The sequence below is a fragment of the Bombina bombina genome, chromosome 3 (assembly GCF_027579735.1).
Source record: "Bombina bombina isolate aBomBom1 chromosome 3, aBomBom1.pri, whole genome shotgun sequence".
NCBI classification, from domain to species: Eukaryota; Metazoa; Chordata; class Amphibia; order Anura; family Bombinatoridae; genus Bombina; species Bombina bombina.
This window is the reverse complement of record NC_069501.1, coordinates 1,153,469,577-1,153,541,665: the sequence shown is the minus strand read 5'-3', so window position 1 is coordinate 1,153,541,665 and position 72,089 is coordinate 1,153,469,577. Positions and strand designations below refer to the sequence as shown.

The window sequence follows — 72,089 nt, the reverse complement described above, 5'->3', positions numbered from 1 at the left end:
ATTTGAATCAAGTAATCAATATGCATTGACCTTTATCATATGCTAAATATATGAGATGCCTACTTCTTCTAGATGTTATGTTGTGGTATTTTTTATTAAAGGGTCATTATACACTCATTTTTAAAACACATATATGTTTTTTCTATCTATTTATATAGTCCTTTTTTTATAATCAATGTCTAGTGTGGCTTATGTTTAAATAACATTGCAGTGATTTTCTGACTCCTCCCCAAGCCTCAAAGTTTGATGTGAGTACCATCAGCTACCTTCTCCAGCTTGCTCCTGTTTGTGTAAAGGGTCTTTTCATATGCAAATGAAGGGGTATTGTTTAATTTCCCACTTGGAATGGGCTTTCCAGCTAACTTTTCAACATAGCTAAACAGATTTTCTAAGTAAGTCTTTAAACCATTTTCTCATGGATTTTGATATCAGTATGTGGTCATCTTGTTGTTTATAGTAGTATTTATTACATGCAGTTCTCTGAAAATGATTGTATACTGTCTCTTTAATGTAAATGTTCAGTATTGTGTCATGTATGAGTTCCACATTGTTTAATCTCCAAATATATTAGTGTGAGCATATATTTCTAAAGTAACTCATAAAAGGACCTGAAACCATATTCCTTCTAAATGAAATGTCTTTCTTAAATAATTCAAACACAATAATGTCTCTTTAAGAAAATAGACTTTATTTAACACATCAATAGAAATCCTATTCCAATATTTTCTTGTTTGAACAAGTACAAGTAGATATACCAACAATCACAAAGGATTAGTATATGTTAGCATATGTCATTTTTTAAAGGGACAGTCTTGAAAAACAATAATGATTTTAATGTAGAATTTTTTTTACATTTTTAAAAATAATTATCTCAAACGTTTCTCACCAATTTATCATAGTTCTCTTGTTATTCTTAGTTGATAGCTAAACCTAGGAGGTTCATCTGCTCATTTCTTAGAAGAGTGCATCTAATCTGAATGCATTTTGACCATAGAAGCAGATTATATACAGAGTGTGGTCCACAAGTGTAAGAAGACCACATCATCACATACCTATCCATTACACATTAAATAAAAATATATATATCAAAAAATACTTCCTTCCTCTTCCTTTCCTTCTTCCCACAAGACTGAGACTCTGGGGGGGTAACTGCCCCCTGCAACAAGTTCTCATTGGAGATGTTTGGGGAAGAGGGGAAGGAGGAGTACTGGGATGACCCAGCTGAGGACGAGATTGAGGAGTACCAGGAGCAGATGGCCCAAGATCAGATGGCCCAGCAGCAGATGACCCAGGATCAGATGGCCCAGCAGCAGATGACCCAGGATCAGATGGCCCAGCAGCAGATGGCCCAGGTTCAGATGGTCCAGCAGCAGATGGCGTGTTATGCGTCTCCCGGAGGACCGGAAATATAGCTTGGAGAATATGCAACATCTGGTTTTGTCCTTGTATAATTTCTCTTTGGCCTTGTATAAGCTCTCTTTGACCTTGTATAAGCTCTGTTTGGCCTTGCAGAGTGGCAGGAATGTCTTCTGTCATCTGTATTCGGCTTTGAATATTTTCCCTCCAGGAGGCATGCATCTGTTCTTGAAAATCAAGCAATACCTGCACCTCGGCTATCTCTGCTGGTGCACGGCGGGCTGCTGGTGCAAGAGGGGATGCTGGTGCAGGAGGGGCTGCTGCTGCAGGGATCTCTTCTGCAGTGGGGGAGTATAGAGGGATGTCTTCCATGTCTCCCCGAGGTGGCGAGTCATCTCCACCACTCTCATACCTGGGTGAAGGAGGAGCCTGTAGTTGCTGTGCTGCCTCTTCCACAGACTCTGTATATTGTAAAAAGAAAGAAATGTATATATTAGCATAGTTCCAAATAAAGATGTAAATGCTTTTGCTTACAATAGAATTACAAATGCAGCCTCATTAATCCATTTTCAAATGTAACAATCAATACGATTTCCGAATTTTCCAAACCGTGTTTCTGATATCTATCTGGTCAATCTGAATGTTTTTGAGTTTGTTTTCAGTCTGTTTAAATGCACATCTAACCTGTAGCCTAGATAATAATTTAATCGCAAGGTAATTGTGAATGCGTTTACGTAATAATGTGTTAAAAAGCGTAATAGCATTAATCATATCCTTAAATACATTCTTTAGTTTTGATGTTACGAGATTATTAAATGAGCTTACCATCAGATGAGAGTGGCAGGTTCCCGGTATCAACTCCTCTGATCCTGACTATGGCCACCTCGGAGTTGCTGGGACGTAACATATCCTCCCATCGGGTATACTTCACGGTCATTAGAGGCCCGCCACTGGTCCCTGTTGCGTATTGGTACTCCCTTGATATTTTTTTTTTTAAGCTCCATTTTGCAGTCCCGGTAGCGATGTTTAATCGATTTGACATCCCTGTTATGGCCCCCCACTGCATTAACTGCATCCCTTATCTCCAGCCAGAGCTTCCTCTTCTCCCTAGGGGTGGCCTTCTGAGCCTGCAGCCTCCTAGACCTGTCCATATATGCCTCTATGAGGGCCTCATTCTCCTCCATGGTATACCTCGCCTCCCTAGTCCCCTGTGATGGTGTCCTCTGTTTCCCGGACTGTGAAGCTCTACTCTGTCCGCCACTGGGCCCAGCCACTTGTTCATCTTGAACCAAGTGGCTGGGTCCACCCACCGCTTCCTCCCCCGCTTCCTGCCCCCCTTCCTGTCCTGTTCCTCTTCCTCTCCCTCTCCCCCTCCCTCTCCCCCTCTCCTGACTAAGCTCCTGCCTGCCCTCCTCTTCCATCTCTTCCCTAAACTGAGCCCTAACTACTCCAACAAAAAGGGAATGTGCCCAAATGAAAGAGGGTCAAAATAAATAACAAAAAAGCCACACAAAAAAGTGCTCAAAGTGTGAAAGGGATATAAATAAAAGAGGGTGAGGAGTATTTAACAAACAAAAATGTATAAGAAGACTAAAATGAGGATATGTAATCTAAATGTAACTATGGGATGGGTATGGGCTTAAAGGGAATGGGGCATGGGCTGAAAGGGAATGGGGTATGGGATGAAAGGGAATGGGATTTACAGGGAATGGGGTATGGAGTGTAGTATGAGAAGGGATGGGGTATGGAGTGTATGTAGTGTTATTGACAAGTATGTATGTATTGAATGTGTTTGCATGTAAATGTGTTAAGTATGCAGAAAAACCACTCGCACACTCACCCAAACCAACTGTCGCTCACTACCGCTCTCTTACTCTCTCACGCTACCACCAACTAATTAACTCTCTCGCACTACCACTAACTAACTCACAACATCACTAACTCACAACACCACTAACTCACACTACCACTAACTAACTAGCACAATAACACTAACTCACTTTCTCACACTAAATCTCACAATAAGGCACTAAATCTCTCTCTAATCTCCAAAAACCCACCAGCAACACAGTCAAAGAAGACATGCTTGTGGCGTGCTTATATACCCTGTGTAAATGTTTTATGATGTACCGGTTTGCCTTGTAAATTGTGTTCAGGTATGCTTTGTTAGTAATTAGTATGTGTGCAATGTGTATTAGTTGTGTGAATTTGCGCATGCTCATTTTGAGTTGGTATTTGCGGAATGTGTAGAATGCGATGATGTTATAGTGATCATTTTCCATAACACTGTCCAATAGTATTATGTGTAAATGTAAATGTTGATTTGTGATGGTGTCGCATTTGTGAAGTGGTGTAAATGTTTGTTTGTACTAATATTCCATAATGTTGAATGCAAGTGTTTTGTTTGTGTATGATTGTGCAATTCTTTTTTCGTGTTGTTTTGTTCCATGTTTCCGGATCGTAAGGTATATCTGTATTCCTCGTTTAGTGTAATGTTTTATTTTTTCCGCTTGTGAATGTGTAATGCGTGTGTGCTATGTTTTGTGATTGTTGTTATTACATTTGCTGTGTGTTTTTGTTGTGCATTATGTGGGATACGTAATATGACAGAGCAGTGCGTATTTCTCACGAGATTGAGTGTTAGCAGAAAAATGCGTGCTTCTTTGATTTCTCATTGATCTCTATGGGAGACTGTTAACGCGGGCGTGATTACGCATATAAAATAAACGCGGTAGAAGTCGCGTTAGGAGCTTGTTTTTAGACTCGTAATACCAGCGTTAAAAACAGTGCGCATAAGAAATAAGACGCGTAGCTAACGCACCCCTTCTAACACAAAACTCGTAATCTAGACGATGGTGTTTAACATAAAACAATACAAATTCTATTGTATACTGTCCCTTTAAGGAACCAGTAAATACTGTTGATTAGCATAATCAACAAATGCATGATACAAAGACAATGCAATAGCACTTATTCTGAACTTCAAGTGAGTAGTAGATTTGTTGTTGACAAATTATATATTTTTGCACTCCTCTTGTATCATTTGACAGCCATCAGCCAATCACAAATGAATATATGTGTGTTCTGTGTATTCTTGAACATGCTCAGTAGGAGCTGGTGACTAAGAAAGTGTAAATATAAAGACTGTGCACTTTTAATGGAAGTAAATTGGAAGGTTGTTTAAAATGACATGCTCTATATGGCTCCGAATTGTCCCCTTGACAGACTAAGGCAGAACACCAAACAATTAAAACATAAAAAAGATAACTTAGAAACCAAATTATCATGCAGAACTTAGATATCAAGGATATATGGAGAATCCAGAACCCCGATTTAAGGGACTTTACCTGCTTATCTAAGGCCCACAAGACACTATCAAGAATTGACCTTTATTTCATTGATGAAAGATTATGTACAATGAAGGTTAAAACAAGAGTAATGCCCATCTTTTTATCAGATCATGGACCTATCTCTCTAGACTTCCATCTGAATCATCTCAAATCTAAACCCCCACAATTCTATTTCCCTGCTTTCATTGCATCTGACTCAAAATTTAAGTGTTGGCTTAAGAACAAATTCAATGACTATGTTCATTTTAATTATGAATATAAAGATCGTCCTGTACTTTTTTTGGGAAGCTGCAAAAGCAGTATTAAGAGGTGAAATCATTGCATATTATTCTATGGTAACCAGAAAACTCAAATTAAGAGAGAAAGAATTAATCCAATCCGTAACTAATTCTTATAATCATTTCTTTCTTGAAAGAAACCCACTGAACTGGGCGAAGTATATCAGAGCCAAGAATGATAGAGATGCATCTGCACTCTATCAAGAAACCCAAAGAGAATTAAAACGTCAATCCAAATTATATAGGTACGGAAACAAGTCTGGGAAATTATTGGCTAGATTGGTAAAAAGAGATAAAAATCCACACTTAATTGAAAAACTTCAAATCAAGGGGAAGTCTCTTTCTGAGAATTAAGAAATTTCTGATGCCTTTGTAAAATATTACCAGGAAATGTATGCCTCCAGAGACTCAGATTTATGCCAGTCTGATGATTTTTGGAGTAAGATCACTAATCCTACAATAACAGCTGAATCTATAGAGAACCTTAATGCCCTGATTACTGAAGAAGAAATAAAGAAAGTTATATCTGACCTTACTATGAACAAAGCGCCCAGCCCTGATGCTCTACCCAATGAGTTCTATAAAATCTTATCTTCAGAGATTACACCACATCTCTGCAAACTTTACAATTATTTCTATATCAATGGAGAATCAGTTGTCACCTCTTTTTCCGCTTCATATACAACTTTAATTCTAAAGAGTGGGAAAGATCCCACCAAAAAGGAGTCATATAGACCTATAGCTCGGTTAAACTCAGACTATAAGATATTTACCTCAATCCTTGCCCAGAGACTTCAAACAATACTTGCTAACATTATTCACAAAGATCAAGCAGGGTCTTATTCTGGATACAAAGTAAACGCTGCAAAATCAGAATTCTCTGGCTCAGAAAAAATAGTAACTCTCCGTCTAGTATTCCGTTGGTCCAAGATTCATTTAAATATCTAGGTATTTTAATCCCAAGCAACCCAAATGATCTATACAATCTTAATATACCTCCGGTCTTAACAAGTTTTAGGGAGAAACTTAAGAGCTGGCAAAATTTTCCGCTCTCTATTTCTGGACGAATTGCACTATTCAAGATGGTTCTTTTCCCTAAGCTGCTATAGATCTTACAGAACACTGCAATAATACTTTTAGAGAGGGACATCAGTCTACTTAATAGCATGCTTAGAAGATTCATCTGGCAGGATAAAAGAACTAGGATATCACTGATCAAACTATCCCTTTCAAAGGATTATGGACGTTTCGCACTTCCTGATATACGCTTTTACAATCTTGCTTTTCTGGCATGCATTGTGGCAGATTGGATCTTTTCTAATGACTATGTTCTAAATAATGCACTCGAGGGAAGTATATGTGATCCATTTCTTCCACGTGCATTCATTCACTGTGAGCCAAAAGAACTCCCAGTTAACATTAAGAGACTCAAAACATTTTTTAACCCATTAAAGGCTTGGTGGAAGATAGGAAATCTCCTATCTATAAACTGCAGGGTCTCCCAATACTTACCTCTTATTGGAAATCCAAAATTCGACTGTCTTCAAAAGGTGTCACTCATTAGGATTGGACAGGATCGTGTATTTAATCAACCAAAAGAAAAATTGTGTTAAAACATTTGAGGAGCTTAAGAATGAGTTCAATCTCACCAATAAAGAGTTCTTTGCATACCTACAGGCAAGACATTTCGCCTTAGAATTAATGAAGGAGGTAAACTGGCGCTGGGCCCAAGGTAACTTGGAAAGCTGGTTCATATTGGTCAAGAAAGGGTACATGTCTATTACTCCTTGTTATCATCTTTTGGGAGTTAGCAAGGGAACTCCTATTCTTGAGAAAACTGCTCAAGAATGGAATCTGATGCTACCACAGAATAACATAGATTCTAAATTTATACAAGTATCCATCCATAAAGTGTCACAAACTACTCTTTCAGCTACCTGGAGAGAAGCACATCTCAAACTCTTGAATAAATTTTATTTCACCCCTGAAAAAGGCTATAAGCTTCGAAATCCAAATTTTAATAAATGCCCTAAATGCTCTCTCATAGCCACAGATCTTTTAAATATGATATGGAATTGTCCAAGGATCAGACAATTTTGGTATAAACTAGAATTCTGGCTGAACGCATCACTTAAGATCTCCCCTCTGGCACTATCCTTAACCCAGGTCCTATCCTGTCTAAAAAAACATGAGGTACAGTATACTAGTGAAAAACTGATAATTTTATCTATTCTGGCAGCCAGGCACTTAATCTTCAAAAATTGGAAAACAAGAGAGACTCCAAGTATCTTAGAGATTAAAAATTATCTTAAGAAGCAATGCATATTAGAACAACGAGACACCGATATAGCTAATGAACTGGATATTAGAAAAAATTTTAACAAGTGGGCAGTATTTATTAAGTCACTCCTGACCACGGAGATTGATTATATAATATTTCCTTTCCAGAATTCAGAGCTGGTAATTCTGGGTATTTGGTAGCTAAAGATCTCATCCCTCCATTCCCCCTCCCTTTTATTTTATTTTTTTTTGGTTTTGTTTCGTTGTTGTGTTCTGTTCCCTTGTCCTTGTATATAGGTAGGAAGTATGATTGGTATAAAATGATTCAGCAGTATAAAATAGAAATCCAAGGCCATTTTGGATCATTTTTCATTCAGTCAAGCTGTGATTTAAATCATGCTAATGTGATACTTTTGCTTTGTTTTTGTTTTGTTTTTTTCTTTTCTTCCTGATCATATTTACCATTGGCCTTGTATGGCGCAAACTATATGTATAAACTTTATTTTGCTGAATAATAAAATAAAATAAAATAAAAAATTGCATGCTCTATCTGAATAATGAAAGTTTAATTTTGACTTGAGTGTCCCTTTAACGCCGATTATAAGCTGATAACATCTATCTTAGCTAAAAGAATACAGGGAGTGATTGGAGATCTCATTAATCAGGATCAGACAGATTTCATGAACAAAAGAACTTCATGTTCAAACTTACGTGAAGTCTCCTTAGTATTATCTTACTTTTGGAATAAGGCTAAAAATAAACTGGATGATGATCTTATTGAGGCTTTAGTAACTCTTGAAGCAAAAAGATCCTTTGATTCCATAATTTGGGAATACCTTTAATTCTTTAGAAAATGAAGGATTTAACTGTGAAATTGTAAATATGATCAAAGCATTATATAATTATCTGATATTATCATTTGTTATAAATTATACTATATTTGACTCCATTATTTTGCAAAGAGGTACGAGAAAGGGTTGCCCCCTGTCACCTCTATTGTTTAATTTACCAATTGAACCATTAGCAATAATGTTGAGACTCCTTAGATGGCATCAAGTTAGGTAATAACATTAATTTATCTTTATATGCAGATTACATGTTGGTTTTTATCAGAAATACAGAAATACATTTCCCAAATTTTTCAAGATAGTAGAAGACTTTAGTTATTTAGAAAGAAACACAAGGAAAGAGGCGCCGTATGTGTGAATCTGTAACAACCAGGATCAGAGATAGAGCAAGTGCAGGGTACTCACAATATGAGAAGGCACTCAGATGTGCCTGTGGATGCAGGCTGGCATTTGCAGCAGACCAGCTAGCTGTACAAGGCACTCCAGGGTCCAAAGATGGAGATCTGTATGTCTTGGCAGACTGTAGGTGGTAGGTCCAGCAATCAGTCTGCAAGACAGTCTGCCAAGACATACAGATCTCCATCTTTGGACCCTGGAGTGCCTTGTACAGCTAGCTGGTCTGCTGCAAATACCAGCCTGCATCCACAGGCACATCTGAGTGCCTTCTCATATTGTGAGTACCCTGCACTTGCTCTATCTCTGATCCTGGTTGCTACAGATTCACACATATGGCGCCTCTTTCCTTGTGTTTCTTTCTAGATTTGCTGACCTTTGGAGGGTGAAGATTGAGTGCGGCCTGGACTTTTACAGAATTAACACACCTTGGAATATACTGTATTATTTATCTTTGGAGTCTGATCTCCACCTTCAATTTGGGACTCTGGTATTTAATTGTGTATTGATACTGTTATGCTAATAATACCCTGTATATGGTGATTTTTATCAAGGGACTGTATATATTTTTCTATACGGTTGTGTGTATACTTTTATATATACATATATAGATCTTTGTTTATCTAACATTAGATTAAAACTGCATTGTGGAGTATACACACACACATATATATATATATATAGTATTATAAACATTTTAAGCCTTAGCGCCCCCTATTGGGTGTCTTACCCTAGTTACCATTGACTTTAGTTATTTTACAGGTTATAAAATAAATAAAAGTAAGTCTGAAATTCTTTGGATAAAAAGAAAAAGAATTTAACTAAAGCTACCATTAAAAGAAGTGACTACAATTTCAAAAGACCCTCTGGAATGGTATACATTAAATTATGAAGAGCTGCTCAATTAAAATAATTGATACTCTCAAAAAATGGACTAATATGCCTATATCCCTGTATGGAAAAATTAAATTGATTAAGATGATTTTTTTTTTTAACAAGAATCTTGAATATAATGTATAATCTCCTTGTCCCTTTAACATCTAAGGATATATTAAAACTTAATAGTACAATCAGGAAGATGCCAACTAAATGATGAAAACAGCATGCAGTGGCTGAAAGGAATGACCCTGAACTGCCTAAACAATAATTTAAAGGTTAAATGGTGAATTGGTGACTTCCGGAAAGGTCTCATTAGTCTCAAAGTCTGTAGAAAGATGTAAATAATCAGTAGTACGGTCAAAATGTCCTAAAAAGGAACAGACAATGGACATACACACACAAACTCAAACACAAACTTGCACATACAACCAAGGAAACACCGACAGAGACAGCCTCAGAAAACACAATAAGACATAAACAGACACAGAGAGACAACCACATAAAACACAGAAAGACATAAATACACACACACCCTCACTGAGACATTCACAGAAAACACACAAAGACATACACACACTCTCACAGAGGCACCCACAGAAAACACATACCCTCACAGAGACATCCGCAGAAAACACAGACATACATACATACACACACACAGGGCCGCCATCAGGGAGTGACAGGGGTGACACCTGTCAGGGGCCCAATGGGCCAGGGGGGCCCCATGAGGCAAGAACAATTACAACATTTTAAAAAAAAAAATGGCAGCCACCAGTGGGTACTACAGCAGAGTGCTAATTTAGTATGGGAAATGTTATTACAAGGAGTAAAGTATAAGCATTTGAGAGGTTTTTTGAGTGTGCACTAAACTACTATGCACAGTGTGAGACAGACTTTGTACTTTGTTTGTACAGTGTATGCCTGAGTCAGACGGCAGATCACTTTCATTTGCAGAGGAGGTAGGACTTACTTAGTAAAAGTTTTTTATTACTTTATTTCTTTGTGCAATTTCGGATTGTAACTTCAGTGTGGTAGTAGTTGTATGATGGGGCCAGGGGTCCATAAAAACACATTTTTTTTAGCAGCAGTGTATTTATGATTATTTGACAAAGCTGTAGAAATTATATATTCAAAGCCATGCAGAAATGTTTCCTCCTCAATACACAAATGGTAGGTGCCCTTTTGGCAGATAAGTGTTTTTTTTATTAATATATATATATATATATATATATATATTACATTCCAGTTTACTGCCTCTTTATGCAAGGACTTCCCAGATGCAAGGAGGCATTTTATTTAAGATTTTTACATCTGCATAAAATGTTATACTCTCAAACTAAGATTGCTCAGTGTTTGAAATGAGACAGGTTAACTTAAAACTGTTCAGTTTACACTACAGCTGACTTAATTTTGAAATACATACAAACATGCCTAAATCCTGCATTTAACCAGATCTAATGGCATGAGTACCACAGCTTATGCTTCCACCAAGACCATATAGAGTATAGCATTTTCAAAATCCATAAGTACAGCTGACAGTTGGGAACATTTGTACACTATATTTGAAGTGGTGCTCTTGGTTGGGGAAAATGGGGGGGGGGGGGGAACAAACATATGTCAACCTTTTAAAAGTACTTTTCTTCATCTAGCCCTCTACCCAGATCATTAATGTACAATTTTGAATTCAAAGAATTATTTTTGTTTGCAGATTTACAAATATGATTCTTTAAAAAGTAATCTCTTAATTTCTGCAATTTTTTTTATCATGCATGTCACACACTGTTGCTTTAGGGGATGCAATGTGCAGAAATGTTACCTCCTGTGAGTGTTTCTGTGGGTTTCTGTGTTTATGTCTTTGTGCTTTTGTTTGTGTCTCTATGAGTGTGTATGCATTTTTTATTTTTTTTATTTATAACCATCTTTATTGAGAGCTAATTCAAGTCTTTACATAACATACAGTATCAAAGACGATCATGATACATGAGTATTACAGGTCACACTCCATTGTGTAGTATATATGACACAAAGATGGAATTTTTTTAACTTTAAACAAAAAAAAATAAACACTAACCAAAAACAAAGAAAAATACCATACCGGTTACCCTTCCTCTTATTTCAATCAAGTGCTATACATAATCCCAATATGTCTGTCTCCCACAGATATCATCCATGAGAGGCAAGATTGTCATACACCTTAAACCACTGCCACTCCTCCTGGAATCTCTTTACAAATTTACTCTGTCTTCCTCCTACTCAAAGCCTGTGTTTTCTATAGGTCTCCAGTGGAAGGACCCCCCAGCCATCCAATGCCGTTATTCACTGTCTCAGTTCGTGTTTAATTGAGGGGATTGAGGGGAATGTGAAAGGGGTGTCGTAGAGTCTTCCCAAAGAAATTTCATGTCGTGATAAAATTCTAATTTCTGTCTTTTCAGGTATCCGTATTCCTCTAGCTCCCAAAGCTCATTTACTTTACTTAACCACATCCATCCAGTCGGGGCTGTCGGGGTTTTCCAAGTTAAAGCTATTAATGCTTTTGCGCCATTTAGTCCCGTCATTAGTAACTGTTTTCGTAACTTGCATGGTATTTTAGGTAGTTGATTGAGCAAACCTATTTGGGGTGTCAAACTTAGGTCTTTAATTAATCCCTTTCTAAAGTGACTTTCTACGTATTGCCATAGTTGTTTCAATGTTTCACAATCCCACCACATGTGTCTATAGTTTCCTCTCTTTTTACAGCCCCGCCAGCATTGGTTGCTTGCCTGTGGATATATAGAGTGTAGCCTTACTGGTGTCAAATACCACAGAGTCAGCACTTTAAAGTTGAGTTCTAGTATTTTAGGGGAGGTTGATGTCGTTTTGGTATACTGGAAAATATCCTTCCAAATTTTAATGTCTATGGTGTTTGCCAAATCCCCCTGCCACTTGGTCACATATGAAGGAAGCTCAACCCTGTGTTGCTCTTGAAGCAACATGCGCATTTTGGAAAGAGAGTGGGGAACTGGTGTATTGGCCGAACATATTGTTTCAAAGGGAGCCAATTGTCTTAGAAACTCTGTTTTGTGTGGAGATCTGTTGATAAAATGTGTAATTTGCATGTATATCAACCAAGGGTATTAATTACCGTTCACTATATCTCTTATTTTGTCTCTATCTATAAGTTTACCATCCTGTATGAACCTAAACAGTGGAGTTGAATATCCCCACTCTGTCTGTCTCTGAAAATTTCTATTGAGTCCTCCTGTGAGTTCTGCATTTATCAGGATTGGGAAGAGTGGTGATCTACTTCCCGAGATGAATTTTTTCTGACATATTAATGAGTCCCATTCTTCAAAAAAATGTTGATGAATTGGGAGTGTTCTACACTGAGGGGGTCTTAGTGATTTAGGTACTCAGCACAGAGCTCCTACTGAAGGGACCCTTAAGATATGTGAGTCAATGGCTATCCAAGCTTTGTGGTTAGTGGTGCTATGCCAGTCTAAAACTCTTTGTAAAACTATCGCGTCGAGGTACACTTTTATATCCGGTAGACCCAATCCACCATTGGTGGTGGATCGGAACATGGTGTTTTTGTTTATACGAGGTCTGCTCTGTCCCCATACAAAACCATTGATATGCTTTTGTAGTTTGGAAGGGAACCATTTAGGTAAAGCAATGGGAAGTGCCTGTAAGACATACAATATTCTTGGCAAAGTGGTCATTTTTATACATTGTATACGTCCCCACCAGGATATAGGTTTATTTGTCCACAAACTGAGAGCTCTCTGGACTGTTTGTAATAGTGTCTCGAAGTTCAATTTAAATAATGTTTTAGAGTCTGGGGCTAAGTGTATTCCCAAATATTTAATGGATTTATTCTGGAGTTTCAGTGGACAGATGTCCACAAGCCTGACAAAGGAGCTCTGTGGAAGAGATACATTTAAAACTTCTGACTTAGAGCTGTTTACCGAAAAATTTGAGGACACCCCAAACTCCGCCAATTCTTTCATAATCTCTGATAGGGAGTTCCTCAGATCTGTAATCATAAATATCACATCATCTTCATATAGAGCTATTTTAAAGCTGTGTGGACCAATGTCTATGCCTTTTATTAATCGGTTATGTCTTACATGTGCCGCCAGTACCTCTATTGTGAGAATGAACAACAGCGGTGACAGGGGGCACCCCTGTCTTGTGCCATTGCTGATCTTAAAGGGGTGAGACAGGAAGCCATTGGCTTTCACCTTTGCAATCAGGTGTGCATACAGGCTGAAGATTCTGTTTAACATGAGGGGACCTATCCCTAATTCAATCAATGTTTGTCTCAGAAATTGCCAATCCAGCCGGTTAAATGCCTTCTTGGCGTCTGTCGCCAAGAAAACTGATGGTATTTTATGGTGTTTAACATATGTCCTCAGGGTCATGGCTCTAATGGTATTATCCCTAGCCTCGCGGTGGGGGACAAAACCGACCTGGTCGGTGTGTACGATTTAATTGAGTATTTTGTTTAATCGTTTGGCCAGAATTTTCCCTAATATTTTTAAATCAGCATTTAATAGTGATATGGGCAGGGCCAGTGCTAGGATTTTTGGCTACACAGGCGAATACACAAATATAAATATATGATTTACCCTGCCATTACTGATTCTTAACAAAATGTTCTAGTAATGTGTAATGGATATAATAGTTCATTTCTACTTATCAATGTGCCAAAGTGGTGGCTCTGCACAACATAGCAGGTAACAAAATGTTCATACAATATATATATATATATATATATATATATATACACACACACACACAGTATATATATATATATATATATATATATATATATATATATATATATATATATATACACATACATACACACACATACATATTTACACATACTCATGCACACACATTTATACACATACATATTTACACACTCATGCACACACATTTATACATTCATACACACACATACATATTTGCGCACACACACAAACATACATACATAATGACAGACACACATTTATACACACACAACCACATACATATTTATACACACACAATGACAAAGGGCACACATACATACACACACACATACATAAGCAAATGAACAATAGATTATTCTCCGTCCTAAATACAAATTGTGAATCTCTCAAACAAGCTGCAGGCATAGGTTATTATGGGATATGGCTGTTCTATGGGTTATGAGATGAAATCAGGTATTTTATTAAGAATATTTTTTAAGTATATTATCTGAAGGGTAAGGGTCTGGCGCCGTCTATAATGTACTGATTTTAAATTTAACCAGCAAACCCATAATAAGCAGGAGCCAGGCCAGCCTCTAAATCTATGGATGGAATAATTGTATTTTAACGTCCCTGCAGCTGGCCAGGCCTGTGTCCACACCATAGGGCAAGTTTCTAATCCCATTTGGTATAAATTACTAGGCATATAGGACAGGTCAGTGTTCATATTCCAGGCACTTACAGGTAAGAAGACTATAAATGGGGAATCAAACCAAGGGGGTGTTTTTTTATTAATTATTATTTCTTGCCAGCTAATAGGAATATAAACTGGATCTGGATGTCCATGTCAGGAAGAATCATTTTCACTCTAAGGGATAAAAACTAGTCTTTAAAGCCAGGGACATGTTTCTTTCTCAACCTGGGAATAATATATATATATATTGTGTATTCAAGCCAGGGGGTAGTTTTTTTCTATTGCAAACTGGTAGAAAAAACCACTATCAATCAAGTGTGCTATGTGCCCACCCCAAGGACCACAGCCATTCCAGAACTTCCTACCTGCAATCCTCGCTCTCCTCACAGTCACTCCTCGTCGAGGACGACTTCACCTGGACTGGTCGTCTCATCTGAGGTCTGACTCTGCAACTGTGGGCAGCGGGTAGCGGGGCAGGTAGCGGGCAGCGGGGCTGGTAGCGGGCAGCGGGCTCACTCACCTCACGTGGCTGATGGCTCAGGTGGAGGATCATGGAGCCAGACAGTGTGTGACTCTCTGAACCTGTAATGTGGAGACATCAGGCGGCTGTGGCTGCTTTCTCCCGCTCTCAGAGTGAGTCAGTGACACAATTGAAGTGAGCTCCGCCTCCGCGTGCCTCGTCACCAGTCCTCCACTCCACTGAGCTCTCAGCTCTGACATCTTGTCGGTCTGACAACATGGTCGGTCACAAGCGCACGCACAGCGTGCACGGACTCCAGGCCAGCCCACTGTGGGAGGGAGCGGGACAGGGCTGGTGGAAATGGAATTGGTGACTGAGTGGTCTAAAGTCTAAAAACAGTGTTAAACACTTAAACAGTTTAGGTGCGACAGGCGCGCTGCACAGATGATGGTGATGGTGGATCAAATTTTCAAAAAATAAAAATGCATTTTTTTATCATCATAGGCAGCAGTCGGCACCGCTCTCAGCGCCCCCCTGCTGGTGCGCCCTAAGACAAGCGCCTATGTTGCCTGTTACAAAACGCCGGCCCTGGATATGGGTCTGTAATTTTTGGGGTCTGTAGGGATTTGCCCTGGTTTAAGGATAACTGATATATGGGCCTGTTGCATCTCTGGTGTTAATGGGCTTCCTTTGTCTATGGTTTGGAATAGTTTTTGTAAGTGAGGGGCTAGAGTCAATTTACATTTTTTATAATATTCATTTGTAAATCTGTCTGAGGGTAAATTAGAAATCACTGAAAAAATTTATTGTATAGAAATGGGCATTTCCATCTCTTCCTTCATTGATGTCTGTATTTTAGGTAAGTCTGCTTCCCTAATATATGCCTGCATGCGTGTGATATTTTTTGGTATCTGTTCCATCTGCAGATTATACAATTCTGAGTAATACGCACAGAAATGGTTTGCTATTTCTTTGCTATCTAACAGGGTTTGGCCTGAAGGTGTCTCTATTTTGTCAATTTGGGTTTTCATGTTTTGTGCCTTAAGGAGTCTGGCTAACCGTGGGCCTGCCCTGTTCCCTTCATAATAGTATGTTTTTCTTAGTGCAAGAGCTTTTCTATTCGCTTCTTTAACTAATATCGCTAATATTTGTGTCCTGTCTCACTTTTGTGATCTGTTGTAGTAGCAAATTATCAGATGGATATTGCGCTATTTCTAGTCGGTTTAAAAGGGTTGTCAGTGTGGTGATAGAAGCGTTGTAGGCTTTCGTAAGGTAGCTCTGTGTTTTATACATTCCCCCCTCAAAACAGCCTTATGTGCCTCCCAAACCCAAGTAGGGTGTGTTTCAGTGGTACTGTTAAACTGAAAATATTCTTTTAGGGTCTTTTGTAATGCAATATCTGTGGTGGGATAATGGAGAAGGGAGTTATCCATTCTCCATATAAAAGGTAGTATTGGTGTGTCTGGCCATTCCAGCTCAACACTTACCGCTGAGTGATCCGACCATGCTGTTGAATGAATCTCTGAGTCTTTCAGCAAAGATAAATGATTTCTGTCAAGTAACAGGTAATCAATGCGTGTATAGGTAGCCCAGGGATGTGAATAGAATATATAGTTACCTTGAGTAGGGTGTTGTATTCTCCACACATCTATGAGGCCCAGTTGTTCCATGCATGCGAAAACTGCTTCTGGAGCTCTAGAGCGTGATCGACCAGAACTATTAGATGTATCAAGTGTAGGGTCTAACGTTACATTGAAGTCTCTGCCCATTACTATCGGGCCTTTCTTATTTTCTAATATTAGGGGAAGCAGTTTCCAAAAGAATTTATGTCTGTGGGTTAAGGGATATATATTGACCAGTGTTATAGGTCTGTGAAACAGTAGGCCTATTAATATCAATACCCTACCTTCTGTATCTGTAACTTTGTTAAGCAGTTGAAAATGTAAACTTCTATGAATTAAGATGCTTACTCCTTGTTTTTTGATATGGTATGCATTGTGATATCCTATGGGAAAATCCCTGGACCTCATTGTAGGTTTTGAACCAGCCTGGAAATGCGTTTCCTGAATAAATATTATTGAATTCGCCTGTTTAGCAAAATGTTTGAGGGCCACTGACTGTTTGTTTGGGGAGTTGAGACCCTTTGCATTTTGAGATAAAATATATACTTTAGGGGCCGTCATGTCTGTGTCTGGGAAGGGTAAGTTGCATAAGAAAAGTCTGTCTCACTTGGTAGCAGTGGCATCTTGGAGGCTGAGAAGGTCCTCCACAATTATTCTTGACGAAGAGGTTAATGTCAGAAGAATATCTAAAAAAAATGGCAGTGACATCTAAAGGCTTTATGTAGTACTCTAGGGAAAGCAAGCATAGTATTAATGTGAATCGGTATGATCCATGACAAACAACATACATAACAATAAAACAATTGTATACTTTGCAAATAATCAATCTTTGTAAAAACCACAATGAAATACTTCCTGATCATTATGTGATTAAGCTAAAAATAGCAAAAGAGGGTGGTGGGGGGAAAGAGAAGGCGTATACTGTTGCCTTTCTGCTCTAAAATGGGCTCTATCTAGCTTTAAGTTATCTTCTGAATTCTAAACATAACACAACTGGGAACATAGTAAAGAAACCATGAATTTTACTGTGCAATTATAAATCTCATAGTTACTCAAATAGATCAGCTGGATCTCATTAATAAACATGTCACGGTGGTTTTGCTGGGCTCATGACTGGGGTAGGACCAAGTGGTTCCATTTTCTTTCGCTTTTTGGACACCATAGACCAGTTCTGTCTTTGAGGTTTAGGAGCTGAAGATCCCTGTGGAGATTTTCCTTTGTCAGAATCTGTGAGCTTGGGTAAAGATGGTTGAGCAATGTTTAATTGCTTGCAAAAGAGTTCTAAGTCCTCTGGGCTTCTGTATACACTAGTTTTATCGTTGTTCACAACCTTAATAGCAAAGGGGAAGCCCCATCTATAAGGTATCCCTAAGTCTTGAAGATGTAAAGTCAAATATCTGGCTTCTTTTCGTTTCGCCAGGGTAATGGGGCTAAGATCTGGGTAGATCTGGATGGCATCTCCCCCGAAGTATAGGGGTGATTTTTTCCTGGCTGCTTGTAGAATCTTATCCTTATCAATGAATTTATGACAGCATAAAATGACATCCCGAGTTGGCAGGGAGTCGGGTGGTTTTGGCCTCAGGGCCCTGTGTGCTCTGTCAAGGGGTATTGGCTTATTTACAGACTCTAGCAGATATTTAAATAGGTTTTGCAGATAAGAGGGTAGTTGTTGCGGTAAGATCTTTTCTGGTATCCCACGAATTCTCAAATTCTGATGCGGCCTCTATTATCAAGATCCTCCATCTGCCCTTGTAATTGCTCTATTGCAGCATGTTGGTGTTGAAAAGCTGAGGTAGTATTTTCATCAGATCGATTGGATTCCTCCATCTGCTCCTCTAGCTCCAGGACTCTGTCTCCCAATTCCCTGATATCTTTTTTGACTTCTGCTAGACCATCCTTTATAGCTTTACTGACCTGGATCATGATAGCTGTGAGATCTTTTGTTGACAGGGTCTGCAGGTCAGCTCTAGTGATTGGTAATGTATCGTTTGGGGTAGGAGTCTCAGCTTCAGGGAGATCAACCTGCATGTCAGGCGTATGTGATTCTAATTCTCCTAAGACAGGGGATTCCTGTTTTTTAAAGTAAGAGTTCAGTTTGCCCCCTATTAACGTGCCCCCTTTGGCTGGTTTGTCAGATTTAGTTTTATGCCTGGCGGCCATTGCTAGCGTTAGGTTTATTAGAGAGGTGTGCTCCTGATGTGAGTGCGTTTGTAGTAGTGCGCAGCTTGGGCCTAAATTATTTGGAAAAGGCCTGTTTTCTCTCTGCCCACGTGTGCTAATGCGATTTTGTATTAAGGCACCTTAACCGGTGATTGAAGCTCTTTTATATAGTAAGCGTATAATGGTAGCAAACATCATACGCAGTGACGTGCAGTGAGGTCAGAGGCTGGTGAGGCACTAGATATGATACGCCGGAGAAACACATGTACAGAGGGCCGCAAGTACCCCCAACAGGGCAGGTTTAAATGATAGCTGAACCAGTGCACAGGTGAAATAATCAGGTGATGGGTGAGAGCAAGTTAGTAACCACTGAGTTACTGATCAGCTGATTACTTCACCTGTGCACTGATTCAGCTATAATGAAAACCTGGCCTGTTTGGGGGTATTTGAGGACCATTGTTGAGAAACACTGCACTAAAGCACCAGCTCATCGGAAATGTATTGATTACCTGGAGAATAAAGCACACATACTCTGCTCACTGACACCCACACACACTCTGCTCACATACACACTCACACAATTATGTGGCACAGTGCCAGTTACTAAGCAATTAGAATGATCCACAATCTCTTCTCTACTCACTACTGTATTGTAAAAATAGAAATAATTTACCATACAAGTTTTACACAAAGGACAAGTTATCAATACTACCAACACAGCTGCTGCTGCAATATGGTGTTCAAGAAACGCACGTGCACATCCCACTTAGGTATGCTCCTCAACAAAGGACACCAAAGGATACCAAAATAATGAAGTACATAATAATAAAAGTAAAATAGAAAGTTTATTTATTTATTTTTTTTGTGCAATTTCTATCTGAATGATGGAAATGTAATTATGACTTTCATGTTCCTTTCAAAAAACTATTTGATTTGCTGACATGGGGCCAGTAACAGTTGATGCTAATTCTCAAATTATAAATAACTAGAAAAGTCTATTAAAGGGACACTGTACCCAAAATTTTTCTTTCGTAATTCAGATTGAGCATGACATTTTAAGCAACTTTCTAATTTATTCCTTTTATCAAATTTTCTTCATTCTCTTGGTATCTTTATTTGAAATGCAAAAATGTAAGTTTAGATGCCGGCCCATTTTTGGTGAACAACCTGGGTTGTCCTTGCTGATTGGTGGATAAATTCATTCACCAATAAAAAAGTGCTGTCCAGGGTAGTAAACCCAAAACAAGCTTAGATGTCTTCTTTTTCAAATAAAGATAGCAAGAGAACAAAGAAAAATTGATAATAGGAGTAAATTAGAAAGTTGCTTAAAATTGCATGTTCTTTCTGAATTGCAAAAGAAAATATTTGGGTACAGTGTCCCTTTAAAATAGCATGCTCTACCTCAATCTTGAAAGTTTAATTTTAAATGTCTCCCTTTGACTATGTGTTTAACCAGTTACTTTACAGTGGCATTATTTGTAAAAACATTTAACTGCAATAATTACATATATTTTTTAAACGACTCATTATCTCCTTTTTATTAATATAAACTTGTATAAAAGCAGCACATATTAAAAACACAATGCAACAGCTTTCAATTGATTTGTGAATTACAAGTTAACAGCAGTCTTTAAATAAATGGAGACACAGAGAAAAATAAAAATAGATACTGCATCCTCTGACTGAACAGACATAACATATATGGAGTTTGTACCAAATTAAATCAAATAACCATGAAAAAGGGAGACTTAGCAATATTCAATGTCAAAAATTTGAATTTAAATAATGTGGACACTGCACACTTAACTTCAAACTCTGGGTTTTAAATTATGGATCTAAATTTGAATTGACCCTTTGACTTCCTGTCAGTATTGGGTTATGCTCACTGTCCCCCTGTTAATGAGCTGCATCTGAACACAATTTGTGAATCACAAGAGATGTAGAATACTACTTTACTCTTCTGCTTGGTGTCATCTGTTCTTAGGTTACCTCAGCTTCCAGTTGTGTCACATGACCCTGCTCACTGCATCCTCCTTCTGATTAATCTATATATCCTTCAATTGCTAGGAGGCATCAAGAGGGGTGCCTCCTATTGGTCCCAATTTTTGCTGCTAATATATTGACAGAACACAGGTGGCGCTGCAGCACAGCTTTTCCTTTGACCCATGCACTGCAATGGAGAGAAGCGTTCCTGTACCTGCCTCTCCATAGCATTACATGGGGGGGAAATATTTTTTTTGTTTTAATCAAAATTTAATTAAGCTTTGGCCACATATGGCAGGGTAGGCACTGCCTCCCCTGCCTCCTATGAGTGCACGTCCCTGATCATACGATGATATAGGTGATGTCGCAAATAAAGTCCCAAGTCTTTTGATCAGTGTATACGGTAAATACCAATCCAACAGTAACGACTCAGATCGTCATAACACCTCAAAGTTAGGCTGAAGTGTGGCCCTTGGCTAGTTCCTTTGCGTATCTACAAACTTTATATTTTGATGTGGCTGCAGACAGTAGTTTTAACACAGCGGTGGCCCTCCCCAGCATGTTCTAGAGTAATGTAGAGACACAAGTATACCCACAATATGGCATTAAGCTTTCCGGTATTGTGATCGTGATATACTGGGAGTGTGCCAGTGTGATAAGACTTGCCTTGTAATATCCGATGTATCGTGTGTCCCTGCAGGAGGTCCGGGTCTTCACGCAGTATAAGACTTAGTCAGTTTCAGCCATCTGTTGTTTCACTTTCTTAGTGCGGTAGGCCTCAAGCCATGCGACCACAAAAGCTTTCAAAGTGCTGCTGGATTTTGATTCAGACGTTTAGCTGCACAGTTTATAAAGTTATTTCAGCCCCGTTATTCATGTTCATTTGTTATTTACTAGCCCATCCGAGCTGTAGGAAGCTTTTCACATCGGAACTCTAGCTGTATGCGACCATTTGCTTTGCTGGTCGGCTCCGCCCCCGTGTATGCATTTTTTGTCTGTGGGTCTCTTTGTGTGGGTGGGTGTGTATGTTGTTGTGCATTTTCTGTGGATGTCTGTGAGGGTGTGTGCGTATGTCTTTGTGCTTTTTCTATGGGTGTCTCTATAAGGGTGTGTGTATGTATGTCTTTGTGTTTTTTCTCTGGATGTCTCTGTGAGGGTGTGTGTGTATGTCTCTGTGTTTTCTGTGGATGTCTCTGTGAGGGTGTGTGTGTATGTACAGTATGTATGTCTGTGTTTTCTGTGGATGTCTCTGTGAGGGTGTGTGTTTTCCTTGGGTGTCTCTGTGAGGGTGTGGGTATGTCTGTGCATTTTTTGTGGGTGTCTTTGTGAGAGTGTGTGTATGTCTTTGTGTGTTTTCTGTGGATGTCTCAGTGAGGGTGTGTGTGTATTTATGTCTTTCTGTGTTTTATGTGGTTGTCTCTCTGTGTGTGTGTGTCTTATTGTGTTTTCTGAGGCTGTCTCTGTCGGTGTTTCCTTGTGTGTATGTGCAAGTTTGTGTTTGAGTTTGTGTGTGTGTGTGTCCATTGTCTATTCCTTTTTATTACATTTTGACCTTACTACTGATTATTCACATCTTTCTACAGACGTTGAGACTAATAAGACCTTTAGGCAGTTCAGGGCCCTTCCTTTCAGCCACTGCATGCTGTTGTCATCATTTAGTTGGCATCTTCCTTGACAAAAAGATAATCAGAACTCCATATTTTGTTTTGTAAATCTTTTTTTGACAAAACTGTAGTCTACCTCATTACTTGTCAGGTCAATGTAAACAAGTGCTGAGTGTCTGTTTGGGTGTCTGTGTCTGAGTGTGTTTCTTTGCGTGACTGCTAAAGTGTCTATATGTGAATCTTTATGTGTGAGTGTGTGTATGCTTCAGTGTATGAGTGTGTCTGTGTGTTTCTGTGTTTGTGTGTTACTACCTTTACAACATTTCCAAGTTTCACTACACTTAAGAATAAAGTGCATATACGTTTTAGTCACTTGGTCAAAAATTGCACATGTCAAAGGGGGGGGGTCTGATCAATGCTTAATTCAGGGGCCCCAACATTTCTAGTGGCGGCCCTGCATACACACACCCACCCTCACAGAGACATCCACAGAAAACACAGAGACATACAAACCCACCCTCACAGAGACATCCACAGAAAAAACACAGACATACATACACACACACACCCTCACAGAGACACCCATAGAAAAAGCACAAAGACATACGCACACACCCTCACAGACATCCACAGAAAATGCACAAAGACATACACACCCACCCTCACAGAGAGACCCACAAAAAAAAATACATACACACTCATTGAGACACAAACAAAAGCACGAAGACATAAACAGAAACACTCACAGGTGGTAACATTTCTACACATTGCATCCCCTAAAGCAACAGTGTGTGACATGCATGATAAAAAAAATTGCAGAAATTAAGAGATTACTTTTTAAAGAATCATATTTGTAAATGTGCAAACAAAATAATTCTGTGAATTCAAAATTGTACATTAATGATAGTTTTATAGAATTTAACAATAATATTATAGGAGGGGGGGGGGATAATGAGAGAGAAAAAAAATAGGGAAAGTAGGCCAATAGCGAGAAATATGGATGTGTTTTTACACTAAGCGAAGTTTCAACTTTGGTGGAATTGAGTCAGCTGTAAGAATTAGAACTGCGTTATTCCATAATGCTAATATGGTTTTGTGAATCTCTAGTTAGTGGGCTTTCAAGTAGTGATATCTTTCCATAAGGAGAATTTCATTTACCTGGGAACGCCATTCCTTTATTGTAGGGAGATTTTGCGTTTTCCATTTTTTAGGAATACGTTTTTTAGCTCCTGTGAGCATTATTAATAATAGGGCATGATATGCCTCATTTTGTATTTTAAGTAGGGAAAGGAATAATAATATTTCTGGATTGTTTGGAATAGGAGTGTTTAGGATCTCTGAAATTATTTCCAAAACTCCCGACCAGAAGTTTTTCAGTTTTGGGCAGTGCCACCAAATATGAAGAAGGGAACCCTCTTCACCACACCCCCTCCAACATGAAGAGCTAAGAGATGGGTACATTTTATGCAATCTTGTTGGTGTGAGATATCATCTGCTAAGTAATTTGATGTGAGATGCTTGGATGTGAGCTGATACAGAGGATCTTTTTACTAGATTAAAAGTATTGTAGCTGTTGTTATGAATATAAAAAAAGAAAATATTTAAAAAAAAAAAAATTCCTGTTATGAATGAATAATAAAAACAAAAATTAAATATTGTGCATGTCAACCATATATATCTTCTATCTCCTCTCTCTCGTATAAAGTATATATATAAACTAAATGAGCACTGTTTCATATCATGTTCTTCAAATAATCGTGTCCTCACTGAGTCCTAGACTATTCCTATTTGTGCCATATTCAAAGATGGCCCTGAAATGCTTCAACGGTCACGGTGACCAGGTTTTAGCTCATCTCAAAGCAATCATCGGTGACATATAGGACCGCCCCATTTTCGCTCCCGTAGCCTATAACATTTGGAGGTGTGATCTGTTGCCTCTTGTGATTGGTGGGTTATGACAGGAGGCTTTTAGAGGTGACCCGGGAACGCGCTTTGATAAATTTCGGTCATTTGGTACGCACAGTGAGTTGTCGTTCCTCAGTCTGTCTGTAGCCATGGCCTTTTGTGTTTGCCGCACCGCTGAGCTCCCGAGCCACCTGGCGCAGACTGCCCGTGTGAGTATAGCGCTGTCCGCTAGATGCACCTTGGCAGGTTGTTTAAATAATATAACCATATGCACCCCTGCTGATAAAGTTAGCACGCTGGCACCAGTCATATGGTCTTGTATTTCAAATGGCAGAAAATGCTTCCCTGGTAACTTGTGCATAGCAAGGTATGAGAACTAGTTTGAGAACATCAGATAATAAAAACTTTTCAATTTTCATAGTACTTCCATCTTTAAAATAATGCATGAAAATAAATTCTGGAAACTGAATAAGATGCCCAAAGAGATGACCTGTTGCTACTACCTGTCAACTTTTTCTGTTTTTGTATGATAAAACATTAGGTTAGCAAGATAACTTTTATCAAAAAGTGTTTATATAGTTTTTTTTTTTAGCAACTGAATACAGTGTGTGTGTATATGTGTGTGTGTATATGTGTGTGTGTATATGTGTGTGTGTGTGTGTGTGTGTGTGTGTATATATATATATATGTGTGTGTGTGTATATATATGTGTGTATATATGTGTGTGTGTGTGTGTGTGTGTGTATATATGTGTGTGTGTGTGTGTGTGTATATATGTGTGTGTATATATGTGTGTGTATATATGTGTGTGTATATATGTGTGTGTGTGTATATATATATATATATATATATATGTGTATGTATGTGTGTGTGTGTGTGTGTATATATGTATATGTGTATATATATATATATATATATATATATATATATATATATTCAAAATAAGGTGCACTCCATCAATCACAGTCCAATTGCTGTGGTGCTGCATATACAATACATATAGTTTCCAATATTCAATACATATAGTTTCCAATATTCTCCATAGTTTCTCAATAGAAAGGTGCCAGAGGCGCACCGAAACGTCTGCTCCTGTCGCCCCAATGTTCTATAATATACTGAGCTTGGTGATGTGACAGTCTAGTAATCATTGTCATATGCCATTTCTCTCTGGGGTCAATATCTGCCATTTTTATACATTTGATACATGAGATTAGTTTTATTTTTCATACATTTTTAAAGTGATGGTAAACTTTACATGTTTTAAAATCGGTACTAGAATCTAAGCATTATTTTATATGGACTTTAATTGATCACTTCTAATAAAGATGCACTGTAAACTACTTTTTAATCTAGCTGTGCCATTCTAATACCCCAAGCCCTGGCTGCCCACTTTTTTAAAACATATATATTTTTTTAACATTTTTTTTTATCTGTAGTTAAAACCCCCCGAGTGCAGGGTATTAGAACTGAACAGCTAGATTAAAAAATAAATGACAGCGCTGATTTTAAAATCTGTAAAGTTTACCATTAATTTAATGAACACTCCGCTCACAGCTCCATTAAAAGTTTGTCCAACAAATTCTGACTATGATTTGTTCATTGCTGGCAGTGGTGTGGATAAGAATTTAAAGGACAAGTGCAGAAAGAAAATGTTGTTATTGTGCTTAACTTGTGTTTAGCCACTAATTGCCATCTAGTTCCCAGTCGTATATTGTTGTTACTGAGCCTACTTAAGTATACTTTTTAACAAAAGATACCAAGAGAAAAAAGTAAATTCAATTATAGAGCATGCAGTTTTAAAGGGTCAGTTAATAGTTAAGTAATTTTTCAATTGAATACCTTTTTTATTTATATTTTTTTTTTTATAGAATGTTTTATTATAGAATTGTTTAATTCTTGAATCCATTAGCTTCCCATAAGTCATACATCAACATTTATGGCTGGGACTTAAGAGGTTAAAAAGGGCCTGGGGTCAAGAGTCATGGGTGGATTGGATTTTAGGATTTGTTAGTGGTCAAAGGGTAAGTCTATGTAGTCAGTATGTGGAGATAATATAGTCCCTTTAAAACCAGGACAGAGTACAGCTCTGGACGTGCAATAGGTTGTCCTACCAACCCATAGAAATTCTGCAAGATGCCTGACGGTTGGAAGCTGTGCCTTCTTTGGAAGTGTAATAGTAGAGTGTTCAACCAGTAAATCACATTGAGATAATCTGGCGCATGCAGTGAAATAATGCGCATGCGCCTGATGTCATGAAAGTTGCTCATGTATCCCTATTCTATAGAGAAGGTAGAAACACAATCAGAGGGCTAGCAGAGACTCCCATGCTGTAATATTTAAGCACAATTTGTAATAAAAGACGTTCATAATTAAACCTTAATATATCCCTTTAATAGACTTTCTATCTTGAACCGTAATTTTGAATTCATGTCCTTTTTTTAATAAATTATATTAAAGGATGTGGATTGGCTATGTAGCAACTTCAGTATCGTTAATGGGGGGGAATAAACTTAGTTTGTTAATCTCGCAGTTACTTTATGAATTTAGAGGGACAGGAAACCCCCCAAAAAATCTTAATGATTTAGATGGCACGTAATATTTTAAACAATTTTCCTATTTGCTTCATGTATTTTTTTTTTTTTCTCCTTTGCTAAAGGAACAGCATTACACTACTGGCAGCTAGCTGAAAACATCTAGTTAGCCAATCACAAGAAACAAATGTGTGCAGGCACCAATTAGCAGCTAGCTTGCCTCCCACTAATGTAGGATATGTGCGTATTCTTTTCAACAAGGAATCCCAAGAGAACGGAGCACATTTAAATATAGAAGTAAATCTAAGTGTCTTAAAATGACACGCTCTATCTGAATCATGCAAGTTTCATTTTGATTTCCTATCCCTTTTTAGTTGTTCGAGTCAAAGGATATTTGATTAAAATCATGAGATTTGTAACACAAAATAAAAATGTCCTGTATTTAGCAATCTAGTTGTTTAAACATAGGCATTATGAAATATTTTTTTATTTTTCTTATTTGCTGTATACAGGCTTAAACGGGCATGACTAGCGCACGCAACAACTTTCACATGTATTTTTTATCAGATTTGCTTTATTCACCTGGTATTTTGTAAGGAGCAGCAATGCACTCATGGGATCTATCTAAACACATCAGGTGAGCCAACGACGAGAGGCATATATGTGCAGCCACCAATTACTAGCTACTTCCTAGTATTGCTTTGCTGCTCCTGAGCCTACCTAGGTATACTTAAAACAAAGGATACAAAGAGAATGAAGCAAATTAGATAATTAAATGTTTTGGGTTTTATGTCACTTTTTCTAAAAAACAAAAAAAACAAACTGTTAAATATCATTGTAAGTTATTTTTATGATTCACCCTTTTCAATGTCCCCTCAGTACTTAATTAGTTTAAACGTCACCATTCTACTCTGATGGCACTGCTGCCAGAGGATTTTAAGGATTCCGCTTGTTATTGACCTTGGAAAGTCTTGTTCCCTCCTCCTTGATTCCATAAACATCTATGTGGCTGAACCAAGGTCAAATCTCACAAAATGTATGTTTGTCCCCTTTTGAAAAACAACACCATAACCAGGTTTTATAAATTTATGCCATAAGGCACTCTCCATTTTCAAACCTAACGTTAACCCCTTCGCTCAGTTAGGACATTCCATGCTGTCCTAACAGCACTTTGCTTTAACACCGAAGGACAGCATGGAACGTCCTGCAGCTAGGGTTGCCACCTCAGCCATGTTTTCCTGGACACTTATGAGTTACGCATGCTGCAGGGCGAGCAGGGAGGAACATGTATTGTGTTTCTGGACAGCACTATTCACATTCCTCCCTGCAGCATGTGTAACTTATAAGTGTTCTGTATTTTAAGGGACAGATGGCAACCCTACCTGCAGCCTCCCCCTTTTTAATGAACGCAAGACCGGACTGGGGCGTGCCTAGTAACGTAGGCAGTCCCCCATGATCCCATCCTGGCCTTGAAATCAATGAAATTACATGAAAATCGTGCAATTTAATTTTTACAGCAAGTGTTTACATCAGAAGTTTGTTTTGATGTTAAACACTTGTTAACCCCTTCACGCCCAGCACATCTCTTAACGTTAACTTTATTAGTGAGCTGAGGGCGTGCTAAGTCTGAGTTGGATGCAGAGATATCTATTTTACATTTAACAGCCAAACTTTTTTTTTTTTTTTTTTTTTTTTTTTTTAAATAAAATAAATGACGTCTTCAGAACACTGTGAAAGTTGCTTGTTTTCAACTAGATGCCAACAGAAATACAGTATTTACATTGGTGTACTCCAAAAATAATTTTACTCAAATAAACTACTTATTATTAATGTGTCTAAATGAAAATGTACAATGTTAAAAGCTGATATACATTCAATTTACAGGCACTGAAGTATGCACACAGAGGCTATGCATCCCAACGTACTCTAAATGTAAGTATTCCAAATTCTGGTACTATAGGAAATCCATTTTAATTAAAGGGACAGTATACACTCCTTTTCATATAACTGCATGTAATAGACACTACTATAAAGAATAAGATGCACAGATACTGATATAAAAATCCAGTATAAAACTGTTTAAAAACTTACTTAGAAGCTGTCAGTTTGGCTCTGCTGAAAAGGTAGCTGGAAAGCCCATTGCAAGTGGGAAATAAGACACTCCCCCTCCCCCTTCTTTTGCATATTAAAAGACCCTTTACACAAACAGGAGCAAGCTGGAGAAGGTAGCTGACGGTATTCTCATAAAACTGTGAGGCTTGGTTAGGAGTCTGAAAATCAGAGCAATGTTATTTAAAAATAAGCAAAACTATACATTTATTTAAAAAAAAAAAACTTTATGGGCTATATAAATAGATCATCTACAAGACATTTATGCAAAGAAAAAATGTGTATAATGTCCCTTTAAGCTTACTTGTAAGTCTCACCTGTGATTACTTGTCAAAGTATGAAAGGAACTGTGAAATGTATTGAATAGGATTTTATTTAGAATAATAAAATTAAGAGTGCAGAAAGTATCTCCATTAACTAAATCTTAAGATTCCCTATTCGGAAATAGAAGGGACTCCTCTTAACTAGCGCACAGGTGAAATTATTATTTCACCTGTTTTCTAGTTAAATATAATGAATATCTGGCATGTTAAGGGTCCTGAGGACTGGATTTGAAAAACACTGATCTACAGGGAGCCAAATGGCACCTTTTTGTGCTGCTTCTACAGCACCCTAAACCATGCAGGGAGGATGTACCATTAATTATGCATTAGGAGACCAAACTGAAATTGTGGCCTTTTGATGTGCAAAAATGCTGGTTGTTAAAATGTCTTAAATAAAGCTTTGGGGTCAAGCACTGAATTTACAACTTCATGGAACACTATGCACCCCCCCCCCTGTCTTCCTCACTGGCTTATAAGGACAACTCCCATGGCTCAATAGGAACAAGACTTAGTCCGAGAAAAGAAGTTGGGTTTATTCAGCTCTAGAACCTCCATTTGTCTTTCCCATGATCCACCACTGCAACCAGTCAAACAAAACAGGAATGAAGAGATGCTGTGAATCCATTATAACATAACCTATTTTAAAATGACCTTTTTCAGATGCAATGCATAATTTCATAACGGGCAATAGTAAAATAATTTTTGTTTTTAATTTATTTGTTGAACTTGAAATCTTCTTTAGAATACAAGAGTTAACAATTAGTGATTTCAGGATATCTACCAGAGAAATCTGCCATCAAAAATTGATTTTTGAAATATTGTACTGCTGCTGTTGGTAAAGGGTTAAGGACCCCTGTGGTAATGTGGTGTGTGGTTTTGTTTTTTTTTTTTTTTTTTCCCCTGACTAGGAAGTAGTAATAGCAAGTGCTGTAAGGACACCGATTGGATCATTTCAGGGATCTCTGTCATCACTGACTGCTACAAAGCTTGGTTCTATTGCCATTAAAGCCGCTGTTGAAAGAGCAGGTACTAATGTTGAATCCGTTAATACCATTATTTGCCAGAAAGGGCTTTGCAATATGTAGTGAGATATCAAGTGACTAGGGCAGGGGTGGCAAAATTATGCCCAAGGTGGCATGTGTAACAGATTTGATGGCAGTCTCTCTGGGCTACCACCATATTGCTTGGTTTCCTTGGCTATGCATACATTCTTATAATTGCATGCTATATATTAGAAGTAAATTATTCATTGTTAATACATATCGGGACTTTAAAATAAGTGTCGCTGCCCATATAAATGGGGGGGGGGAAAGAGAACTTGAGGGCTTTTTTTTATGTTCATACTGTATGCTTGATAGCATGTTCCAGAGTTGTTTGGGGCATTTTGTAACATTTGAAGCTCTTCAGATTTTGTTTGACCTTTATGCATGCATAATGACCTAACATAACGTGTACACTTAAAAGGGACATAACCCAAGTTTTTATGTCCCTTTAAGACAGGAGTAGATGGTGTATTTTTATCTTATAATTTTTTATTTTTTTTGGGGGGGTGGGTTAAAATGGTATCTGAGTCTTAAGAGACCTGCTGATTTCTCACTCATTGTCATACAGGTATAGCAGCAGAAGCAGTTAATGAGGTGTACATGGGCAATGTTCTACAGGCTGGGCAAGGACAAGCACCATCACGACAGGCAACCCTTGGAGCAGGTACTCCGCAATGAAGTCCTATATACAGCATATATGTAATCAGTTCACTAAAACACTTGGTTTTTTTTTATTTTTTTTTATATATATATCCCTTTCTGATTTAAAGGGACACTGAACCCAATTTTTTTTTTTGTGATTTAGATAGAGCATGCAATTTTAAGAAACTTTCTAATTTACTCCTATTAAATTTTCTACATTCTCTTGGTATCTTTATTTGAAATGCAAGAATGTAAGTTTAGATGCCAGCCCATTTTTGGTGAACAACCTGGGTTGTTCTTGCTGATTGGTGGATAAATTCATCCACCAATGAACAAGTGCTTTCCAGGGTGCTGAACCAAACAAATAACTTAGATGCCTTCTATTTCAAATAAAGATAGCAAGAGAACAACTAAAAATTGACAGTAGGAGAAAATTAGAAAGTTGCTTAAAATTGCATTCTCTATCTGAACCATTTCCAAAAAATTTGCGTTTGGTATCCCTTTAAGTATGGGCTAAAAAAATTAAAAAAACCTGGAACCCATTTTTCTTTCATGATTCAGACAGAACTTACCATTTTTAACAACGTTCCCTTTTTTTGCTTTTATCAAATTTGCTTCATTCTCTTTGTATCCTTTGTTGAAGGAGCAACAATGCACTACTTGGCGTTGGCTGAACACATCAGTTGAGCCAATGACAAGTTATATGTGCGGCCACCAATCTGCAATGAAAACAAAGTACACAGTAAAATGTCCAAACTTTCATTCGAAAATGGAATTTGTACTATAAATATCAGCCTCTGGCACACAGTTTAAAATTTCTGTGGCACATTCACACTGAAAAGAGCCCTGACCTTGCCAAGGAAAACAAGAGGACACAAAGTATAGGCAGTGTATTCTGCACAAAGCATAGGCAGTGTATTCTGCACTGGGACCAAGGATAATTGCATTCATTTTTGCAAATTGATATTTAACTACTGATGTATATTAACTATCTTATATAGACGTGCCCTCTTATACTTGAGATGCACAAGACTGGTCAGACATTTTAAAGTCAATTAAACAACAGATTAAGGTTTATAGTTTAAAAATGTCTTTTCTTTAAAAAGATCTCTGGTCAAACAATATTGAAAAATTGGATCATCTGATTTAAAGAACATGTGCAGCTAAATTCCTTATGAGCTGATTCAACATATTGGCACATCCACAAGGATTCCATATAGGAATAGAAACAAATGCGCTTTTTATTTAATTATTTTAAATATTTGATCCAGTAAGAATTAACTATCATTGCAGTTGTATGGTTTAACGACCCTTTAACAAAGAATGTAAACACCCAGAAAAATTACAAGACTAGTAACAAACTGAAAGCAACTTTACAAGTCTTAAACATGAATTAAATAAATAAAAAAAATTACAACAAAAAAATCCTATATTATAAAAGACAAGTGTTTGTCTGAAGCCGTCATGCGCAGTACAGACAAACACTTGGCCTTAGATTCTATTCTCGCGCACCTCGGCACAGCTGACAGATTGGGAGCGCTAGGTACACAACATACAAGCAGCTGTGAGATAGGGAGCGCGAGCTACTCAACAGCTGTGAGGTCTGCTGCGTGAGAAGCGGCAACGCGCTCCCCAGACCTCACAGCTGTTTGTGGCCGACGGGAGCGTCGCGAGGGGCGTGGCCGGGCGGGTGTTGCCGCGATGGGGCGTGGCCGGGCGGGGTCCCGCGAAGACAGAGCCAGAGAGGGAGCAGGAGGGGGGGAGAGGGAGAGCCAAAGAGGGGGGGGGGGAGAGGGAGAGCCAAAGAGGGGGGGGGGAGAGGGAGAGCCAAAGAGGGGGGGGGGGGAGAGGGAGAGCCAAAGAGGGGGGGGGGGGGGGAGAGGGAGAGCCAAAGAGGGGGGGGGGGGGGGGGAGAGGGAGAGCCAAAGAGGGGGGGGGGAGAGGGAGAGCCAAAGAGGGGGGGGGGAGAGGGAGAGCCAAAGAGGGGGGGGGGGGGGGGAGAGGGAGAGCCAAAGAGGGGGGGGGGGGAGAGGGAGAGCCAAAGAGGGGGGGGGGGGGGAGAGGGAGAGCCAAAGAGGGGGGGGGGGGGAGAGGGAGAGCCAAAGAGGGGGGGGGGGAGAGGGAGAGCCAAAGAGGGGGGGGGGAGAGGGAGAGCCAAAGAGGGGGGGGAGAGGGAGAGCCAAAGAGAGGGGGGAGAGCAAAGGAGAGGGGGGGGAGAGAGCAAGGGGTGGGACCGCTGTTCTGAAAAAAAATGGCCCGTGTACACGGGCTTTAGTACTAGTTGATTCATATTTAGTATGGTTTTTAACCCCTTCATACCAGTAGCAAGAATTTAATATTGGCACACAGTTCTGATGTAAACACTTGCTGGAAAAATGAAATCACGTGATAGTCAATGAGATCGTGATTTCAAGGCCGGGATCGGATCATGGGGGACTGCCTATGATGCTAGGCACGCCCCAGTCCAGTTTTCTATTCCCTAAAAGGAGGAGGCTGGAGGATGCCAAATAAGGTTGGATGTCCCATGCTGTAAGGACATTAAAGCCCAGCACTATTAGGACTGCATGGGGCGTCCCAATGGCGTGAAGCGGTTAAACAAAGACAAGGTAGGGAGGTAAAAGCTTTGGAGCTTAGTTCTATAGGTTACTTTTTACACCAACATATATTTTAGCTGTACAATATGTAAGTTTATTAAAGGGACATGAAACCCAATTGTGTGTTTTTTTTTTTTTTGTTTTTTTTTTTTGTTTTTTTTTTTGTTCATAATTCAGATAATAAAATTTAAACAACTTTCCATTTTACTTCTATTACCTAATTTGCTTCCTTCTCTTTGTATCAGTTTAACAGCATATCTAGGTATCCTGGGAGCTAGCTGCAGCTTGGTGGCCGGACATTTAACTGGTCATTGGCTCAACTGATGTGCTAAGCAAACTCCAAGTAGTGCATTGTTGCTCCTTCAACAAGAGAGAAGGAAATTTGATAATAGAAGCAAAAAGGGGGGGGGGGGGGAACGGTCTAAAAAAAATAAATAAAATACATTTCATGTTCTTTCTGAATCATGAAAGCAATTATGGGTTTCATGTCCCTTTTAGGTTTTTTTGAATATATTTAGCCCATCCTAAAATCAGCAAGAGATATCAGAATATGTATGTGTATCTCATCTCCCCCCCCCCCCCCCATGTGAAAGAGATGGTGTCAATAAACTGTGTGGAATTAATGCTTGGTATTGATGGCTTCCCTTAGGCCTACCTGTAGCTACTCCTACTACCACCGTCAACAAAGTATGTGCCTCAGGAATGAAAGCGATCATGCTGGCATCACAGAATCTCATGTGTGGGCATCAGGTGAGGGATTAGCTGTTCTTGGGTAGAATAGTACACAGGTTGTTGTAACTTATCGCTAGGTTTTTAAACTGCTACTTGCCTTAACTTGCTATTTGATTTGTTCCTCAACGAATAATATAATCCCCCGACAAAAGCAGTATTTATCTCTAAATCTTAATTTTAAATAAGGTTTTTCATTGGACATTATGCTATACTATTGGTTTACTCCATTACCTCAAACACAACAGTTAGCTAAAGTAAGAGTCCTCTAAGGAGGTGAGCTGCGTCTGTTTTTATTTGCAGACCATGTATAGTTTGCAAGATGGAGTCAGATTTTGAGAGATTTCCCATGTGACCGGACTCTTATCTCAGGGAGTATAGCTCCTAGGATTTGTTTCTACGCGAGTATTGCCTCCTCAGGTTTAATTCCATTTAGACTTTGAGACCCTGTAAGAGCAATTAGGTTGGTAGACCTGTTTGTTTAGCATTTGATTTGCTTTTAACAGCAAGTGATGGTGGCTGGTGGAATGGAGAGCATGTCCAATGTGCCTTATTGCATGAGCAGAGGAGCAACACCATACGGAGGAGTGAGATTGGAAGATTTAATTGTGAAAGATGGCCTGACTGACGTTTATAACAAGATACACATGGTATTGTATTTCTTACATGCAGCTAAAAATAAGGGGATTATCATTAGTTAAGGGCTTGACAAAGCCAGAGAAACTTTGTTTCTATTTTTTTTTTTTTTATTTAAATTTATAATAAATAAACATAGATTATTCTACTTATATTAGATGTCTGGCTTCTAAGTTTGCCATATATATATTTTAACCATAGATTGTTCATTGCACTAAAGCATTCTGTATTTATGTAGTTTGCATAGACATCTAGCAGAACACATGTACAGAAATATATATATTTACATGTTGTGTTTTATATTGTGTTTTTTTTTTCTTCTTAAATTTGACTGCGTAACAATTGAACAACTACTAATTTCTTTCATTAACAAACATAAGAGTTCTAATGTATTTCAATCTATTTCTCTTTCTATTATGAATATTCTATTTCTCTTGAAGGGTAATTGTGCTGAAAATACTGCTAAGAAATTGAACATTGCTCGGGAGGAACAAGATAATTTTGCTATTGGCTCTTATACAAGAAGCAAAGCAGCTTGGGAATCTGGTCTTTTGGCAAATGAGATCGCTCCTGTTTCCATTCCACAAAAAGGTGCTTGTGTAAAACTGGAATCCCATATTTTCTAATTTTTGTTTACCTTTTCCCTAATCTGCTTTAAAGGGATATGAAACCCACTTTTTTTTTTTTTTTTTTTTTTTCTTAAATGATTCTGAGAGCATGCAACTTTCTAATTTTACTCCTATTAATTTTTATTCTCTTGATTTCTTTATTTGAAGAGCTTAGGGTCCGCACCATTTTTTTTTGGTTTAGCACCTGGGTAGCGCTTGCTTGATTGGGTAAACAATTTACATTTAGCCACCAAAGTTAAAATGGACCATTTTAAAACTTTATTAGGCCACATATCAGACGTGAGACGTGAAACCAGGAAGTATAAATATAACCTTTTTGTACGTGAACTATTTACATTTGTATTCTAAATAGCAGAGCCTGTGTATTTGAACAGCTAATACTGCAGTATGATTGGTAGATAGGCAAGTTGCAGAAAGTTTTATTGGTAGAAAGGAACTTGCTACCACAAGTATGAAGAAGAGGGGGAAAATAGCTTTTTTTGTTACATGAATATACATTTAGAAAGTTAGATGCTTCAAAAATTTTTTAGTACAATGTCCTCTTAAACTCTCTAATGCGGGGGCAGAGCCTGGAGGGCCATGGAGTGAGACGTAGTCTATAGCATCTCTGTGTAACACTGAGATTAAGGGGACCAGCAAACCTCATTGTGCTATCAGAATATGTCCTGGGGCTCATAGCCCGTGGAGCAGCAGCAAGAACGAGCCCGGAGTGAAGTGGGGTGGAAATACACCTCCCGGAATCTCTCTCGGCATCAGGTGCGGCGGCCATCTTGGGAACCACGTGGTCATTCAGACTGCCACTATTACCGGGTTGTGAAGCTCCGATAAGAGATGGAGGACACCGGATCCACAAAGGGGTATGCTTGTATAAGGGCTGAGCACCCACACACATGGTTTTGACCGCTACATGAGGGGTATCTGGGGCCTATGAACAAACATGCAGCACAGGTGCTCCACAGGGATATATTAGTCCCAGCAGATGCAGGGACTGCCTGACAGGGCGAGATAGCATACACCAGACATGGAGTTTTAGCGACTAATAACCCCCGGAGTATATAGCTACAACACAGCAACGACCACAGCAAAGAGGATTTGGGCACCATAAAGCCCACTGCATGTAAACTATAGTATCCTCCACAGCACAGCCACATCTGCCTACATAAGAAAGTCTCCCCTGGCAGTTTTAGAGTTTAATGAGGAAATAGAGGTGGAACATTGTTCTGCTGGGGCAGTGAATTGAGATACTTCTGACATATATAATTTGGACATTGACTGAAGTGAGTCTGCTTTTAACAGGACTGCAGCACACACGCAAAAGCTCACTATTATTTCTGCCAGGAAGCCTGCTAAGGCCCCTCAGGGAGGCAAAGCTACTCCTACACAACACTTCTTTAGGCAGGTGAAGGGGGTTAAAGCTACAACAGCCCAAAATGCAGAGATTGAAGAGGAGGCAGATTCAGATACATATGTCAGACTCCCAAGCGGACCAGACCCCAGTGACGAAAGCTGATATTAAAGTTAGTCTCTAAACAAGACATCTCTAATACGTTTAATAAGCTCTGGGAAAGATGGATGCTATGCAAAATGCAGACATTAAACAAGACATACAGGATCTGAGCCCCACCCTGGAAGATGGGGAAACTACAGTGCTGGAGGGGGTTAACTCTGTCTCAGCAGGTGGAGGCTCAGTGGCAAGAGCTAGAACTGATCCACAACAGAATGGAGGACATAGAAAATCGCAGCCGTAGGTGTAATATACGGCTGAAGGGAATCCCTGAGTCAGTGGCCCCAGAGGAGCTAGACCGTTATCTGTCTCAACTGTTTCAGGCTATTACGGGACACAGAGGAAGGCTGCTTTCAGATGGAAAGGGCCCATCAGGCTCTCAGGGCTAAACCTAAGGGGGGGATGCCCCACCCAGGGATGTCATAGTACGCATGTTTCGCTTTAAGGAGGCTGTTTTGGCGTCCTCTGGAAAAAACAGACCTTTAAGTTTCAGGGGTCGGTGATCCAGTTCTACCAGGATTTATTTGTACGGACATTACAGGGGAGAAGTGCCATGTGACCGATCACGCTATTGCTATGGAAAAATGATAGCAATTACAGATGGGGTTTTCCCTTTGTGCTGATCATCTTCCATAAAGGAGCTACATTCACCATAAGGGAGGCTCGGGACATCCCGGATGTCTGTGAGCACTTGTGCCTAGAGGCCCCTCGGATGCCTTCTGACCAGAATGAGTCAAGTAGCATAGATCATGGTAGGGCCCGCTCCTCAACACAGACAGAGCTGGCTCAGGAATACCAAAAAGAAGCAAAAGACCTGAGTCCCTTCATTTACAAAATACCTGGGGACTATTCCTGACCCAGGTCCTCTACCTACTACGGATCAACGAGATTCAGATGAGTATGAGAACATTGTCAGTTACAAGTTTAATCTGATATGGGACTAACCTCGGGGGGGGGGGGGTTAGTATTAGATGTAAGGAGAGAGAAAAGAAGGTTTCAGAAGTCTGGGATTTGGTTTGTCTGGGACACTAAGCCGCATGGGCTGAAATGGACAAATATGACTGGGATTTTGGGGCTCAGGGGAGTGGTGGGGACTGTGTCCTAATAAAAGGGATTGTGTTACTTCTAGACCCTTAAGATGTGTATAGCTCCCTTGATCTCAAACTGTATATTTTCGTATAAAAATTTCAATTACACAATTGTTATGCATGTATGGTAAGATACCGTTTATAAATTCTTACTATCAGGGCATGGGCACTAGGCTCAGGCTTTGTCCTTGCTTTTAAATTTACACAGTTGAATTGTTTTGTTTATTATTGTTTTATCACTGTGGTACTAGGCACTACACCAGATGGAAATGTAAGGGTATAGTTGAGTCAGATAGGTATGACCTGACCGATGGCTAAGAGTATTAGTATTATCTCACACAATGTGAGGCCTCAATACAGATTTGAAGCGGAAAACCGCACTCGCTCAGTACTCGAGAGCTAGGGCAGACCTCGTATTACTACAAGTACAGTTATCCCTAAATATTGGTCGAAACAGTTCCCCCTGCATTATCACTCAACGACTGATAAAAATAAAAAGGGGGTCTCCATTCTCATTCATCAATCACTACAGTTTCACACTGAGGAAGTGATCACAGGTCCCAATGGGAGGTTTCTTATAGTTAGTGGGTGCATTCAAACTACCCCAATTACCATATGTAATGTGTATGCACCCAATGAGAAACGGGACATAATTTTTTTTTTTTTTTAAGCAAATCGTACACCTCCTGACACAATGGTCCCAGTCCCGAATCATCTTAGCCGGGGATTTTAATGTCTCTCTGGCCCCACTTAGGAACACAGCGACAGTAAACTTAAAGGTATACTAAACCCAATTTTTTATTTTCTATCATGATTTAGATAGCGTATGCAATTTTAAGCAACTTTCTAATTTATTCCTATTTTTTCTTAGTTCTCTTGCTATTTTAATTTGAAAAAGCTGGAATGTAAGGTTAGAAGTCGGCTCATTTTTGGTTCAGAATCTGGGTAGAGCTTGTTGATTGGTTTGCTACATTTAACCACCAATCGGCAAGAGCAACCCAGGTGCTGAACCTAAAATGGGCCGGCTCGTAAGCTTACATTCTTGATTTTTTTTCAAATAAAGATAGCATGAGAATGAAGAAAACTTGATAATAGGAGTAAACTAGAGCATACCATTTTAAGCAACTTTTATATCTGAATCATGAAAGAAAAAATTTGGGTTTAGTATCCCTTTAACCAATAAACAGACACAACTCTATTGCAAAGTCCATCAGGGACTCCTTAGCTATGCATAATTTACTGGACACATGGGGAGACACTTGATTATACATTCTACTCATACGCACATAGAACATACTCTTGGACTATATTTTTGTGAGCCAAACATTGATACCAAATGTTATATCCTAGTCTATACAGCCATGTGTGTGGTCAGACCACTCACTTATACAAATAGAACTGATGGGTATTATCACCATTCATAGGCAGCACTCATGGACCTTTGACCCAACGGTTCTAGGACCCCCTCAGGGTCAACGCACTTTTTCTAGGACACTCAGAATACTGGGAATTGAATGCAGGGACAACCATTAACTCCCTTATCACTTGGGCAGCACATAAACCATACCTTAGAGGCTTGTTAATAAAAGAAAGCGAGATTTATTAAGCAACACACAGAAAAAAACGCACTACAGAGGGAAATTAGGAATTTGGAGAAGAGACATCAGACACTATCTGTAGCTACTTTTAAACTACTTCAACTAAAAAAAAAAAGACATTGGCACATATATTCTAGACTCTAATTCGATCAGAGCTATACAGAAATTGAAGTCTCATATTTTTATATACTCCAACAAGCCTGATAGATACTTAGCACATAAAATAAGCAGGTTCAAAGCTTCTCTATCCCTATAATGAAATCGGATGGTACATGCACATCTGACCCCCAAGAGATAGCTGATACTTTTCAAGATTACTACACTACTCTTTATGATGGCAAAGTGGAACATTCCCCTAATACACAAGACCTCCTTGAGAAATTATTGGCAAATGCTTTAATAAAATAAGCAAGCAGGATAGTGATGAACTAAATGCGGACATCACTGGGGGGGGGGAGATTCTTCTGGCACTCAAAGATCTGAAGGCGGGCAAAGCCCCGGGACCTGATGGCTTCCTAGGCGGTTATGCAAAAATGGAACTTTTGCAATGTTATGCAGGGAAGGGCTATCCCATCAGATGTTGAGCGCCAAAATTGTGGTGATCCCTAAGGCTGATAAGAACCCCGAGAGATGTCTGAGCTATAGACTTAATTCTCTGATAAACCAGGATGTTAAAATTCTGGCTAATATTCTCAAGAAGATGGCTCCAAAACTGGTCTACCCGGTGGGCTTTATCTTGGATAGGGAGGCCCCAGATAATGTGAGGACAGTGTCCCTGATTGATTATTTGAAGGGAAGAGGAACGCCTTCTCTGCTCTTTTCTTTGGATGCGGAGATGGCGTTTGATAGACTATACTGGGGGTACATGATATCAGTTCTGACAGAGATGGGTTTTGGGGGGCTATATTCTACTCCGACAGCGGTCAGAGCAGCTGGGTTTCAATCCTAGACTATAGATGTGCTAAATGGTACCAGTCAGGGATGCCCCCTCTCGCCAGTTCTTTGCCTTGTGCATGGAGCCACTGGTGGCAAGTATAAGAAATAACCCGGATATCTCAAGGGTGGTTAAGGATTCCGAATATAAATTGTTGCTTTTCGCTGATGTTCTGTTGATTTTGACTAGACCCCTGATATCTTTGACCAACCTCTGTCCCTTCAGGACTTCTCCCTTGTTTCGGGCTACAAAATTAACTTCGACAAGTGTAAGGCATTGCACCTGAACATGCCACCGCAGACTAAAAAATTGATTGAGGCCAACTTTGAGTTTATCTGGGCTAAGAAGTCTAAAATGAATATTCTCCCAAGACAAATTTTTTATTTTTTGGGCACTTCCGATAGCGGTACCGAAACCAGAGCTACAGAAACTACAAGCCTCCCTAAACAATTACTTGAGGGGCGGGGGATAGCCTCAGACATACTAACCAGACACAGACGATTAGGTGTAGTGCTCCCGAACCTGATTGACTACTATAATGCGGTTAGGTTGGCTCAGGACTCTCTACTAGGTAGGAATGATTGCAATGTTCTGTGGACCAGACTTGAGGCAGATCTGGGGGGGGTTATGAATATCCTGCTGACATATGGGAGTGTAAAAGTCATTTTTACAGGACTCAGGCCACAGTGGACACAGGGGCTGGAAACTACTTACAGGACCTCCTGAAGTTGATACATGTGAATTCTAGGGCCAGAGCACTTAGGCTTTTGGTACACCCAGAACTATGCATGCAGGTGGGGAAATGCCACAATAAGGGTCTTTATAGAGTAGCTGACTTCCTGGAGGGAAACCACATATGGACGTACTCACAAATCCAAGACACTATTTGGCCACTGAAATTACACTGGTTTCTCTACCTATAGGTTTCCTCTGCCATACAGAAATATTGTTCCCCTTGGATTTCAGACGCCCACTACACTAGAATGCATCTGTGGTTCCCCAGTCAGATTGAAGAAACTAATCTCAATAATATACCTGGCCCTACAGGGAGCCTAAAACCCTGACTCGATCAACCATAGTATCTAAATGGGAGCAGGACTTGACCTCCCCAGAGATAAATGGGATATGATTCTATTTGACTTGAGTAGGGGACTAATCAGTGCGGATTTCAGAGAAAATTGCATGAAGACTGTTTAGGTGGTACGTTACCCCAGAGAGGACATTTCATCCCAAACGGTTCCAATCAATGCTATAGGGGGTTTGGGGCTAGGGGGACATATATCCACATGTGGTGGGAGTGCCCAGTCATCAAATCTACCTGGGATCGGCTCATGGGGCTTCTGAGTGAGGTTTTGGGTGAGTCAATAACACTGACGGTAACTCAAGCGCTCCTAAATCAGACTTAAGCCATATAATAAGGTGACCAACACGTTCATACGAACCCTGTGTACTGCAACCAGGATCTGTATAGCAAGACATTGGAAGACGGGAGCACCAGCCTGGGCCAAGGTACTAGATAAGGTTGAGCACATATACACTATGTCAGAGATAGCGGCCAACATTCAGGGGACCAGGAAGCATTTTACTACAATATGGTTCTACTGGATAATGTACAAAGCTATAAGATATAGTGCGACAGTTAGGTCATACGGTAAGGACAGGTTTTTGACAAATAAGAATGCTACCCATTTTCGATATTCTGGACTCGCTTGTTAAGGCTCATTAGCTCCTAGGGGAGATAAGAGACTGGACAGAATCCGAAACTGGTTTGGTGCCCACCATTACGTGCCACAGAATTGTTTTGTTTGTGTTGGAGCTTTGGTTTTGTTCCATGAGATGTGTTATTAAAAGGGGGGGAAATGTTTCAGGGAATGTGTTGATCAACAGGATACCTATTGTAGAATTTCAGTGTACAATCTTACTTGTACGGATAGGGGATGATGTAAGAGCTTCTGGTTTGTATAATTGTTTTGATTTATTGTTGGTTCTCCTCGTATAGAAGCATGTAACGTAACAGTTGCTATGTTATATACTAAATTATTTGACTCTGATAAAGAAATATTTCAACTAAACTCTGTAATGCAATGAAAAGATTTGGCTGAATTTTACTATTGGGAAAGAGGTTGAACTATCACTAAACTACTCTTCAAACTAATTAATTGGGTTAGATGTATATAAATGTTGAAATATTTTCCATTGACACTTTATTATTCCGTAGACAAACTTGCTTGCTAATATATGAAGCTTTGTTGTTCCTAAAATGATGCCCACATATTTACCTATTTTCCCATACAGGAAAACCTGATGTCCTAGTTCAGGAAGATGAAGAATACAAAAGGGTTGACTTCAGTAAATTCTCAAAGCTGAAGACAGTTTTTCAAAAAGACAATGGTGGGTATTGTAAAGGCCTTTTTATTTAAAGAAGAATTCGAGTTTGTATGTAATATGCAAGTTGATTAGTGCGCTTACTATACTGCCGAATACTTACTAGCAAGCTACTGAGATGAATAAATCCAATATGAATGTTATTAAACTCGTCGGATCATCAGTATGTCAGTTGGCAACAATAGAAAGAATACTGATTTTTCACAAATGTTAACGGGACAGTCTACACCAGAATTGTTGTTTAAAAAAAAAAATTAGATAATCCCTTTTATTACCCATTTCCTAGTTTTGCATAACCAACAGTTATATTAATATATATTTTACCTCTGTGATTACCTTGTATATAAGCCTCTGCAGACTGTCTCCTTATCTCAGTGCTTTTGACAGACATGCAGTTTAGCCAATCAGGGCAGACTCCTAAATAACTGCACAGGAGTGAGCACAATGTTATCTGACACATGAACTAGTACTGTCTAACTGTGAAACTTTCAAAATGCTCTGAGCTAAGAGGCGGTTTTCAACGGTTTAGAAATCAGTTTAAGCCTACCTAGGTTTAGCTTTCTAAAATACCACCAAGGGAACAAACACATTTAATAATTGGAAAGTTTGTTTAAAATTTCATGCCCTATCTGAATCATGAAAGTTTAATTTTAACTAGACTGTCCCTTTAAAGAACAAAGATGTGGACCAAATTTATAGAAGTTATTCTAATTTTCCTCTAAAGTTATTTCTATTGGGAAGAAATTTTCAGTCAGCCTTCAGAAGGGGGTCCCCTAGTGAAGTGTGCATGAGGAGCTGGGGCATTAAAGGGACAGTCTACACCAATGTTGTTTAAAAAGCTAGATAATGCCTTTACCTCCCATTCCTCAGCTTTGCACAACCAACATTATTATATATGCTTTATAACCTTTACACCTCTACATTTCTGCCTGTTTCTAAGCCACTAAATACAGCATCTTATCACATGCATTTTTTTTTTTTTTTTTTTAAATTGGCTTTTCATAACAGTGCTAGTTCATGTGAGCCATAGATAACATTGTGCTAGAGCACGTGGGTTGTGGCAGACGCTGCACTAATTGTCATGTGATCGGGGGCAGTTTGCAGAGGCTTATATACAAGGTAATCACAAAGGTAAAAAGTACATTAATATAACTGTTGGTTATGCAAAACTGGGGAATGGCTAATAAAGGGATTATCTATTTTAAAACAATACAAATTCTATTGTAGGCTGTCCCTTTAAATCAGGGTCTTTTAGACTTGGATGGTTGTATTACCTGTTATTAAAGGGATATTAAACCCATTTTTTTTGTCTTTCATTGTTCAGATAGAGCATGCAACTTTCTAGTTCAAATCTTTATTATAAACGGGAGAATTTTTTTTTTTTTTTTTTTTTTTTTTGACTAATGGTCTCATTCTAACATTTTTCTGCTCTTCTGGCCATAGATATATAAAGATTGATGGAGATATAGATATATTATGAAACGTTAGTTCTATTGCTTATGGATTTAGTATTCATTAGTCCTTGCTATAGTTGACTAAAGATCTCTGACTATTTTTATACTTGGAGATTTAAAGTTGGAAAAAGAAAATGCTCTAAAATGTTAGGATGTTGTATACAAGCAATAGTGCAATCTTAAAGGGGCAGTCAACACTAAAATTTGTGTATTTTTAAAAAGATGGCGCCTTAACGACCTATTCCCCAGTTTTGCACAACCAACATTGTTATATTAATATACTTTAGAACATTTTAAACATCTAAATTTCTGCCTGTTTCTAAGCCGCTAAAATAGCCTCTTATCTCATGCGTTTTTTTTATTTGCTTTTCACAAGAGTGCTAGTTCATGTGGGCCGTATACATTTTACTCACGCTCTGAGTTATTTAGCGTCGGCACTAATTGGCTTAAATGCAAGTCAATAGATAAGTCATGTGATCAGGGGGCTGTCAAGAGGCTTAGATACAAGGTAATCAGAGGTAAAAAGTATATCAATATAACAATGTTGGTTATGCAAAAATGGGGAACAGGTAATAAAGGGATTATCTATCTTTTAAAACAAAATTCTGGTGTAGACTGTCCCTTTAAAAGTATGCATAACCTCTGCAAAGGGATACAACACTGTTAAAGCCAACTTCAGAGCAGCAATGCAGTACTGGGAGCTAGCTGAACACCTCTCTAAATGACAAGCGAAAGTGTCCACCAATCACCAGTTAGCTCCCAGTAGTGTAGTTTATGAACATACAGTGGATATAAAAAGTCTACACAACCCTGTTAAAATGTCAGGTTTCTGTGATGTAAAAAAAATTAGACAAAGATAAATCCTTTCAGAACTTATTCCACCTTTAATGTGACCTATAAACTGTACAACTCAATTGAAAAACATTAACTGAAATCTTTAAGGTGGAGGAAATTAAACAAAAACACTAAAATAATGTGGTTGCATAAGTGTGAACACCCTCTTATAACTGAGGATGTAGCTGTGTTCAGAATTAGGCAATCACATTCAAAATCATGTTAAATAGGAGTCAGTACCCACCTGCCATCATTTAAAGTGCCTCTGATTAACCCTGAATAAAGTTCAGCTGCTCTAGTTGGTCTTTCCTGACATTTTCTTAGTCGCATCCTACACAAAAGCCATGGTCCTCAGAGAGGGATCTAATTGTTAAAAGGTATCAGAAGGGTACAAAAGAATTTCCAAGGCATTTGATATACCATGGAACACAGTTAAGACAGTCATCAACAAGTGGAGAACATATGGCACAACAATGACATTACTAAGAACTGGATGTCCCTCCAACATTGAAAAGACAAGAAGAAAACTGGTCTGGGAGGCTACCAAGAGGCCTACAGCAACGTTAAAGGAGCTGCAGGAATATCTGGCAAGTACTGGCTGTGTAGTACATGTGACAACAATCTCCTGTATTCTTCATTTGTCTGGGCTATGGGGTAGACTGCAAGACGGAAGCCTTTTCTTACTAAGAAAAACATCCAAGCCCGGCTAAATTTAGCAAAAAGACATCTTAAGTCTCTCAAAAGCATGTGAGAAAGGGTGTTATGGTCTGATGAAACCAAGGTTTAACTTTTTGGCAATAAAGATGTTTGGTGCAAAAAACACTGCATATCACCAAAAGAACACCATACCCACAGTGAAGCATGGTGGTGGTGGCAGCATCATGCTTTGGGTCTGTTTTTCTTCAGCTGGAACTGGGGCCTTATTCAAGGTAGACTGGTGTGTAGACTTTTTATATCCACTGTATAACAAAGTCAAATAGAAATGAATGTAGGAGTCTTGAAATCGCATGCTTTTTCTAATTCGTGCAGATTACATTTTTACTTTCCAAAGCCTTAAAGGGATATGAAACCCCAATATTTTTTTTTTTTTTTTTTTTTTTTATTCAGACAGCATATGTAAAAAAAAATAAAATATTTTTGTCATCCCATTTGCTTAATTTCTGTGGTCTTCTTTGTTAAAGAGAACACTCATCAACTTCAAGTTGGTGGATGAAAATCACCTTGGACCCATTTGACTGTGAATATTGACAAGCCATACTCATACAATTGGTTGCATTGGGGTAGGGGGCGGCATTGCACGAGCGTTCACTTTTGCAATGGTAACTAAGGGGAACAAATGCGGCCCACAAATTTGCGATCAAATGCGAATAGGTTCACAACATATAAATCCTGTCAATTCCCAAATTGATGGATCTTGCCCATACTCTTATTTACTGTTGGTAAAGGTTTCAAGTGAATTTTTTTGGAACTCTGCACTGGCCACTAAAATTCTCTTAATTTCACAAAATACATTTGCCTTTTCAGTGTATAAAAATAGAATATAGATTTTTCAAATATTAAAGGCTAAATTGATTTTGATTTGCTTATTAGAATAAAAAAATAAAAATTACTGTGTATGAATTGTTGGTGGTTTTGTTATTCAGACCTTCATTCACTGCTTAGTTTTCAAATATATATATATTTTTTTTTTTTAGGGACAGTTACAGCCGCGAATGCAAGCACCTTGAATGACGGAGCAGCTGCTTTGGTTCTTATGACATCAGATGCTGCGAAAAAGCTTAATGTTAAGCCTCTTGCCAGAATCATTTGTAAGTTTACTTTTATTTGTATATCTACATTACGTATCATAGCCCATTCCTTCCAAATCCATAGTTAATAGTCATGATTATTAAAACAGTTTGTTTCTGATATGGTTCACTCTTTCCATTAAAGGGATAGTAAACCCATTGTTTTTTCATGATTTAGATAGAGCATGCAACTGTATAATTTACTCCTATTTGTCTTTGTTCTCTTGGTATCTTTATTTGAAAAGCAGGACTCCAAGCTTAGGAGCCAGCTCATGTTTTGGTTCAGCACATGGGTAGCGCTTGCTGATTACATTACTACATTTAGCCACCAATCAAGCAAGCCCTACCCAGGTGCTAAACCAAAAATGGTCCAGCTCCTAATCTTAGATTCCTGCTTTTAAAATAAAGATACAAAGAACAAAAATGTATAAAAGGAGTAAATTAAAAAGTTGCTTAATATTGCATGCTCTATCTGAATCTCTAAAGATACTAAACACATTTTTTTTTTTTTTTTTTTTTTTTTTTTTTTTTTAAGAAATGCTTATAGGAAATAGAACATACTAATATTATAATAAACCCACAGGTGGTGTGCAGTTTGAATTATAGACAAATGCTTATTGCAGTGCCCTAAAAGCGTTTATTTTAATAGCCTTTGCAGATTCTGCTGTTGATCCTATTGATTTTCCAATTGCTCCTGCCTATGCAATTCCTAAGGTAAGAAGCCATATTTGTTGTGGTTATCTAGAATTAATATGTGAGTGTAATGGTTACTGCTGAGATCTATATTCAGTATAGTAGTAGACCATAAAGAGATGTTTAGGGTTATATCATCCTATTCTATTCTTCACTCTAACTTTACAGAATAAAATAGCCATGTATAGACTACTCCCTGTACATCAGGCAACAAGTTGTTCTCGTATACACTGTTATAACTAAAGGCATTTACATCTGTGCATTTAAGTTGAGATGGAGTAGGTGGTTGGAGTTGCATCAAGTTGCCCAGTGTTAAGACTGGGATTTTAGTAAAAAATAAATAAAAAAAATGCATAGTTTCCAGCAACTCGGGCAGTTAAACCTCGTCCAACCTAGGTGCAAAGCCCATAGGTAAAATGACGAAACAAAACTAGCAACACACCGAAAAGTCTTGTACCCTCCTACAAGCCCACAGTGATATTTAAAGCAAAAATGGAAGTTAATTGCATTTGGTGCCAAAATAAGCCATTTAGGACGGAATAGAACATCCTAGCCGTTTGGCTGACCTGAAGCCAATGGCGCTTCCTGGATGGAAGGGCGTGCCTAGCGTCATAAGGATGTCCCCCTGACCTGATCCCATCATTGAAATCTGGCAATCGAATTTTTAGACAAATTGACCCTGTCATCAAAGAGTTGAGGTGATATGTTATCTGTTGAACATGTCAATTGTTTGCTGTTTTTAACACAATCTGTTTTTTGTTTACTTTGGAATATGAAATTCATACTTTTAGTAAAAATAAAATATGCTAAACAGCTTCTGTGTCTCAGTAGCAATATATAAAGATCATAACCAAGGCAAGAGGATAATGCCTTGATTTAAAGTTTAAGGCGTTTCCTAGTTCCTGTACCCACGTATTGTGCTGCAGAATCTGTTGGCACATTACATATCAAGATAAAACCTAAAGGTCTCAAAGCATTTACTGCAAGATAAGTTTTTTTTTTTTTTTTTGTTAAGCTGTAGAAAAATACCTGCAGATCCCGCAGAGAACTGTCCATGCTGGAATTTTAACAAATAACATTTCTGTTTTGAACATGTTCAAGATTATGATTATTATTATTATTTATATATTTTTTTAATTTTCAACATAGAGTAATTTGGTGGTTGGTAGTTGAAGACTTCAGTTTTACCTTAGAACTGGATTGTTGAATTAAAGGGACAGTCTACTTCAGAATTCTTGTTTAAAAAGAATAGATAAGATAATCTTATTACCCATTCCACAGTTTTGCATAAAAAGTTATATTAAAGGGACATGAAACCCAATTTTCTTTCTTTCATGGTTTAGAAACAGCATGCAATTTTAACCCCTTAACGACTGAGGACGTGCAGGGTACGTCCTCAGAAAAAAGGCAGTTAATGCCTGAGAACGTACCCTGCACGTCCTCAGTGTGGAAAGCAGCTGGAAGCGATCCTGCTCGCTTCCAGCTGCTTTCCGGTTATTGCAGTGATGCCTCGATATGGAGGCATCCTGCAATAACGTTTTTAAGTAATCCGGTGCAGAGAGAGCCACTCTGTGGCCCTCTCTGCACCGGAGATCGGTGGCTACCTGCGTTGGTGGGTGGGAGCCGGACCGGGAGGCGGGTGGCGGCCATCGATGGCCATGTGGATGTGAAGGGGGGCGGGATCGTGGGCGGGGGTGGCTGGGGGCGCGCACGGGGGCGCGCGCGTGCACGGGAGGGTGGGGGCGGGCGCGTGCACGGGGAGGGAGCGGGTGGGAACCGCTACACTACAGAAAATGGGAAATAAAAAATATATCAAATATGTCAAACAAAAATGTAAACAATAAGCAAGGTGGTGGGGGTTAGTCTGTGGGGGGTGGGGGTGGGGGGGGGAAAGCTACACTACAGAAAAAAAACAAAAAAAAAGCATTTTTTTATTGTAAACTGGGTACTGGCAGACAGCTGCCAGTACCCAAGATGGCCCCCAATAAGGCAGAGGGGAGGGTTAGAGAGCGGTTTTGGGGGGGATCAGGGAGGTTGGGGGCTAAGGGGGGGATCCTACACAGTAGCATATGTAAATATGCTAAAAAAAAATCATTTTTTTTTTAAAAACCCTTTTATTTTAGTACTGGCAGACTTTCTGCCAGTACTTAAGATGGCGGGGACAATTGTGGGGTGGGGGAGGGAAGGGAGCTGTTTGGGAGGGATCAGGGGGTGGGATGTGTCAGATGGGAGGCTGATCTCTACACTAAAGCTAAAATTAACCCTGCAAGCTCACTACAAACTCCCTAATTAACCCTTTCACTGCTAGCCATAATACACGTGTGAGGCGCAACAGGATTTAGTGGCCTTCTAATTACCAGAAAGCAACGCCAAAGTCATATATGTCTGCTATTTCTGAACAAAGGGGATCCCAGACAAGCATTTACAACCATTTGTGCCATAATTGCACAAGCTGTTTGTAAATGATTTCAGTGAGAAACCTAAAATTGTGAAAAATTTTACGTTTTTTTTAATTTGATCGCATTTGGCGGTGAAATGGTGGCATGAAATATACCAAAATGTGCCTAGATCAATACTTGGGGTTGTCTACTACACTACACTAAAGCTAAAATTAACCCTACAAGCTCCCTAAAAGCTCCCTAATTAACCCCTTAACTGCTGGGCATGATACACTTGTGGTGCGCAGTGGCATTTAGCGGCCTTCTAATTACCAAAAAGCAACGCCAAAGCCATATATGTGTGCTATTTCTGAACAAAGGGGATCCCAGAGAAGAATTTACAACCATTTATGCCATAATTGCACAAGCTGTTTGTAAATGATTTCAGTGAGAAACCTAAAGTTTGTGAAAAAATTTGTGAAAAAGTGAACAATTTTTTGTATTTGATCGCATTTGGCGGTGAAATGGTGGTATGAAATATACCAAAATTGGCCTAGATCAATACTTTGGGATGTCTACAAAAAAAAAATATATACATGTCAAGGGATATTCAGGGATTCCTGAAAGATATCAGTGTTCTAATGTAACTAGCGCTAATTTTGGAAAAAAATGGTTTGGAAATAGCAAAGTGCTACTTATATTTATGGCCCTATAACTTGCAAAAAAAGCAAAGAACATGTAAACATTGGGTATTTCTAAACTCAGGACAAAATTTAGAAACTATTTAGCATGGGTGTTTTTTGGTGGTTTTAGATATGTAACAGATTTTGGGGGTCAAAGTTAGAAAAAGTGTGTTTTTTTTCCATTTTTCCTCATATTTTATCATTTTTTTTATAGTAAATTATAAGATATGATGAAAATAATGGTATCTTTAGAAAGTCCATTTAATGGCGAGAAAAACGGTATATAATATGTGTGGGTACAGTAAATGAGTAAGAAGAAAATTACAGCTAAACACAAACACCGCAAAAATGTAAAAATAGCCTTGGTCCCAAACGGACAGAAAATGGAAAAGTGCTCTGGTCACTAAGGGGTTAAACAACTTTCCAATTTTATTTCTGTTATCTAATTTGCTTTACTCTCTATATCCTTTGTAAAAAATCATATCTAAATAGGCTCAGTAGCTGCTGATTGGTGGCTGTACATAGATGCCTCGTGTGATTGGCTCACCCATGTGCATTGCTAGTTCTTCAACAAAGGATATCTGAAGATCTAAGCAAATAAAATAAGTAAATTGGAATGTTTAAAATGGTATTCTCTATCTGAATCATCAGAATTGTTTTGGTGTTTCATGTCCCTTTTTTAATACACTTTACCTCTGTAATTACCTTGTATCAAAGTCTCTGCAGACTGTCCCCTTATTTCAGTTCTTTTGACAGGCTTGCACTTTAGCCAATCAGTGCTGACTCATATATAACTCCATGTGTGCCATAGATAAAATTGTGCTTGCTCCCATTAACTAGCACTGTATAGCTGTAAAAAATGCTCAATGTCATGATAGAGGCGGCCTTCAAGGGCTTAGAAATTAGCATATGCGCCTACCTAGGTTTAGCTTTCAAAAAGAATACTAAGAGAACAAAGCAAATTTGATGATAAACGTAAATTGGAAAGTTTAAATCATGATTTTGATTTTAACTAGACTGTCCCTTTTTTAAGAAGCGAAATGGTTCCAGTAGTAAAAATGTGTTCTATTAGCAGGCAATGAGCACTCCTGAATAGTATTTGACATTAAAAAATTAAATCTGTATTTGTCAGTTTGAAGGAGGCTGATTAGACACTTTAAATAAAATCAGAAGAAAAACAAGTAGCATCCCTAAAGCACTCGCCAAACGCAACAATATTCTCTAGACAAAACAGTCTCACCCCACCACCGTAGGGACAAAATATTAAAACATAACTTTTAATAACACTTTAACCTAGTTAATGTTTTTAAAGGTGTTTATATATTTTAAAGATATACAGGCAGGTAAGGTCAGAAACACGTAAATCCCTACTAAGGCTATAATCCTATTACCCTCAGTCTAGTACAAAGTGGGTAATTATCCCCATTGATCTGTGTTACACGAATACAAAAGATCCCTTTCTATGGTCTACAGTGACTTATAAACCTCCTCTCAGGAGCGTAATGGGATGGTGAACTACTAAGCTCACGTGTAACTACCAGAGCAATTATTTAAGAAAGCTGGGTATTACCGTACTAGCCTGGGTAAAAAACAAACATTTGTTTCAAAAAATATATTACCAAATAGGTGGAGGTGTATAGGAATCCTCAAATCAGGACAAAAACCTGCCTGTAGGTGCCTGGTGCACTTTTCACACTGAAGCTTTATCAAAGACGAAACTGGAGATTCAGTTGACTAAGACTAAAACAATTCAGATGACTAAAACTAAAAGGGCATTTTAGTCAAAAGACAAAGACTAAATCAAAATTTGCCATCAACCTCAGTCCAGTACAAAGCAGTGTTAATTTTAACAGGATTATAGCCTTATTAGGATTTACGTGTATCTGACCTTACCTGCCTATATATCTTTTAACCTAGTTCATGGTTTTTAAATGTGTTTATATATTTTAGTGTTATTAAAAGTTATGTTTTTTTAATATTTTGTCCCTACAGTGGTAGGGTGAGACTGTTTTGTTTAGAGAATATTGTTTCTGGGGATGCTACTTATTTTTCATTTAATTTACGTTATTTGCATCCAGCACCCCCTGTGGGTAAGGGCAATATCCTTCCCCCTAAGGGAAATATTTGATATATTATCTTCTTGCACACGTTAATACACACATGATTAGGCACTTTATCTACAAAGCTCCAAGGGATATTATTGAAAAACACAACTGATAAATCAAATACGAATAACTTGTTTACTGTGTTAGGGTAAATATATTTATATTTTTTATTTCCAGTTTAACTATTCTCCCTGTATTAAAGTGAATCTAATTCTGTTTGTGTGTTGTGTTTAGGTTCTGAGTGATGCAGGTCTAAAGAAAGAAGACATTGCGATGTGGGAGATAAATGAAGCATTTAGTGTAGTTGTATTGGCCAATATAAAAATGTTAGAGATTGACCCTGCAAAAGTAAACGTGAATGGAGGAGCAGTGTCCCTAGGGCATCCCATTGGGTGAGTACAACTGATATATTGTGTTTTTTTTTTTTTTTTTGTTTGTTTTTTTTGCAGCATAAGCATGTGAGGGCCCACACCAGTATTCAAACACCACACCCTCTCAAAAAGGGACAGTCTACTCCCAGGATTTGTATTGTTTTTTTTTTTTTTTAAAGATAATCCCTTTATTACCCATTCCCCAGTTTTGCATAACCAATGCTGTTATATTAAGACTTTTTACCTTGTACCTTAGCCTCTGCAGACTGCTCCCTTATTTCAGTTCTTTTGACACTTACATTTTAGCCAATCAGTGCTGGCTCAAACTCCACAGGTGTGAGCATGATATTATCTATATGGCACAGTCTAACTGGAAAAACTATCAAAATGCACCATGCACATTTCTATTTCTTTAAAGAAAAATATTACATAAAGCTTTAAGTTACTGCTTATGTTAATATATATTTTCTATGGGCTTTGTGACCTTGTAAATAAGTTGTGCGCCCCCCCCCTCTCTCTTTCCAGAATGTCAGGGGCTAGAATTGTTGGTCACATGGTTCATGCACTAAAGAAAGGACAATTTGGTGTCGCTGGAATCTGCAACGGAGGAGGAGGTGCCTCTGCAATCCTGATTGAGAAGCTGTAAAATAAACATATTGCTGTTGGAGAGCAGTGTAGCCACACTCCATGCACTTTACTTTCAAAATGCTTTGATATCTGTTACTAGTATTTTTGTTCATTCAATAAACCAATGGCATTTTGTATAGCCCTATGTCCAAGCCTTTTTCTGCTCTACTACCCTCCAGGTAATCTATTTGAGGGCATCATTGGTAAGATACACTTCAATCATTAATTGCACTGTAGCTACCAGCCAGCACAGTGTAAAGTTGTTTAGCAACATACAACTGAACAAATCAACACATGAAATGAATAATTCTACTGGTTTGTCTTGTGTACCCGCTTTACTCAAATTGTAAGAGGCACATTTTTGTATTTCTAAGTTTCTAGCTTTTGTACAGCAACTTATATTAATGCTAATGTCTAATAAAAGCGTCAGTGGCTTTAAGAATGTCAAAGATAAATATAGCTGCAAGCAGCAATAGAGGTGGCCACGCGCATCGCCTTTGCAATGGCATACAAGCTGCTAAGTCACAATATATAGCTATACAGCAAATTTCACAGCTTTAACATAAGCAGTTGCAAAGAAATCAAATTTTCGTGTAAACCAATATGGCTGCCATAGCTTGTGACCAGTTCTTTCAACATGGACAAGTGTGACTCTGTCACAATGTAAGGTTATACAGCTAGTTTCACAGTTCTAACATAAGCGGTTGCAGAGAAAATAAATTTTCGCATAAAACAAAATGGCTGCCAGATCATATGATATACAGCCTCCATATTATGCACAATAATTCTCACCATAGATGTCAAACATGGAAAAAATAAAGCATTTTTGTAAAACGGGTTTTGTTTTATTATTTTAAAAATATCGTTAAGCGGTTTTGAACAATTTAAAATGGCTGCCAAACCACATGACCTATCAACTTCTCTTGAACAAATCTGAATGTTAGTCATAAGATAACTATGTAAACAAAATTTCAAGTCTGTGCCATAAGCGGTTTCAGAGAAGATTTTTGTAGGTTTTAAAAACAGCACATACGAAACAAAATGGCTGCCAAGCTATGCATGGTATGGCTTTCAAATTGCACATACTAATGCTCACTATATATCTCTACAATTTGCAGAAGTTTTATGAAAATTCGCAAATGTTTTATTTCATGAAGGCGACTATGCAGTGCGAATTTTTACTGCAATATTGCCTTTAGGGGTCATGACTGTACTCGTGTGTCTGCTACACTGTAATATAGTTAAATAGTGTAACCATAATGCATAAAGTGCAAATTTACGCAATTAAACAGCGATAAAAAGGTGAATGGCTCATGGCAGCCATGTTGATTATGGGAAAATTTGCAACTTGGTAGAGGACCTTGCAAGGAGCACATGTGCAAAATTGCGCTTCATTGCATTTAGCGGTTGCAGAGAAGATGTTTAAAGATTTTTGCACATTTCAAAATGGCAGATCATCTGACTAAATCACTTCTCTTGAACAAACTTTATTCTAGGTCAGTACAGCAGTACACACAGAAAGTTTCACAGCTGTAACATAAGTGGTTCTGGAGAAGATTTTCAAGAGGTTGTCGAAATTTGTCGCAAAAAGCAATATGGCTGCTAGATCACATGACCTATAAGATTTTTGTTGCATAGGATTATGCACAGCAAAGATCTCTAGCACTGGTCCAAGTTTCATGAGTTTTTGAGTTATGCTGTTTTTATAAGCATTGAATAAGTGGCATAATAATAATCCTGACAATAACAATAGGTTGTCCTGCAACTTCGTTGCATGGCTACCTAAAAATGGTATTGATGAGAACTCCATCCTTTATTTGTTAAACTTTGTAATTTTGTCAACACAATGTTTGAAAAACCAGGAGAAAATGTGAAAGCACTGGTAAGAATATGTGCTCTTCAGGAATCAAGAGGTAAAATCCTTGGAAGAAAAGGAAATAACAAAGTCCTGTATAAACAAATTATAAAGAGGTGGATAAAATCTACTCCCTCCAAGGAAGCTATTACTTCGCTCTCAGTAAAACTGCTCGTGTCAAAGTAAAGATGGATCAGGGGACATCAGACTTCGTAAAAATGGTTTATTACTCATATAAAAATCACTCAGGATAAGTGAACTATTTCAAACGCAGAACAGACTATTGAATTACCCAACACAGCGTTCACAGATGGCTACAAAGTGAACGTACGTCAGATTTTATTGGACAGCTGGGACTCTGATGTCAAAAAGAGGGTTGGGACTTTTAATTTTACACTTTGTAGCCATCTGTGAACGCCGTGTTGAGTGACTCAATAGTCTGGAGTGTGTTTGAAATTTTTTCCCTTATCCTGACTTTTTTTTTTTTTTTTTTTTTTTTTTTTACATGAGTAATCGTTTTTACGAAGTCTGATGTCCCCTGATCCATTTTTTACTTTGACACATGAGCCGTTTTACTGAGAGCGAAGTTATAGCTCATTGGAGTGAGTAGATTCTATCCATCTCCTTTTTATAATTTGTTTATACAGGATTTCACTATTTGTTTCCTTTTTGTTCCAAGGATTTTACCTCTGGATTCCTGAAGTACACATCCTTACCAGTGCTTTATCACTCCCCCCCCCCCCCTTGTTTTATATATTTTGTGATATTACAAGTTAACACTTTTTGTTGTCAATGTTTGAAAAAGCTTGCATTGTTCTGGTATGTTTATCATAAAGCTGATACAATGTGCTGCATAGTGGAAAAATTATTTCTGGAAACCTAAATTAGTAATTGTTAAAAGGTTTTCGGCTTGTATATAAGACTAGCAAGATGCCAGAATAAAGAAAAAAGGCAGTGGTATAACGTATAACGTACAGGAAAGTTAAAGAAATAAAGTGCACAGCTTATAAAATATTAAAGGAACCTAAAATTGCAAAAAGAAAACAATGTATGCATACTCGATAAATTATTTTCTTTCCTGGCATGGAGAGTCCACAAATCCATTCCAATTACTAGTGGGAATCCAACTCCTGGCCACCAGGAGGAGGCAAAGAACATCCCCGCAAAGCTGTTGAGTATCACTCCCCATAAACCCCCAGTCAGTCAGCTGAGGGAATATGGAAAGAGAAGACTCAAAGGGTATAGAGGTGCCTGAGATTAGAAAAAAGCAGTGTTAAAATTAAAGGGTGGACGGTGGACTCGCCATGCCAGGAAAGAAAGGAAATAATTTAACAGGTAAGCATACATTTCTTTCATGTAATTAGCAAGAGTCCATGAGCTAGTGACGTATGGGATATACATTCCTACCAGGAGGGGCAAAGTTTCCCGAACCTCAAAATGCCTATAAATACACCCCTCACCACACCCACAATTCAGTTTTACAAACTTTGCCTCCCATGGAGGTGGTGAAGTAAGTTTGTGCTAGATTCTACGTTGATATGAGCTTCGCAGCAGGCTGAAGCCCGGTTTTCCTCTCAGAGTGCAGTGAATGTCAGAGGGATGTGAAGAGAGTATTGCCTATTTGAATACAATGGTCTTCCTCTAGGGCAGTGTTTTTCAACCAGTGTGCCACGGCACACTAGGAGATCCTCAGGTGTGCCGCGGCAGACTGAGAACAGTGTGACGTATTTTTTAAATTTTGCTTGTTTTGATGTGACAGGCTCATCAGGCAGGCATCATTTACAACCATGACATATTGACATTCATTAACAGACAATCATTATGATGTATAATATATGCTGTATTATTCTACAATGTGTGATTTTGCAAAATTTTGGGATGGTGGTGTGCCGCAGGATTTTTTAAAGTAAAAAAGTGTGCCACGGCAAAAAAAATGTTGAAAATCACTGCTCTAGGGGATCTATTTCATAGGTTCTCTGTTATCGGTCGTAGAGATTTCTTCTCCTACCTCCCTTTTCAGATCAACGATATACTCTTATATACCATTACCTCTACTGATTCTCGTTTCAGTACTGGTTTGGCTATCTACTATATGTAGATGAGTGTCTTAGGGTAAGTAAGTCTTATTTTATTTATGACACTTCTAAGCTATGGTTGGGCACTTTATATGTAAAGTTCTAAATATATGTGTTTAAACTTATATTTGCCATGATTCAGGATAATCAGTATTCCTTCATTCAGACTGTCAGTTTCATTATTTGGGATAATGCATATGAATAAATATTTTTTTTTTTTTACCTTAAATTTTCAATTGACTTTTTTCCCTGCGGGCTGTTAGGCTCGCGGGGGCTGAAAATGCTTCAATTTATTGCGTCATTCTTTGCGCAAACTTTTTTGGCACAAAATTTTGTCATTTCCGGCGCCAAAAGATATGGGCGTTGTACTTGGCGCCAATAATGTGGGCGTCATACTTGGCGCCAAAAATGTGGGCGTCATTCTTGTCTCCACCTCTTTTCACATTATTTAAGTCTCACTTTTTCATTGCTTCTGGTTGCTAGAGGCTTGTTTATTTTGCATTTTTTCCCATTCCTGAAACTGTCATTTAAGGAATTTGATAATTTTGCTTTATATGTTGTTTTTTCTATTACATATTGCAAGATGTCTCAACCTGACCCTGGATCAGAATCTACTTCTGGAAAGACGCTGCCTGATGCTGGTTCTACCAAAGTTAAGTGCATTTGTTGTAAACTTTTGGTATCTGTTCCTCCGGCCGTAGTTTGTGTTAGTTGTCATGATAAACTTTCTAACGCAGATAGTGTCTCCATTAGTAATAATCCTTTACCTGTTGTTTTTCCTTCAACATCTAATGTTCAGGATGTCCCTGTTAATGTAAAAGAATTTGTTTCTAATTCTATTAGGAAGGCTCTGTCTGTTATTCCTCCTTCCAGTAAACGTAAAAGGTCTTTTAAAACTTCTCATATTTCAGATGAATTTTGAAGTGACCGCCATCATTCTGACTTATCTGTTTCTGATGAGGATCTATCTGGTTCAGAAGATTCTGCCTCAGATATTGACACTGATAAATCTTCATATTTATTTAAGATGGAGTTTATTCGTTCTTTACTTAAAGAAGTGTTAATTGCATTAGATATGGAGGAGTCTAGTCCTCTTGATACTAAATCTACTAAGTGTTTAAATTCGGTTTTTAAACCTCATGTAGTTATTCCAGAAGTTTTTCCAGTTCCTGATGCTATTTCAGAAGTAATTTCTAGGGAATGGAATAGTCTGGGTACTTCATTTACTCCTTCTCCAAGGTTTAAGAAATTATACCCTGTGCCATCTGATTAGAATTTTGGGACAAAATCCCTAAAGTTGATGGGGCTATTTCTACTCTTGCTACACGTACTACTATTCCTACGGCGGATAGTACTTCCTTTAAGGATCCTTTAGATAGGCAGCTTGAATCCTTTCTAAGGAGAGCTTTTTTATGTTCAGGTAATCTTCTTAGACCTGCTATTTCTTTGGCTGATGTTGCTGCAGCTTCCACTTTCTGGTTGGAGGCTTTAGCGCAACAAGTGTCAGACCATAATGCTTATAGCATTGTTAAACTTCTTCAACATGCTAATAACTTTATTTGTGATGCCATTTTTGATATCATTAGAATTGATGTCAGGTATATGTCTTTAGCTATTTTAGCTAGAAGAGCTTTATGGCTTAAATCTTGGAATGTAGATATGACTTCTAAGTCAACGTTGCTTTCTTTTTCTTTCCAAGGTAATAAATTATTTGGTTCACAGTTGGATTCTATTTCAGCTGTTACTGGGGGGAAAGGAACCTTTTTGCCTCAGGACAAAAAATCTAAAGGTAAATATAGGGCTGCTAATCGTTTTCGTTCCTTTCGTCAGAATAAGGAACAGAAGCCTGACCCTTCTCCTAAAGGAACGGTTTCCGTTTGGAAACATTCTCCAGTCTGGAATAAATCCAAGCCTTTTAGAAAGTCAAAACCAGCTCCCAAATCCGCATGAAGGTGCGGCCCTCATTCCAGCAAAGCTGGTAGGGGGCAGGTTACTATTTTTCAAAGATATTTGGATCAATTCGATTCAGTCTTTGGATTCAGAACATTGTTTCACAGGGGTACAGAATAGGTTTCAAGGTAAGGCCGCCTGTGAGAAGATTTTTTTTTTCTCTCACGCATTCCAGTAAACCCAGTGAAGGCTCAGGCGTTTCTGAAATGTGTTTCAGACCTAGAGTTGGCTGGGGTAATTGTGCCTGTTCCAGTTCTGGAACGGGGTCTGGGCTTTTACTTACATCTATTCATTGTACCAAAGAAGGAGAATTCCTTCAGACCAGTTCTGGATCTAAAAATATTGAATCGTTATGTAAGGATACCAACATTCAAAATGGTAACTATAAGGACTATTCTGCCTTTTGTTCAGCAAGGGCATTATATGTCTACAATAGACTTACAGGATGCATATGTTCATATTCCAATTCATCCAGATCACTATCAGTTCCTGAGATTCTCTTTTCTAGACAAGCATTACCAGTTTGTTGCCCTTCCGTTTGGCCTAGCAACAGCTCCAAGGATCTTTTCAAAGGTTCTCGGTGCCCTTCTATCTGTAATCAGAGAACAGGGTATTGCGGTATTTCCTTATTTGGACGATATCTTGGTACTTGCTCAGGCTTTACATTCTGCAGAATCTCATACGAATCAACTTGTGTTTCTTCAAAAACATGGTTGGAGGATCAATTTACCATAGAGTTCCTTGATTCCTCAGACAAAGGTAACCTGTTTGGGTTTTCAAATAGATTCAATGTCCATGACTTTGTCTCTAACAGAAAAGAGACGTCTGAAGTTGGTTTCAGCTTGTCGAATCCTTCAGTCTCAATCATTCCCTTCGGTAGCTTTGTGCATGGAAATTCTAGGTCTCATGACTGCTGCATCGGACGCGATCCCCTTTGCTCGCTTTCACATGCAACCTCTCCAGCTTTGTATGCTGAACCAGTGGTGCAGGGATTATACAAAGATATCACAATTAATATCCTTAAATCCCAATGTTAGATCTTCTCTGACTTGGTGGTTGAATCACCATTGTCTAATTCAAGGGGCCTCTTTTGTTCGTCCAATCTGGACTGTGATCTCAACAGCGAGTCTTTCAGGTTGGGGAGCTGTATGGGGATCTCTGACAGCGCAGGGGGTTTGGGAATTTCAGGAGGCGAAATTACCAATCAACATTTTGGAACTCCGTGCGATTTTCAGAGCTCTTCAGTTCTGGCCTCTTCTGAAGAGAGAATCGTTTGTCTGAAAACAAATAATGTCACAACCGTGGCGTATGTCAATCATCAAGGTGGGACTCACAGTCCTCAGGCTATGAAAGAAGTCTCTCGGATACTTGTATGGGCGGAATCCAGCTCCTGTCTAATCTCTGCGGTTCACATCCCAGGTGTAGACAATTGGGAAGCGGATTATCTCAGTCGCCAGACGTTACATCCGGGCGAATGGTCTCTTCACCCAGAGGTTTTTCTTCAGATTGTTCAAATCTGGGGACTTCCAGAAATAGATCTGATGGCCTCTCATCTAAACAAGAAACTTCCCAGGTATCTGTCCAGATCCAGGATCCTCAGGCAGAAGCAGTGGACGCGTTGTCGTTTCCTTGGAATTATCAACCTGCTTATATCTTTCCGCCTCTAGTTCTTCTTCTTCCAAAAGTGATTTCCAAAATTCTAATGGAACGTTAGTTTGTATTGCTGGTGGCTCCAGCATGGCCTCACAGGTTTTGGTATGTGGATCTCTTTCGGATGGCAAGTTGCCAACCTTGGACACTTCCGTTAAGACCAGACCTTCTATCTCAAGGCCCATTTTTCCATCAGGATCTCAAATCATTAAATTTGAATGTATGGAGATTGAACGCTTGATTCTTAGTCATAGAGGTTTCTCTGACTCGGTGATTAATACTATGTTGCAGGCTTGTAAATCTGTGTCTAGAAAGATTTATTACAGAGTCTGGAAGACTTTCATTTCTTGGTGTTCTTCTCATAAATTCTTTTAGAATTCCTAGAATTTTGCAGTTTCTTCAGGATGGTTTGGATAAGGGTTTGTCTGCAAGCTCTTTGAAAGGTCAAATCTCTGCTCTTTCTGTTCTTTTTCACAGAAAGATTGCTAATCATCCTGATATTCGTTGTTTTGTACTGGCTTTGGTTCGCATCAAGCCTGTCATTAAGTCAATCTCTCCTCCTTGGAGTCTTAATTTGGTTTTGAGGGCTTTACAGGCTCCTCTGTTTGAGCCTATGCATTCTCTGGATATTAAATTACTTTCTTGGAAAGTTTTGTTCCTTTTGGCCATCTCTTCTGCTAGAAGAGTTTCTGAGTTATCTGCTCTTTCTTGTGAATCTCCTTTTCTGATTTTTCATCAGGATAAGGCGGTATTGCGGACTTCATTTAAATTTTTACCTAAGGTTGTGAATTCTAACAACATTAGTAGAGAGATTGTTGTCCCTTCATTGTGTCCTAATCCTAAGAATTATATGGAGAAATCTTTACTTTCTTTGGATGTAGTAAGAGCGTTTAAATATTATGTTGAAGCTACTAAAGGTTTTAGAAAGACTTCTAGTCTATTTGTTATCTTTTCTGGTTCCAGGAAAGGTCAGAAGGCTTCTGCTATTTCCTTGGCATCTTGGTTAAAGTCTTTGATTCATCATGCTTATGTAGAGTCGGGTAAGTCCCCGCCTCAAAGGATTACGGCTCATTCTACTAGGTCAGTTTCTACTTCCTGGGCTTTTAGGAATGAAGCTTCTGTTGATCAGATTTGCAAAGCAGCAACTTGGTCTTCTTTGCATACTTTTACTAAATTCTACCATTTTGATGTGTTTTCTTCTTCTGAAGCAGTTTTTGGTAGAAAAGTACTTCAGGCAGGTGTTTCAGTTTGATTCTTCTGCTTATAATTTCAGTTTTTTTCCATTATAAGATTAAAACTTTTTGATTTGGGTTGTGGATTATTTTCTCAGCGGAATTGGCTGTCTTTATTTTATCCCTCCCTCTCTAGTGATTCTTGCGTGTAAGTTTCACATCTTGGGTATCTGCTATCCCATACGTCACTAGCTCATGGACTCTTTCTAATTACTTGAAAGAAAACATAATTTATGTAAGAACTTACCTGATAAATTCATTTCTTTCATATTAGCAAGAGTCCATGAGGCCCACCCTTTTTTGTGGTGGTTATGATTTTTTTTTGTAGAAAGCACAATTATTCCAATTCCTTATTTTTGATGCTTTCGCTCCTTTCTTATCACCCCACTTCTTGGCTATTCGTTAAACTGAATTGTGGGTGTGGTGAGGGGTGTATTTATAGGCATTTTGAGGTTTGGGAAACTTTGCCCCTCCTGGTAGGAATGTATATCCCATACGTCACTAGCTCATGGACTCTTGCTAATATGAAAGAAATGAATTTATCAGGTAAGTTCTTACATAAATTATGTTTCCCCCCCCTTCCTCTCCTAATTATTAGTGGGGAGGGAGAACAAGACAGGCAGACCTAAATGGAAGGCACCACCGCTTGAAGAACTTTCCTCCCAAGAGAAGCCTTGGTTAAGGCAAAACTTTGAATTTAAAAATATCTGGAAAAGTATGCAACTAGGACCAAGTGGTCACCCTGCAGAACTGTTCCACAGAAGCCTTATTTTTAAAGGCCCAACAAGAGACAGCCCTAGAGGAATGAGCCACAGTTTTCTAAGAGGCTGTGACCAGCTGTCTCATAAGCCAACCGATAACACTTTTTGACCCAGAGGAAAGTGTAGAAAAAATGGCCTCCTGGCCCTTTGCGGTTACCATAGAATACAACCAAAAAGACAGATTTCTGAAAGTTTCTAGTCGCCATTAGATACTACTTAAGAGTACGCACAGCATGCAGGTTAGGCAACAGATGTCCCTTCTGAAAAGGAATAGGATAAAACTAAGGAATGACAATCTCTTGATTTTAATATAGCGGTCCGACACCACCTAAGGAAGAAACCCCAACTTGGATCGAAGGAACCCCTTATCCACATGAAGAAAAATAATGAAGGGGATCACACTGCAGAGCCGAAAGCTCTCACGCTACGAGCAGAAGAAATAGCGAAAATAAACAAAACCTTCCAAGGTAATATTGTAAGATCAATAGAGTGCATAGGCTCAAATGGAGGATTAAACACAGGCCTGATATTGACCAAGGCCTGAACAAAAGATTGAACATCTGGCAAGTTTGCCAGATGCTGAAACAAAAGAATCAACTGGGCAGAAATCCGACCGTTGAGAGTATTGACTGACAACCCTTCAGACAAGGGCTTGTCCAGGATACAAACCCGGACCTCTCTCACCCAACGCGAGAAACATACCCCTAGAACAGCCAATAAGTCCTGAACAAAAGTCACAATGCAGGGAACCCTCACCTGATTCCAAGAGAAACTCCTAGATTCGCAACAAAAAAGGTATTTAAACCATACCCTATGGCAAGACCTGGGAGAACTAAAAAAACCTTGTCTAGCCAAGCAATCTGATTCAGAGAAACTAGGTTTGGATGTAGGAAAAGACCTCAAAGTATAAGGTCCTTCTTCAGAGGCAAATTTTGAGAGGAAAAGGAAGACATACTCACCAGAACTGCAAACCAAAATCTGAGAGGCTAAGCTGGAGCCGTCACCAAAGCCTGCTCCTGCTTGAAAAATTGTCAGACTAAAATAAGATAAATAGGACCAAATTATCAGGGCATAGAAGATTCATCTAGGATATTTATAGGGAAAGCAGACTCCCTCTGAGTCCATGTTCCCTGAGCTCTAAAGAACCCCAAACTGCTCCCCAGCCCAAAAAGCTAGCTTCTGTAGACACAAGTTCCCAAGACAGAGAATCTCTCTTCGATGTCTAAAACTATCCACTGAGAGAGGTCTGAGTGGTCTCCGCTCCATTGTCTGAGCATGTGTAACTGTGGTTGACTCAGATGGAAAAGGAATAATGTCCATGGAAGTCGCCATTAGACCAATTACTTCCATAGCCGAAAGCATTGAAGACGGACAGAGAACTGAAGAGAAAAAAACAGGCCACAAGAAGTTTGGATTTTCTGACCTTCGTTAAGAAAATCTTCATGGAGATCGAGTCTATGATTGTTCTAGAACCAAAGATACCCTAGTATAGGAACCAAGGAACACCTTTGCAGAACTTCATCGAAGCCCTTCAGATATAAAAATTACCTCCATGATTACTTGCAAAAATAATTCTCGGAACAGAAATGCAAGCCTACTGAATAAAAGAGAGGAAAAATCGGACAAGATGTGACAGTCCTATGCTTAATACTATCTCGTATGAGAAAATCATAGAATCTCATCTTAAAAATTCAAGAGAGCAATTTGCTGTAGCAGGATTGTCGTTAACCACCCGTTTACTGGTCACTAAGCTAATCAGCCTACTACAGTCCAAGTATGGTCCAAAGATCATCAAGAAAAGTATGACCTAGGACCATACCAGATGACACGGACATAAAATTTTCTCAACCAGAGAAGATTAAATGATCATCTAACCCTAAGATTAAGAAATGACCTAAAAGGAAAAAAATGATAAAAAATGACCATACGTCAACATAGGATAACTAGAAAACCTATTAGTCGTTAGAACATAAAGGAATATGTGTCATAAGTGACAAACGGCACAGACCTGAGCAAAGATCACCTCAAAATGTGGCAGATTATAATATTGCAAATACATGTAACCGAAATATAAGCCCCTATACATAAAATAGGAGCACATACATGTCATGGACATTAATACAGATATAAGGAACCCCTGTACAAAGGAGAGCCCCCATACAAAAAGGAATAACATAGAAAAACAATATTATATTATATACGTTGTATTATAACAAAAGTCAATAAAAAAAAGTATGACCTTCCACTGGGAGCCTAAATACAATACTTCAAACTAGAAAAATTTATTAGATCTGGTACCATCCAGAAAGGAAACCTCAGTGAAGGTTAACTATAAAAAACTAACTAGAGTAATTTAAAAAAGGTATGATAAATACCATTGATCATCACTAGGTGGTAGTAGATAACAGGGATCTCAAATTTAATATAGTAGAAAAGCTTATGGAAAGAAAGGTTAAAGGGACAGTCAACACCAGAATTGTTTTTGTTTAAAAAGAAAGATAATCCCTTTATTAGCTATTCCCCAGTTTTGCATAACCAACACAGTTATAATAATACACATTTTACCTGTGTAATTACCTTGTATCTAAGCTTCTACAAACTGCCCCCTTATTTCAGTTCTTTTGACAGACTTGCATTTTAGTCAATCGGTGCTCACTCCTAGGCCGCTTCACGTGCATGAGCTTGATGTTATCTATTTGAAACACATTAAACTAATGCCCTCTAGTGGGCAAAATGCATTCAGATTAGAGGCAGTCTTCAAGGTCTAAAACATTAGCATATGAACCTCCGAGGTTTAGCTTTCAACTAAGAATACCAATAGAACAAAGCAAAATTGGTGATAAAAGTAAATGGGGAAGTTGTTTAAAATTACATGCCCTATTTAAATTTATGAAAGTTTTTTTTGGACTTGACTGTCCCTTTAACTCTTTCCATATCATAGTTCCACACATGAAAACAAACGCTCTGTTTGAGACAGAACAAAAGCTAGAAAAACTTCCGTGCCTGTTCATTTTAGGGTGCCACTCAGAGTGCATACTCTTTTAGCACACTATGCCCCATTCACAGAGAAAAAATATCCTGTAGCATATCAGTCTGACCCTACCCAATGACAGTACAGCACCGAAATACCAGGCAATTCTTCTCTGAACAAGAGAAACAACAACCCCAGACGATCGTTTTCGGCCTTCTGTGGGCCTCGTCAGTGAGGTGCAGTCGCATCTCTCTAAGGGCATGTGTGCAACGAGTCCACGTCTGGTTTCCCCTTTTACTCTTAGGGAGACCCAAGAGCAATTTGCATAAATATAAAAAGAGTGAGAGATTCACTCAGCTGAGACAGAACAAAAGCTAGAAAAACTTCCGTGCCTGTTCATTTTATGGTGCCACTCAGGGTGCATACTCTTTTAGCACACTAAGCCCCTTCACAGAGAAAAAAATATCCTGTAGCATATCAGTCTGACCCTGCCCAATGACAGTCCAGCACCGAAATACCAGGAAATTCTTCTCTGAACAAGAGAAACAACAACCCCAGATGATCGTTTCGTAATTCTTTTATTAGAAAAATAATCATATATGCATATATACAAAATAAAATCATAATAACAAATACAAACAAAATATCTCTTGTTACAAAACTGAAATACTAACCCAAATTTTTGTCATCAGAAAAAAATCAAAATGCAAACATTAAACTTAAATAATCACACAAAATAAAATTAAACATATTTCAAATACAGACAAAAACAAACTGGAGAAAAATAAATAAAAAAAAAACAAATAATCCAATCCTTCCACTTCTTTGTCTTTCAGATGCCTTCAGAATCTAATTCCCCATATCGCCTCCTTTCAAAAGAAAAATACAAAAACAACTTCCCACGGATCATACCCACACAATTACCTACAGTAACTACCTCTTTCTTAAAAATCAAAATATTACGCACATCCCACAACACTTCCTTTACACAACATGCCAACAACCATATCAATCTTGCTTTCTCCTTTTCCACACCACTTCCACACAAACCATACATCATCATATTAAAAGTAAATAACTGCACTCCAGTCAAACCCTTAATCATCCTTTTCAAACTTCTCCAAACATCCCTAGCATACTCACAATTCCAAAACAAATGAACAACACTTTCGCTTTGACAACAACCATCTCTAGGACACACTTCTGAAGCCACTAAACGACGCATTCTCTGAAAATCCCTTGTTGGCAAACACTTATGCACACTCATCCAACTAATATCTTTCTGCCTATTCATCAAATACTTATTACACATATTTTTCCATACCAACACACATTCATTTTCATTCAAACCCCCAATCAACTCAAGACCTTCCTTCTTCTCCAACATTTTCAACACCATCCTGTTTGCGCACCACATCTCCCTACTAACATTCTCCAAACCATATTTTTTAATCCAACATTCCACCCTTACATAAAACCACGGAACAGCAAAACATACCGGTTTCTTTCTATCAATCTCAAATAAACCATATCGTCTTAAAACATTTCCACAAGCATACTTTACCATACAACCAGCCATGTTATCCTTACTACTCAGAACCACACACCTACTAACATATTTCACAGCCAAAAATCTCTCCACATTTGGAAAACCCTTACCACCAACATTCTTACTCTTAACAAAAACATCTCTTTTGAAACGCTCCATACCAGAACTCCAGAAAAAAGAAAACAACACTCTCAAAATTCTCTGAAAAATCCTCTCAGGTGGCGGAAAAACTAATGCCAAATATAACATAATAGGGATCAAAACCGATTTAATAACTAACATTTTTCCTTCCAAAGATAAAGTCCTTAAAGACCAAAACTGAAGTTTTCTACTCACTTTATGAAAAACATTCTCCCAACTTTCCAAGCCTTTCAAATCAACATCAAATTTCACACCCAACACCTCAATTGCACCTTCAGTCACAGGCCATCTACAGGAATCAATCTCCCTATCATTACCAAAAACTTTAACTTTACACTTATTCCAATTAACTCTGAAACCACTTGCCATACAAAAACATTCAACTAAAGTTTTCACCCTCCTCAAACCAGCCTGAGTCTCACATACCACACTCACATCATCCATATACCCAATCACTTTTAAACACCTTCCATTACTACCAGGAACACTCACACCTCTAACTAATTTATCCTTCCTCAAACTAGTTAATAATGGCTCAATGACACATACAAATAACACAGGAGACAAAGGACATCCTTGACGCACTCCAGATTTAACACAAAATTCCTCAGTCAAAAAACCATTAACCTGGACTTGACTCACAATATCACTATACAAACATTTATACCATCCAATAATCTTACCAGAAAAACCTAAACGTTCTAAAACATGAAACATAAAATCATGCACTACCCTATCATACGCTTTTTCAAAATCCACAACAGCAACAGACCTCATCCTCTCCCTCACATACCACAGTACATTGCGTAGTAACAACAAAGTTTCAGAAATCTGACGCCCAGGAACAGCACACACTTGCTCTTCACCCACAACCTTACCAATCACTCCACGCTTTCTATTTGCCAACACCTTTGCAATAACCTTATAGTCAACATTCAACAACGTAATCGGCCTCCAATTCCTCAAATCTCTCTTATCACCCTTTTTAAATAACAAAACAATCAAACCTTTCCTCATTGAAACAGGCAAAACATTCATTCTAAAAACAAACTTACAAACATCCAACATATCCACCCCAATCAAATTCCAAAAACAAGTATAAAATTCAACAGGCAAACCATCACAACCAGGTACCTTCCCATTCTTAAAACTTCTAACAACCTCTGCAATCTCATCCAAACTTAGATCCCTTTCTAACAAATCATTATCATATTTTTCCAACTTAACCTCAATGTCTTCCAACAACTAATTTTCCAATAAAACATCTCTTGTTTTTTCTTTATACAGCTCACTATAAAACTCATGAACTTCACGCAAAACACCATCCGTACCATTAACTTCACACTCAACCTTATCAAAAATAATATTTACTACAAGACTCATCCTTTTCCATTTTCTCCAATCTTGCCATAAAAACAGTTTTCTTTCCTTTTTCATGCATACACTTTTTGATTATCTTTCTTGCTTCAGCAATTTCCTCATGCACATCAATACCACAATTTCTCAATTCATACAAATACAACAACCTCAGATACCATTTATCATACAACTCCCTTTCCATTCTAGCTTTCTCACAGCCTTTCTTAATAAAAAACCTCTTTATTTCCACCTTCAACCATTCCCACCACATAAGCACATTACTAAAATCACATTTTCTTTCACGCCACCTTTCATACATCCTAACAAACTGACGTTTAAACTTCTCATCTTCTAACAAATCCACATTCAGTTTCCAAACACCCTTACCATACTTGATCTTCAAAACACAATTCACCTTACACATAAAAAGGGCATGATCCATAAAGGGCATCCGCTTTAAAGAAAAATCATCAACACATAAAAATTTAGATAAAAAACAAAAATCAATTCGAGATTTTATGCCACCACTATCACTAAAGAAAGTAAAACCCTCCCCTGAAAAAGAAACAGACCCGAAGGCATCCTTCAAACCGAAAGATTTAAGCAAATCAAGTAAAAACTTCCCTGAGCTATCCACCCTACAATCACTCCCACCCTCTCTGTCCCCATTCTTAATAATACAATTAAAATCCCCAACCAAAAAAGTTGGCTCTCGACCTGGCAGAAAAAACTTTAAAGTTTCAAAATTAAGCAAACGTTCTACCCTATTTGGAGAAGCATATACATTAAACAAATGAAAAACAGTCCCACAAAAACGAAAACTAACCAAAAGTACCCGACCTGGGACAATATGAACTACATTAAGGATAGAAAAACTAAACCCCTTAAACAAAACTCCCACCCCCCCCCATTCCTATCAGAAGAACAAGACCATACTTTAGGACCATATTCCCAGTCAGCACATTTAGGATGTTCAGAGAGACCACATTCCTGCAAACAAAAAATATTAGCAGAACATACAGATAATAACTTAAAAATTGCAGCTCTCCTTGCTATAGTTGTCATACACCTGACATTAAGGGAAGAAATGGTCAGAAACATCACAAAAATAAATTAAAGAAAAACAAAAAAAGAAATAACATCAGGACTTCTTTCCTTTCTTTTTCTTAGGACTCAAAGGAGATCCTTTAAATCTGCCTCTGTGACGTTCCAACCTCCTAGGCTCCCCCTTGCCAGCCTCATAACCAGTAACTTCAGCAAGTTGGTTCACATCTCTTTTATCTAGATAACCAACAGAAGAGGCATCAGAAAAGTCACCTATACACTGGCTTGAGTCAGAACGAACGTCTTTAGTAGAGACTACTGGAATATCCAAAACAGGACTCTCCCATCCATCAGAATCCGCATCTTATTTTCGCTTGGAGGCAAATTTTTTCCCTTCAGTGTCCATATCCTCCTCAGAACTAGAGGACACAACAGCAGACCAATCAATGTTCTCCCCTTCACCAAGAACAGCATCAGGAGCAGGATCACAAGATGACTCAGTGAAGGAAAAATTATCTGTCCCAGGAACAGCAACAGTATCATCCACAGAATTGGGCAACAGGGCTTCAAGAACATCTGAAGCAGCTATCACATTAGATGTAGCAAGATCCACCTCCTGAAGATGAAATTGGGCTTCTTCCACCTTCTCAGCCACAGGAACCACCACAGTAGCATCAGACACCTCTCCGACAAGGACCCCAACTGCAGATTTCTTACACAAAAGAGGTAATATAGAGTTCAATGCCTCATCAGAGACCTCCTCCTCATTCACAGATGGCTCAACTGCAACTGAAGATGTTTTTTTTGCAACATCAGCATAGGAAGGCTTCACTCTATCAAGCCCCTGCAACATCATCAAAGGACACATCCTGCACAGATGACTTCAAGAACCACACAGGTCACAGGTCGGGTGTTTACTACAGTGGGCAACAAGATGATCCTCCTCACCGCAATTTCGACATCTGGCACCTGGGCAATTTTCAGCAATGTGACCAAAGAGGTTGAAACTACGGCAAAAAAGAGGCATGTCATCATAGTATAGGAAACCTCTATTTCCACCAATGGCGAAAGTCTGTGGAGGGTGTTTCTTTCCACCAATACCTAATTCATCTGGCACAAACCGCACCCAGAACCTGCGCTTTCCATTGAAAGTCCCAAACTGATTCTTCAGCTTGCTACCTCCTTGAACACCATCAAAGTAGCGACAAAGAAACAGACGAATTTCCACATCAGTGACCCAAGGGTTGTACATATGTACTGTCACCGGGATTCTTCTCTCCCTCTGCACACAGGCAACA

The 72,089-nt window shown here is 38.6% G+C and overlaps 1 protein-coding gene across 1 annotated transcript; it reads left to right on the top strand.

The window, feature by feature from the left end:
• Positions 1–24,591: 24,591 nt before the first annotated feature.
• On the top strand, positions 24,592–54,343 carry ACAT1 (acetyl-CoA acetyltransferase 1). Its single transcript, XM_053708550.1, has 12 exons — positions 24,592–24,736; positions 28,943–28,990; positions 30,399–30,516; positions 31,102–31,197; positions 34,419–34,519; positions 35,005–35,148; positions 35,575–35,725; positions 43,183–43,278; positions 47,255–47,368; positions 47,997–48,061; positions 53,441–53,598; positions 54,103–54,343. The coding sequence occupies exons 1-12, from the start codon at positions 24,677–24,679 to the stop codon at positions 54,221–54,223; spliced, it is 1,272 nt and encodes a 423-aa protein (XP_053564525.1). The 5' UTR covers positions 24,592–24,676; the 3' UTR covers positions 54,224–54,343.
• The last annotated feature ends 17,746 nt before the right edge of the window (positions 54,344–72,089 follow it).

Bases quoted from the DNA above. Each gene is read 5' to 3' on its own strand.
- ACAT1 (XM_053708550.1), top strand. From the start codon at position 24,677: ATGGCCTTTTGTGTTTGCCGCACCGCTGAGCTCCCGAGCCACCTGGCG. The intron at 43,279-47,254 runs GTGGGTATTGTA...TTTTTTTTTTAG, and splicing joins AGTTTTTCAAAAAGACAATG to GGACAGTTACAGCCGCGAAT. The intron at 53,599-54,102 runs GTGAGTACAACT...CTCTCTTTCCAG, and splicing joins TCCCTAGGGCATCCCATTGG to AATGTCAGGGGCTAGAATTG.